Genomic DNA, 64,483 nt, shown 5'->3' with positions numbered 1-64,483 from the left:
TAAAAATAGAACATTGGGTAAAAAGCTGTTTTTGACTTATATCTCTGACCATTTATTTTCAGACATATCAGACAAACTGATGTTGGGTTGCTGCCTCTGAATTGGTAATTTTCAGGAAATTTTGCAGTTTTTATATGACCGCAAAAATTGATTTTTTTTTTTATACAAACGCAAATTGAAGTCGTATATTGGTATCATGTTGGCGTTGTCGTTGTTGGCGTCCGTCGTCAGCGTCCGAAGACTTTTGGTTTTCGCACTATAACTTTAGTATAAGTAAATAGAAATCTATGAAATTTAAACACATGGTTTATTACCATAAAAGGAAGGTTGGGATTGATTTTGGAAGTTTTTCTCCCAACAGTTTGGGAATAAGGGGCCAAAAAGGGCCCAAATAAGCATTTTCTTGGTTTTCGCACTATAACTTAAGTTTAAGTAAATAGAAATCTATGAAATTTAAACACATGGTTTATTACTATAAAAGGAAGGTGGGGATTGATTTTGGAAGTTTTTGTTCCAACAGTTTGGGAATTAGGGGCCAAAAAGGGCCCAAAAAAGCATTTTTCTTGGTTTTCGCACCATAACTTAAGCATAAGTAAATAGAAATCTATGAAATTTAAACACAAGGTTTATGACCTTAAAAGGAAGGTTGGGATTGATTTTTAGGAGTTTTGGTCCCAACAGTTTAGGAATAAGGGGCCCAAAGGGTCCAAAATTAAACTTTGTTTGAATACATTAAAAATTAAGTAATTGGGGTTCTTTGATATGCCAAATCTAACTCTTAATTTTTGGTCCCATTTTCAAATTGGTCTACGGGGTCCAAAATTAAACTAAGTTTGATTTTAACAAAAATTGAATTCTTGGGGTTCTTTGATATGCTGAATCTAAACATGTACTTAGATATTATTATTGGCCCAGTTTTCAAGTTGGTCCAAACATGCCAAATTGGGGTCCAAAATTAAACTTTGTTTGATTTCCTCAAAAATTGAATTCTTGTTTTTTTTTGATATGCTGAATCTAAACATGTACTTAGACTTTTTATTATGGGCCCAGTTTTCAAGTTGGTCCAAATTGTGGTCCAAAATTAAACTTTGTTCAACAAAAATTGAATCCTTGGGGTTCTTTGATATGCTGAATCTAAACATGTACTTATAATTTTTATTATTGGCCCAGTTTTCAAGTTTGTTCAAATCGTGGTCCAAAATTAAACTTTGTTTGATATCAACAAAAATTGAATCCTTGGGGTTCTTTGATATGCTGAATCTAAACCTGTATTTAGATTTTTGATTATAGGCCCAGTTTTCAAGTTGGTCCAAATTGCGGTCCAAAATTAAACTTAATTTGATTTCAACAAAAATTGTATATATGGGCCTTTATGGGGTTCTTTGATATATGCTTAATGTAACCATGTATTTAGATTTTTGATGTTTGGACCCGGTTATCAGATTGGTCCACATTGAGGTCTAAAGGGTTCAAAATTGAAATTTATTTGATTTCATCAAAAATTGAATTCTTGCGGTTCTTTGATATGCTGAATCTAACCATGAATTTAGATTTTGGATATTGGACCATAATAGGTAATTTCCAATTTAAAATTTAAAGTTTTTAAGTTTAAGTCCTTAGACCACGTTCATTATGTGTCAGAAACCTGTGTTGTGTCAACTATTTAATCTCTTGCACGTAAAAGACACCCTTGTAGATTTCAAAAAAGAGTAGGCTAATGCCGCTACAAGGGCAGCACTCGCACCCGCAAAGTGGAGAGGGATTTATATAAGTTGTAATAACTTTTTTCCCAATCCACAATAAATAAATATGTTTGAACTAACTATTTAATCACAATCCAAATTCAGAGCTGTATCAAGCTTGAATGTTGTGTCCATACTTGCCCCAATGTTCAGGGTTCGAAATCTGCAGTCGTATAAAACTCTGCCCTGCAGAGCATCTGGTTTGTTATTATCTTGAATATCATTAACGATAGAGATAACTGTAAATAGCAATATTGTTCAGCAAAGTAAGATCTACAAATAAGTCGACATGACCAAAATTGTCAGTTGACTCTTTTAGAAGTTATTGTCCTTTATAGTAAATTTTTATCAATTTTTGTAATCTTACAAAATCTTCTCCTTTGAAACTACTTATACAAAGTAAAAAATTTAACCAAACTAAGTCACAATCATTATAAGGGTATCTAGTTTAAAAAATGTGTCCAATGAACCCACTGGCCAACCAACATGGCCGACAGCTAAAATAGAACTTACAGGTAAAATGCAGTTTTTGGCTTATATCTCTGAAAATGAAGCATTTAGAGCAAAGGAGTAGGTCCGGTAAGGACCGATTTTGGCCTCAAATTTCAGGTTCATCTGACGAAAGATTTTGACCACTTTTTAAACACTTAAGTGTCTATTTTATTTGAATTAATCAGTTTATGTGAAGGATTTTAACAGATTTAGTCATTAAAAACGATCCGATTCAAGCTCAAATATGAAAAATCTACCTAATGTGCCGAAAAATGTCACTTTTTAGATGGTTTTTGGTAAAAATGAAAGTGGCCGCATCCGTGTTCATCCTCAACCTTTATATATGTTATGTATTATCATAAAATACAACTTACATTTCAATATTAAGGATGAACACGAATGCGGCCACTTTCGTTTTACACGAAAACCGTCTAAAATTTAACTAAAATGCTAGAATTATGAGGATTTCAGTAATTTAGCATGACTTAATGGTGCTAGTACGGGATATATGTGCATTGTATTGTCAAAAACAGCCCATATTTATGTAGCAGAAGCATTCTACTGTCCAATAAATAACTAAAGGTTTACATTTTAACAATTTTGTAAAATTGCTATATTTTGGGGCCAAAAAGGGGTCTTACTGAACCTACTCCTTTGACGAGATAAAAATGTTCATCAAGTAAAGATGTTTTCGTCCTGAAATTTTCAGACAAATTGTTTTTGGATTGCTGCCATTGAATTAGTAATTTTAAGGAAATTTTGTTGTTTTTGGTTATTATTATAAATACTAATATAGATAGAGATAATTTGTAAACAGCAATACTGTTTATGTAATAATAAGTTATTCTGTGTCAGAAACCTATTATGTGTCTAAAATTTAGTTACAATCTAAATTCAGACCTGTAGGTTGCATATCTGTAAATATTGACAATGCAATATTTACAATAGGAACAATAGGAACTCCTTTTTTACGGCTAAAACTGTACCACTTTTACTATGAAGTTTTGAAAAAAATCTTATCCTAGAATTGAATGTTCATATGCACTATAATTTTTTTCAAAGGTCAAAATATAGGGCTGTGTGGCATATTTTCAACGTTTATATGCCCTGAACTTGTCAGAGTTTAAACTAACACTAATTTTCTTAACTACCCCTACCTCGAATGAAAGGTTACCACAGATTTCAATGTGAACAATACGCACATGTTTATTTACTGGTATCATTGCCAAGTTATGTCTCTGTGAGATGGAACACAGAGAGCATTACTGGGAACCAGTTTGTAAACAAAATTAATTTTCTATGAATATTCAAGTTCTCCCCAAAAGAGGCGTGTTTTGAGAAACATCTGTATTTACAAAGTGCAACCTATACAAACATTTATTCAAATAGAAAACTCTCTAAAATCAGTTTTTCTCACATTAATACTCATTTATCAGAATTATAGCCTTAAAGAAATCACTGTGTATACTCTAAGTTTTTCTTTACTGTACATTTTATACCCCCTCCCCTGTTTCAATTTTTTAAAGAATTTGAAAACAAGATTTTAATTATTGCCAGCTTACCCTATTTGCATATTTTCTGATAAAAAAATGCCTAAAACCTGTTTAAAACTGTTTTGATAACATATTGAAAGCAAATCAGAATACTATCAATGTAATGTTTAGCAGTCAATCATTACAACATTCAAGATTATGTAAAGTATCCAATCCAGCCTCTGTCTCCAGTCCACGTCTTACTGTATGCCTATTTGTCAATTAAAGTACACATTTTCTGCCTCAAATGGTCAATTTAGAATTCTTATCACAACAGTATCATCTGTTACCATATATCTGACACAATTTAGCTAATATATATGTAACACTCAGAAACGTGTCCTTCCCCCCAAACGTGTCCGATACTCCCAAACGTGTCCACATCGACGTCACTGAACTGCAAAACACGTCTAGTTGTACAAAGGGCGTGAAACGCGGCGTGTCATTTGTATTGTTTAACGCCTAAACGTGTCCATTTTTTAATAAACACCCAAACGTGCCCACTCCCCCAAACTTGTCCTATAATATAAAGGGAACTAAAAGATAAAATACTGATATTCCGTAAAAATAAAACTGTCCTTTTCTGCTCCAAAAAAAATATAATTTAATTTCGAGTTACGATTAGTGTAGATTCCTATTAACCGTAAAGTGTAAATTTTTAATAACTGTACACAATTCATTTAGGCCTAATCCCAAATTCCCGGAATAATTAAGGTACAATTCAAGAGTTCCGGCAAATATTCTTCCGCATCTCATTATATAACTTATCCAAAGTATGTTGTCGTCCTGTCCATGCATGAAATATTTGCCACTGGACGTCGTTTCTCTTGTTTGCGTGTATTTAAGTGATGCTCGAAACTAAAAGTTCATAATATAAAACCTTACTAACAGTTTATAATTTTTAGAGCTTTTTTTTCCATTTTTTGAGAGAATCAAATGTTTCTTAGTGAAGTTATAAAAAAAAATCGGTCTTTATTTTTAAGTTTAACGAATGTTTATCACGAATAATTGTAAACAAATTTAGGCCCGTTCCTAAATCCCCGGTATGATAATAAAAGTTATGTAAAGTATTTATTGTTAATATGATATCGTTCAAATAATTCATGAAATATTTGTCACTGGACTTATGACTCTTGTTTGTATGTCTTCACTTTAGTAGTGATGCTGGAAATCTAAAATTTATTAAAATACCGGATAACCAGTTTATGATTTGAATATCTTTTAAAATATCAGAACTGTTGAAAAAAAAGGGAAGTCAATTCTCTTAAAATCCTACCGTGCAGTATTCGCGGATTACAGCTGATTTCCTAATGCTTGCAAAGTAAAACTTTGTTTGGCTTGCTTGCTTTGTTTGTGTAATTGTTAATACAAGCTTTGTAAATAAGATTTATATCTTTAAACAATATATATAGGCATAGTTTAACCTGAATATATTGTATTTGAATTTAATTGTGTGTTATTCTATGGTAAACGCTTAATTCAACTGAACTAGAATTGTTTGTACATGTTTGTGCGCTCTAAACGAGCATAATACTTGCAACTGGACTATAAGCAATTTCAGTCAAAAGTCGATTTATATGTTACAGATTAAATTTGCAATAACAACCGGCATTGAACCAACTAATACTAATAAATGACCACTTCATCAACTGTGTCCCCCATTATAGAATTGCCGTAATAGTTATTGATTTTATTCATGTATTAGCGCTAAAAGACTTGAGACGTTCTGACGTTAAGGGCATACGATACAGTTACAGGGAAGGTAATATTAGTTACACAGTGTTCAATTGTCCTAATACGAGAATTTATCGGGTCAATAAAATTCATATCGGGTGAGGCGAAGCCAAAACAAAACAAAAAAGTTATGTCTTTCTTTCGAAAAAGAAAATACGGACACAAATCTGAATTTTGAGCAAATATACAAAATTTCGACCTCATTTTACTCAAAAAGTAGCACATGAAGATATATTTTTTATTACATATTTGATTTAATCTGGTAAAAAGTAGCCTCAAGGAGGTTATATTAGACTATATAACCTCCTTGAGTAGCCTATATGCAAATTTTCATCAACTTGTAAATACAGGTTCAAAACTGTATCGTATGCCCTTAATAGTGGACACGTTTTGGCGAATAACAATTTTCGGACACGTTTGGGGGTTATAAAATCAGACACGTTTGGGGAATATTGGATATTACGGACACGTTTAGGGAGAATAGACACGTTTGGGGGAATCGGACACGTTTGAGGGACAGGACACGTTTGGGAGTGTTACATATATACTAGAAGTGTTCAAACAAAGCCATATTTGCAATAGTTGTATGTATGCAGAAACCAGTCTGAGATGTAAATTCACTTAAAATGTTATAGAGATGACTGTTAACATCTGATTTTTGCATTACTACCAAGCATAGTTATTGTTTTCTATATCAAGAACTTTAAAATCATAAAATCATAGCATTTACAAATTAAATTATTTGTTTTATGACCCAGAGGGTAGGCAATTTTCTATGTTTTTCGCCCCTGGGGCCTCAAATTTCCTAAATCATTCTGCTGTTTCTAGCAATTTGGAATATTTAATCAGGATAGAACACACTATTGTAGTTTTGTTAAAATATTTAGTTTTTATACGACGCAAAATTTGAAAAATTTTTCGTCGTATATTGCTATCACGTTGGCGTCGTCGTCTGCGTCGTCGTCGTCGTCCGAATACTTTTAGTTTTCACACTCTAACTTTAGTAAAAGTGAATGGAAATCTATGAAATTTTAACACAAGGTTTATGACCACAAAAGGAAGGTTGGTATTGATTTTGGGAGTTTTGGTCCCAACATTTTAGGAATTAGGGGCCAAAAAGGGCCCAAATAAGCATTTTCTTGGTTTTCGCACTATAACTTTAGTTTAAGTTAATAGAAATCTATGAAATTTTGACACAAGGTTTATGACCACAAAAGAACGGTTGGGATTGATTTTGGGAGTTTTGGTTTCAACAGTTTAGGCATAAGGGGCCAAAAAAGGGCCCAAATAAGCATTATTCTTGGTTTTCGCACAATAACTTTAGTTTAAGTAAATAGAAATCAATGAAATTTAAACACAATGTTAATGACTACAAAAGGAAGGTTGGTATTTATTTTGGGAGTTAAGGTCCCAACAGTTTAGGAATTAGGGGCCAAAAAGGGACCCAAATAAGCATTTTTCTTGGTTTTCGCACCATAACGTTAGTATAAGTAAATAGAAATCTATGAAATTTAAACACAAGGTTTATGACCATAAAAGGAAGGTTGGTATTGATTTTGGGAGTTTTGGTCCCAACAGAATAAGGGGCCCAAAGGGTCCAAAATTAAACTTTGTTTGATTTCATCAAAATTGAATAATTGGGGTTCTTTCATATGCCGAATCTAACTGTCATGACTGTGTATGTAGATTCTTAACTTTTGGTCCTGTTTTCAAAGGGTCCAAAATTAAACTTAGTTTGATTTTGACAAAAAATGAATCAGTTAGGTTCTTTGATATGCTGAATCTAAAAATGTACTTAGATTCTTGATTATTGGCCCAGTTTTCAAGTTGGTCCAAATCGGGGTCCAAAATTAAACTTTGTTTGATTTCATCAAAAATTGAATAAATGGGGTTCTTTGATATACCAAATCTAACTGTGTATGTAGATTCTTCATTTTTGGTCCTGTTTTCAAATTGGTCTACACTCAAGTCCAAAGGGTCCAAAATTAAACTTAGTCTGATTTTAACAAAAATTGAAATCTTGGGGTTCTTTGATATGCTGAATCCAAAAATGTACTTCGATTTTTTATTATGGGCCCAGTTTTCAAGTTGGTCCAAATCAGGATCTAAAATTATTATATTAAGTATTGTGCAATAGCAAGTCTTTTCAATTGCACAGTATTGCGCAATGGCAAGAAATATCTAATTGCACAATATTGTGAAATAGCAAATTTTTTTTTAATTAGAGTTATCTTTCTTTGTCCAGAATAGTAAGCAAGAAATATCTAATTGCAAAATATTGTGCAAAAGCAAGATTTTTTTTAATTGGAGTTATCTTTCTTTGTCCAGAATCAACTTAAATCTTTGTTATATACAATATACAATGTATATTCACTTTTTACTACCAACTGATAAATTAAAATAATCTTTACCATTCAGTGATTACAAGCAGTTTTTTTACATCTTAATATTTTATGATGTATTTAAATAAGTAGTTATTGTTGCAAACTCCATTAGAAATTTTAATTGAGATTAGTTTTGGAATAAGGGAAAGGGGGATGTGATTAAAAAAATTGGGTTCAATTTTTCTCATTTGAAATTTCATAAATAAAAAAGAAAATTTCTTCAAACATTTTTTTGAGAGGATTAATATTCAACAGCATAGTGAATTGCTCTAAGAGAAAACACAAATTTTAAGTTCATTAGAACACATTCATTCTGTGTCAGAAACCTATGCTGTGTCAACTATTTAATCACAATCCAAATTTAGAGCTGAATCCAGCTTGAATGTTGTGTCCATACTTGCCCCAACTGTTCAGTGTTCAACCTCTGCGGTCGTATAAAGCTACGCCCTGCGGAGCATCTGGTTCTAGCTTGTATTTATTATGCTGTGGTGACAAAAAACAGATTTAGGTGTTGAGGCTTACTTTATGGGTTATAGAAAGGGCACAAACACCCCATAAATAATATTCAGGAAGGATCTATGAGTTTCAATGACTGTGAAGAGTCAATATAAGCACTTCTTAACAATTTAACTTACAAATATGCAAACATTATGAATTAATTTTGTATCCAGGACTTTATGTAAACTATGCATACTGTAAACTGTGAATTTATGCTGAGTCATCATATTTAAGGCCCAGGATTCTATCAATCTTTATTAAATATTTATAAAACTTCATATTTGAATTAATTTCTTTAAAATCTGTGAAATAAAGCAAATTTGGTTAAATTCTGTATGTTCCCCTTTTTCACCCTATATAGGTTGTTGCATTTCTGTAAATATTGACAATGCAATATCCCATAGGAACTCATTTTACGGCTAAAACTGTACCACTTTTACTATGAAGTTTTGAAAAAATCTTATCCTAGAATTGAATGTTCATATGCACTACAATTATTTTCAAAGGTCAAAATATAGGGCTGTGCGGCATATTTTCAACGTTTATATGCCCTGAACTTGTCAGAGTTCAAACTAACACTAATTTTCTTAACTACCCCTACCTTGAATGAAAGGTTACCACAGATTTCAATGTAAACAATATGCACATGTTTATTTACTGGTAACATTGCCAAGTTATGTCTCTGTGAGATGGAACACAGAGAGCATTTCTGGGAACCACTATGTAAACAAAATTAATTTTCTATGAATATTAAAGTTCTCCCCAAAAGAGGCGTGTTTTGAGAAACAGCTGTATTTACAAAGTGCAACCTGTATCAAGCGTGAATATTGTGTCCATTTTGGCCCGAACTTTTCAGAGTTGGACATCTGCAGTCTTATCCAGCTGCACTCAGCGAAGCAATTTATTTAGAATGTACTCATTTGAATGTTAATAACATGTATCTATGATATGGGTCCATCTTTTGTCATCAACCCCTTCGATCAGCTTGTTTACTAACATAATTTACTTGAGTAAAGCCTCTCCTGAGACAGTAAACTTTACTGTTGTACTGCTTTAACAGTTGCCTGTTAGAAAGTTGGGTCAAAGGGTATGTAAGTAAGCTTACTATGGGTCTTTTATTTAAGTCCAGTTAAAATACTGCTTTGCTTAAATATATTAATGTTGAGAATGGAAATGGGGAATATTTCAAAGAGACAAAAGAGCAGAAAACAGATGAAGGCCACTATTGGGCCAGACAATATTTTTGACTTGCATTTGATAAAGATTGTAGGTAACTTTTTGTGTTATTTGTTAAAGGTTGAAATACAGACCCCAGGAAGGAGTGGTAAGCTGCCAATGGTACGATGCAGAAACCCTTGGGGTAATGAAAGTGAATGGAAAGGAGCCTTTAGTGATGAGTAAGCATTCTTAAAACTTTGTTCCATTTGTAAAAAGGAGTTAATTTGTTACTGAGGGAGTGACAAGAACTGGTATTGGTGGTTTAAACAAGTTGTTTAAATGTTTAAAATATATGTTTAAAGTGAACCTGATGCCTTTTCAACAAAAAAGTTTTTGTGTTAAGAATCAAGGTCAGCTGTAACTTTGCGATGTGAGACATAGACATTTCAGTGTGTGTACTCTTGTGACTTTTTTACTCAAAATCTATTTTAACCCTTTCCTATGTCCCACGATATTTCAACCAAACATGTTTTACTTGACCTTGACCATTTCACCTATCATTTCAGGTCAGAGAGATGGAAGTATATAACAGATTCTGATAAAGAAGAAATTGGATTAACTCAAGAGGATGATGGTGAATTCTGGTATGAACATGAGGGATGAATTTTCTAAAAACTCAGATCTAATGCTTAGTTTGGATCTGGATATGATTTCCTTTGCATTGCATTGAGGCAGTGCTAGTAGATTTTAAATTAAATAGAGTATAATTTCACATTAAGTATTTACTGAGGAATTATATACTCGTTGGTTTTATTGGGAGATATTTATAGGTATGTTCTCACTGGCAAAAGTATCTACAAAATGGAGACAGAAGTACATGTATGCACATCAAGAGCCAAAGCAGTTGAAAAGCTATCTATTAATATCAAAGAAAAACTAGCTTGTGTTTAAACATTGTTCAATTTCTCATTTATTAAGTCTCCCAAACAAAGTTTGGAGACTTATTGTTTTTGGTCAGTTCTTATTATTTTTATTATTCTTCCTCTTCCTCTTCCTCTTCCTCTTCTTCTTCTTCCGCCACTTTAAAAATGAACTTGTCCGCAGCGGTTCTCCTAAACGGCTTGTCAGATTTACTTAGGATTTTACAATATGTTAGACTAACATGTCTAGGTGAGCCATCAATCTTTCGTTTGTGCATTTGGGTCTGTTATGGGTTATTTTGGGGGTTAGAAAGGAGGGAGGGGTTTACTATAGAACCCTATGGGATTTTATTTTCAAAAATTTTCAAATGAATATAACTTGAAAACTGTAAGTGATAGATACATGCAGTCTTCAGAAATGATTATAGGACAATAAAACAAATCACATGAAATATAGGGGGAGTCCCTGGGGGGTCATCCACACCCCCTTCAATTTGAGAATGTGCTTTTATCTTGTAAACTGTCCAGATCCCCACCCCTAAACCATATATATACTTGAATGGGACGATAAAACAAATCAAATGAAATTAAAGGGAAGTCCCTTGGGGTCATCCCCACCCCGTTCAATTTGAGAATGTACTATTATCTTGTAAACGGTCCAGATCCCCACCCCTAAACCATATATATTCTTCAATCGGACAATTAAACAAATTAAAAGAAATTAAAGGGAAGTCCCCGGGGGGTCATCCCCACAACCTTCAATTTGAGAATGTGCTATTTTCTTGTAAACGGTCCAGATCCCCACCCCTAAACCATATATATTCTTGTAGGGGACAATAAAACAAATGAAATGAAATGAAAGTGATGTCCCTAGGGGCTCACCCCACGCCCTCTTGTTTGAAAACTTGTAAACGGTCAACATCCCCACCCCTAAACCATATCTATTCTTGCATTAGACAATAAAACTAATCAAATGAAATTAAATGGAAGTTCCTGGGGGTTGCCCCCCACCCCATTCAATTTGAGAATGTGCTATTATCTTGTAAATGGTCCAGATCCCCACCCCTAAACCATATATATTCTTCTAGAGGACAATAAAACAAATGAAATGAAATAAAAGGGAAGTCCCGAGGGAGTCACCCCACCCCCTGTTGTTTGAAAACTTGTAAACGGTCAACATCCCCACCCCTAAACCACATGTATTCTTGTATGGGACAATAAAACAAAACAAATGAAATGTAGGTAAAGTCCCTGGTAGTCACCACCACCCCCTCCTGTTTGAATACTTGTAAATGGTGGAGATCCCCACCCGTAAGCCATATATATTCTTGTATTGGACAAAAAATCAAATCAAATGAACATGGGACCATATAAATGGCAAGTTATGGGAGCTTTGTTTGGGAGACTTCGTAACAGCATCCTGTTACAATTACTTCTTGTTTGAAATTGTTTTTGTATCTATGCATTGGAGCACTGTTCTTTCGATATGTGCTTTTTATGCCCCAGCTGTAGGGGAGTTTTACTCTTGTCCATATGTCTAGTCGTACATCCCGAAATTGGTTTTCTTTCTCTAATTTTATTTTGCCTCAACCAAATTTAATGAAACTCATGCACAATGCTTATAACCACAAAACACAGATCAAGTTTGGTTTTTGGTTGTGACACTTTTACCATTAAAAGTTATGCCCCTTTACAAATGAAACAAATTGCTTTTTTTTGTTTCTATTCTCTGAATTAAGTTTGCATCAACCAAATATTATGAAACTTATACACAATGCTTATTACCACAAAACTCAGTATGAATTTGGTTAGCGTCACTTTTACTGTTCTTGAGTTATGTTTTTTAACCAGATTTTTGTGACAAAAATGTTGGTTATTGATTTGGGGATGTCTGGCGGTTGGGCGGGCGGCAACCAAATGTTGTCTGTGCATTTACTCATGAACCGTTCAACCAAAGCTTTTAAAATTTTAATATTATGTTACTGACAACAAAATGAAGGTCCAGTTCAATAATGACGGTTTTGACTTTTACCGTTCAGGAGTTATGGTTCTTGAAAGATTGAAAAATGGTGTTTCCAGTCGTGTCCGTGCATTTACTCATGAACTGTTCTACCAAAGCTTTTCAAATTTTAATATGTTGTTACTGATGACAAAATGGAGGTCAAGTTCAATAATGACAATTTTGACTTTTACCGTTCAGGAGTTATGGTTCTTGAAAGATTGAAAAATGGTGTTTCCAGTCGTGTCTGTGCATTTACTAGAACTGTTCCACCAAAGCTTTTCAAATTTTAATATGTTGTTACTGATGACAAAATGGAGGTCAAGTTCAATAATAGTGATTACGTCTTTTACTGTTCCGGAGTTATGGTTCTTGAAAGATTGAAAAATGGTGTTTCCAGTCATGTCTGTGCATTTACTTGTGAACTATTCAACCAAAGCTTTTAAAATTTTTATATGTTGTTACTGATGACAAAATGGAGGTCAAATTTAATAATGTTGATTACTACTTTTACCGTTCAGGAGTTATGGTTCTTGAAAGATCGAAAAATGGTGTTTCCATTCATGTTGTTGCATTTATTAATTTACCATTCAACCTAAGCTTTTCAAATTTTAATATGTTGGTACTGATGGCAAAATGAAGGTCAAATTTGATATTAACGATTTTCACTTTCACTGTTCATCAGTTATGGTTTTTGTGATATTGCCAAGACACAAATAAATGTTAATGAATCCGGTTTGCTGTCGTTGTGACAGCCTCTTGTTATTATGTTGTATGCAAGCAGGGGCATCATCTGTTTATTTTTTTCTGCAGGCTTATTCATATGGAACTTACAGATTTTCCAAAGCACTCTTATATTAAAATTCATGTGATATTAAGGTTATATATTTTATCATACATAGGATGACATTTGGTGACTGGCAGTCCAATTTCCAGAAGTTAGAAATTTGTAATCTTGGTCCAGACAGTTTAGATGATGATGAATTAGTGAAAATAGGAAAAAAAAGATGGGAAGCAACATCTGAAGTAGGAGAATGGATTCCCAATGTTAATGCTGGTGGATGTAGGAATTATCTCCGTAAGAAATTGTTGCTGTAGTATGTGCAGCATATTATTTATAGAAAAATTAATCGAAGTATTCAAATAGAGAAAAATATTCAACGAATGACTGAACAACACATTAATTCACGAATGCGCGTAGCGCATGAGTTAATTATCAGTGTTGTTTTGTCATGAGTTGAATATTTTTCGATATTTGAATTCTTTAATTAGTTATTCTTTTTATTACATTGGCAAATGACTTTTAAAGAAATTAATGTAAAACATGTAAGGAACTATATCTTTTTACTACGCATTCACAATTTGTTTTGATGCGCAGTTATCGACGTCTTGACAACGCCTATTGTTCTATGACGTCAAAGAGTGAAATTATTGGTTTTTATTTAACTGGGAAATCAATGTAATTCATTGCAACCAATGTAATAAAGAAAGATATGCAATGCTATAGTCACCTGGGGCAGGTCAACATTTACATAGTTTACTCATAGAAAGATCTTTTTTGTCTCATCTGTCACAGACCACTGCTAATTTGAATCCCTTTTTTAGCTCACCTGGCCTAAAAGGCCATGTGAGCTTTTCTCATCACTTGGCGTCCGTCGTCGTCGTCGTTAACAATTTTTCAAACATCTTCTCCTCTGAAACTACTGAATGGATTTGAATGAAACTTAACATGATTGTTCCTTAGTATATCCTGCACAAAATGTGCGCTTCGATTTTTGATCCGTCAAAAAACATGGCCGCCGTTACTTAAAATAGAACATAGGGGTCAAATGCAGTTTTTGGCTTATATCTCAAAAACTAAAGCATTTAGAGCAAATCTGACATGGGGTAAAAATGTTCATTAGGTCAAGATCTATCAGCCCTGAAATTTTCAGATGAATCAAACAAACCATTGTTGGGTTGCTGCCACTTAATTGGTAATTTTAAGGAAATTTTGCAGTTTTTGGTCATTATCTTGAATATTATTATAGATAAAGATAAACTGTAAACAGCAAAAAAGATCAGCAAAGTAAGATCTACAAATAAGTTAATATGACCAAAATTGTCAATTGACCCCTTAAGGGGTTATTGTCCTTTAATGACAATTTTTCACAATTTGTTCATCATCTTTGCTAACTTTAAAAAATCTTCTCCTCTGAAACTACTGAATGGATTTGGTTAAAACTTAGCATGGTTGTTTCTTAGATTATCCTGCACAAAGTGTGTGCTTTGATTTTTGATCCGTCAAAAAACATGGCCGCTGTTACTTAAAATAGAACATAGGGGTCAAATGCAGTTTTTGGCTTATATCTCAAAAACGAAAGCATTAAGAGCAAATCTGACATGGAGTAAAAATGTTCATTAGGTCAATATCTATCAGCCCTGAAAATTTCAGATGAATCAAACATCCAATTGTTGGGTTGCTGCCACTTAATTGGTTATTTTAAGGAAATTTTGCAGTTTTTGGTCATTATCTTGAATATTATTATAGATAAAGATAAACTGTAAACAGCAAAAAAGATCAGCAAAGTAAGATCTACAAATAAGTTAATATGACCAAAATTGTCAATTGACCCCTTAAGGGGTTATTGTCCTTTAATGACAATTTTTCACAATTTGTTCATCATATTTGCTAACTTTAAAAAATCTTCTCCTCTGAAACTACTGAATGGATTTGGTTAAAACTTAGCATGGTTGTTCCTTAGATTATCCTGCACAAAGTGTGTGCTTTGATTTTTGATCCGTCAAAAAACATGGCCGCCGTTACTTAAAATAGAACATAGGGGTCAAATGCAGTTTTTGGCTTATATCTCAAAAACGAAAGCATTAAGAGCAAATCTGACATGGAGTAAAAATGTTCATTAGGTCAATATCTATCAGCCCTGAAATTTTCAGATGAATCAAACATCCAATTGTTGGGTTGCTGCCACTTAATTGGTAATTTTAAGGAAATTTTGCAGTTTTTGGTCATTATCTTGAATATTATTATAGATAAAGATAAACTGTAAACAGCAAATATGATCAGCAAAGTAAGATCTACAAATAAGTCAATTTGACCAAAATTGTCAATTGACCTCTTTAGGAGTTATTGCCCTTTAAAGACTTTTTTCACAATTTGTTCATCATGTTGACTTACTTTAAAAAATCTTCTCTTATGAAACTGCTGTATCAATTTCAGCCAAACTTAGGCTAAATGAGTTTCAGAGTTTCAGAGTATCTAGAATAAATTTTATATTTCATTTCCTTGTATGTCAAGAAACATAGCTCCTATGGCTAAAATAGAACATAGGAGAAAATGATTTTTTTTTGCTTTTGAAGAAAATAGGACGATTCAAAGAACATTTAAATAAATTGAAAAGCTCAAATAATCATTGATGAGAGATTAAACCAAAAAAATTCAGGTGAGCGATTCAGGCTCTTGAGAGCCTCTTGTCATGTTGCCTTGTTGCTAATACATGGCATTAGATATCTATGATTGATTGGTTTTAATACTTCAGATCAAGTTTGAATTTTGTTGTTTCACTTTTACCGTTCAAGATTTATGCACCTTTACAAATGGAAAAATAGCTGAAATATTTGTTTCTGTTTTCTAACTTAAGTTTGCCTCAACAAAATGTTGTAAAACTGTCTTGTTGCACATAAAGTTGCCAGTTGCCACAAAGTATTAAGCCTAATGAAATCTAATTTGTTTACATTATGACAGCTGCAATTTAACTACTGTACATTATATAAGCTTTTAATAACCAAAAATTGTGGACTCTGACAATTCAAATTTGAACAACACAGTTTTTTATAACACAAAAATAAATAAATTTGTTTGAGAATTAATTCATGCCAATGGCACTTACTTCTGACAGTGAAAAAAATTGTAAATTCTGAAAGTATTTTTGAAGAATGGACAAAAAAAGCAAGATAAATATTTGCGATTTTAGGAAAAGCAGCATAAAGTTATATGCATTGGATTTTAGAAGGCAAGTTATCATTATCTGACCCGAAGACATTTTACATTTTTCTGAAAACCTCGCTATAATTTCTGAATTAACAGTATTTTACACAGTAAACAAACTATGATATTGTCATATGAATTTGTCAATCTTCATGGAGTTTTGAAAAGGTCAGGGTTGGAATTACCCTTATTGTTTCTAACGGTCAGAGGGTAGCATTGGGTTTTCCTTAAATACAACATTTTTATAGAAAAAATATTCTTTTCACAGAAACATTCTTCACAAATCCCCAATACAGGGTAACAGTTACTGACCCAGACGAGGATGAGGATGACCTTTGTACTATACTGGTTGGTGTATTACAGAAAGACCGAAGAAAGAAAAGAAAAGAGGGACTTGATATGTTGACCATTGGATATGTAATCTACAAGGTAGACAATAAAATATTTGTCATCTCTATAAGTCAACATACAAGGTTTTTTTTAAATCTTTCTCCTGACTAATTGATTTTTTCAATTTTTCACCTTTAGTCAAAAAGTATACAGGATAGATGGAAAAAAAGCAAAAATTATCAGCAAAATAAAATCTACATAAATTTATTTCCATAAATGTGAATTTTAGCTTACCTGGCCTAAAGCGCCAAGTGAGCTTTTCTCATCACTTTGTGTCCGTCATTGTTGTCGTCCGTTGTCATCCGTCATTGTTAACTTTTACAAAAATCTTCTCCTCTGAAACTACTGGGCCAAATTAAAAAAACTTGGCTAAATCATCATTGAGGTATCTAGTTTAAAAAATGTGTCCGGTGACCCAGCCAACCAACCAAGATGGCTGCCATGGCTAAAAATAGAACATAGTGGTAAAATGTAGATTTTGGCTTATATCTCTGAAACCAAAGCATTTAGAGCAAATCTTGCATTGGGTTAAATTATTCATCAGGTGAAGATCTATCTGCCCTGAAATTTTCAGACGAATCAGAGAATCTGTTGTTGGGTTGCTGCCCCTAAATTGGTAATTTTAAGGAAATTTTGCCATTTTTAGCTCATCTGGCCAAGTGAGGCCAAGTGAGCTTTTCCCATCACTTTGCGTCCGGCGTCGTCGTCGTCCGTCGTCGTTAACTTTTACAAAAATCTTCTTCTCTGAAACTGCTGGGCCAAATTAAACCAAACTTGGCCACAATCATCATTGGGGTATCTAGGTTAAAAAATGTATGGCGTGACCCCTACCAACCAAGATGGCCGCCATGGCTAAAAATAGAACATAGGGGTAAAATGCAGTTTTTGGCTTATATCTTTGAAACCAAAGCATTTTGAGCAAATCTGACATTGGGTTAAATTATTCATCAGGTGAAGATCTATCTGCCCTGAAATTTTCAGATGAATCAGAGAATCCAATGTTGGGTTGCTGCCCCTAAATTGGTAATTTTAAGGAAATTTTGCCATTTTTAGCTCATCTGGCCCGAAGGGCCAAGTGAGCTTTTCCCATCACTTTGCGTCCGGCGTCGTCGTCGTTGTCCGTCGTCGTTAACTTTTACAAAAATCTTCTCCTCTGAAACTTCTGGGCCAAATTAAACCAAACTTGGCCACAATCATCATTGGGGTATCTAGTTTAAAAATTGTGTGGCGTGCCCTGCCTACAAACCAAGATGGCCGCTATGGCTTAAAATAGAACATAGGGGTAAAATGCAGTTTTTGGCTTATAACTCAAAAACCAAAGCATTTTGAGCAAATCTGACATGGGGGTAAAATTGTTTATCAGGTCAAAATCTATCTGCCCTGAAATTTTCAGATGAATAAGACAATCCGTTGTTGGGTTGCTGTCCCTGAATATGTAATTTTAAAGAAATTTTGCTGTTTTTGGTTATTATCTTGAATATTATTATAGATAAAGATAAACTGTAAACAGCAATAATGTTCAGCAAAGTAAGATTTACAAATAAGTCAACATGACCCCTTTAGGAGTTATTGCCCTTTATAGTCAATTTTTAACCATTTTTCGTAAATCTTAGTCATCTTTTAGAAAAATCTTCTCCTCTGAAACTACTGGGCCAAATTAAACCAAACATGGCCACAATCATCATTGGGGTATCTAGTTTTAAAAATGTATCCAGTGACCCGGTCAACCAACCAAGATGGCCACCATGGCTAAAAATAGAACATGGGGGTAAAATGCAGTTTTTGGCTTATAACTCAAAAACCAAAGCATTTAGAGCAAATCTGACATGGGGAAAATTGTTCATCAGGTAAAAATTTATCTGCCCTGAAATTTTCAGATGAATCGGACAACCTGTTGTTGGGTTGCTGCCCCTGAATTGGTAATTTTAAGGAAATTTTGCTGTTTTTGGTAATTATCTTGAATATTATTATAGATAAAAAAAAATTTGCAGTCATATTTTGGTATCACATTGTCTTTTGAAGACATTTGGTTTCTGGACAATAAATTTAGTATAAGTGAACAGACAGCTATGAAAATTAAACACAAAGTTTTTGAACACAAAAGGAAGGTTTGGATTGATGTTGGGGGTTATGGTCCCAATAGTTTAGGAATTGTGGGCCAAAAAGGGGCTCAAATAAGCATTTTTCATGTTTCCAGACAATAACTTGTGGAATGGTATAAGGATCTCTCTGAAATTATACTACAAGTTTCCATATCACAAAAGGATGATAAGAATTGGCTTTGGGTGTTATGGATCAAACTGTTTAGGAATTAGGGGCAAAAAAGGGGAAAAAACAAGGGTTTCCTGGTTAATGGACATCTACTTAAGTACAAAACATAATTTGAAAGCAATGTTGTGTTTGAATTAACTCTTTTTTCACTGCTTTTAAATTATGTATAAAGAAATGTTGTATTGTCTTGAGGTGATTACTGTCAATTTATTTTTAGAAGTTACTATTTAAGTATTTTAAAAATGCTGATGAATGTAATTTAATTTTAGCCATGATTATGTATGTCATTTTCTATGATGTATTTAAATTGGTAATTATGGTTGCAAAGTCCATTGGAAATTTGAATTGATATTATGACCATACCTTAATGAAAAACAAAAATTTCAATAATTGTTGGTGCTGGGCCACTAGGCAATCTACCCACTTTCACAACCAGCTACATAATATAAGCGTAGGCAGGGAATTGAACCCTGGTACACCAACAATGACGTCAATTTATGTAAAATAGACTTCCTTAAAAGAAGACTTTGAGACAAGGACATTGATTTCAGAAAATTGGAGATAACTCATGAAAAATGGGAAGGAAAGATAACATGGTAAAAGGCAAGATAATGAAAAAATAGGGGGGATACAATTTTAAGTAAAGAAAAAAATTACAGACCACAATAGTTAGGCAAATTATGGAGAAATGGAAGATGACTTGGTAGAAGCAGATAACTCATGGCAAAATTGTGAGGCATTTCCCGGAATAAAGGGGATTTATTAAATGTGGCAACTCAAGACAATTGTAAAGATAACTGTAGAAAAACTGTTTATAAAAGGGAAGATTGCTCATCTCAAAAAAATTTACTCTTGGTAGAACGTGAGATGACTTGTAACAAAAGGGTAGAAGACTAAAAGAAAAAAAAGATAGGCAACTCTTGTTAAAAGGAAAAATATGGAAGTAGGTATTCCCTGATAGGAAATGGGAAATTTATTTTTACAAAAGGTGAAGCAACAACTTATAATAAAAGGAGATTACTTATGACAAAAACAGGATACACTCTGTTATGAGAAGGGATGACAAAAACAGGACTACTCTGTTATAAGAAGAAAAGGCAAAAACAGGGACTTCTCTGTTATTTGATATATGGCAAAAACAGGGACATCTCTGTTATGAGATGGGATGACAAAACAGGACTTCTCTGTTGTAAGAAGAAATTGCAAAAAAGGGAACTATTCTGTTATAAGATGTGGCAAAATTAGGGACTACTCTGTCATAAAAAAAAGATGGCAAAAACAGGGACTTCAATGTTATAAGAAGAGATGGCAAAAAAAGGATTACTCTTTTATAAGAAAAAGATGGCAAAAACAGGGACTTCTCTGTTATAATAAGAAATGGCAAAACAGGACTGGTGGTGGGGATATTGGAATACTTTGATGATTTTAAAAGCTAGCATTTTTTTTTGAAAAAAAAGTACTATATATGTAGGTGTATCATGAGCTCATGTTCATTTATTTTGTTATTTGTAGCTAAAAGATCCTGATTGTGGACCATTAGATGTAGACTTTTTCAAGTATAATGCTTCAGTGGCTAAATCTCCATCATTCATTAACCTAAGAGAAGTGTGTGGGCGTCACATGTTACAACCTGGAACTTACTGTATCATACCATCCACATTTGAACCTCATAACAAGGGAGAGTACTTGCTAAGAATATTCACTGAAAAGGCTAATGTCACACAGTAAGTACTAATAGAAAAGGCTAATGTCACACAGTAAGTACTAATAGAAAAGTGATAGTTAACAGCTTTTAACAGGTTAAATTCTAGATGAAATCTTTTGAATGCTCTATTTACCAAGTAGGAGGACATAAAAAATCACTGGATTTCCAAATCAGTTATTAATTTGGGGATGTTTTGCGGGCACATGGCTGGGCAGACAGCTGCCAAACAGTGCCTGTGCTTAAACTCATAAACTGTTCAACCAAAGCTTTTAAACTTTATTAAATTACGAAATTAATCATCATTTCACAAAAAAAAAAAAAAAACAGATCCGCGCAGCTCTTAATCAATTTCAGGAAACTTAGTGAATGATGATCTTCAAGTTCAAGCATGAAAACAGATAAAGAAAAAATTGCAAAAACGTCGTACGAAAATAAGTTTCAACACACTTGTCAACAACGTTAATAAAATCGTCCACTGGAAAAAAACGAGGATATCGGGTTCATCAGGCGAGACACTGGGTTCCGTGGAACCCTTACGAATGTTTAGATAAGTAAATTGGAAGTTTTATTTTTTCATAACAGAAAGTGTTATCAATTCTGTTAGTGTTTAATGCATTTCATTTCATAAAAAAAGAATATATATTTATTTTTGTGGGATAATGTATTGTTTAGGGTCGGCGGGAATAAAAAAGCATGAAAAGTCAATTTTATTTTTATTCCCGCCGACCCTTTATTTTTATTCTGCAAATCGGCAAAATAGGGTCAGCGGATCCGAAAACCAACAAATTAAAAAACCCTGGCCTAATGCCAAAGGACAAACTTCAATGCATCATACTTTTTACTACATTTGAAGGGTACTATAGATAAGGCCTTCAAACATCAACGCAAACTACTGGTTAACCGGTTATTCGGTCGAACGATAATTTGAGTAACAGGTTAGGCAACCTGTATGAATTGACAACACTATTTTTCATATAAAATTGAAGAGTGGATATGATTAAATGCCACCTAATTTTGAAGCTTTATAGTTTTAGAGTGATACATTGGACTTCTTCATGGTACATACTCACTAGTAGTAGACGTTACATAGAGTTGAATGATTCCTCTAATTTAATGAAATTTTTGATGGATTTCTTTTGAATTGATCCTTTATGAAACAGTTTTTTCGTGTATATTTAGAATAAGAAATAAACTGTTAAACTTAATGTAAAAACACAAGCCAAAACTTAAAGAATTCTAACTGAATTAGAAATGTCATTGATTGGTAGGTATAATAACACCTTAAACTTATATAGCTATCAGTATTGATAATTGAAAGACTACTAATTCTCAAGTTATACTTTTCAGTGAAATTGATGAAGAAACAGCAATACAAGAAGACCAGGTAAGAGAGATGAACATAAATATTGTAATTTATATAGACCTACTAATTTCTTTACATTCAGTAATAAGTGAAGATTTTATAAGTGTGACAGAGGAGGAATTGTGAAATAATTAATCCTATATTTTAAGTTTGCTAGCAATAGCCCACCATTACATGTACAGGGATTGCATTAAATAATAACATTGTTGTCAGGGCCGTATTTACATTGAGGCAAATGAGGCAAATGCCTCATGTAAAAAATTAAAAAAAACAAAACAAAATGAAACAAAAGGTTGTTTTTATATCAAATTATTTTCACGGAAAGTGTCTTGCAAGAAACAAGTTCTCTTCACTCTCTGGTGTATCCCCTGGATGTTTTTCATTATCCATGTTTTCATTTTCCTTTTAGTTTTCAGAGTTGATGGTCTATTGTTTGTACTTCTGTGTTCCGGGTTTGTCTTTTGTTCATTTATTGGACTACTTTATGACTATAGTCTGAGGGTTGATTTTCAATTGTAAACTTGGTTTTGCAATGTTGCATGTCCACTGATGTGCGGAATTGTGCGAGAAATATATTTTAAAAACATGCGATGCTACTCAGTGGACACAAAAAAAAATGTCCTTTCTGCATGGATAATTGAAATTGATATCGAAGAATACAAAACAGTTTGTTTTATTGTAAATAAAACTAGATAGCTGACATGGTTTGAATTAAAGTAAGGTCACATTTCCCGGTATCAAATAATTTGAAGAAAAAAAACATTCGGCCATGTATGACCTTTTACATTGAAAGGTTAAACTTCGTTAAGTAGTGTTGAGACCCTTTAACAGATAATAAAGGAGTATGGGAACATAATCACTCACAAAGTCAATGCGTAGAAAAAATACAAATGATCAATGGTCAAAGTTTGTGTTCCTGTTCTTCATCTTGATAGTTGCCGAATGGTCTTCAACAATACTTTTAAAGAATCATTAATACCGTAAAAGATGGTAAAACAAGGCGAAGATGTTCCCTAGTGTGGACTTAAGCAGTACTAGTACTTAAAGTGTAATACTGCAATGTCACTATATTTAAATCTAGTCATAAAAAATCACCAAAGTCTAATCACAATACAAGACAAGAACAGACAGACAGATACGGTATTAATAATTATGAGAATTACGATTTTTGCTTTATCCTACAAATCGGTCTTTTAATGTTGTCTTTAATACCTAAAAGTCTTAAATTACAATTAATCTTTGTTTTTGCTTTGAGACCTGATTGTCGAAAAAAATATCTAAAAATTAATTATGCCGTTTCAATGCAAGAAAGAGTCTGGGAAATGCTCAGAATGCACGATTTTGCGTTATTTTTCTCAGAGCTTCTGGGAGCCTTAAGCGGCCCCCAGACCCCTCGCCCAAAATTTTTCGCCTTGCTCCGCTCGGCGGATATATTTTGCCTCACTATTAAAAGAGGCTAGTTACGGCCCTGGTTGTTAAAGCTTCAGAGTAATAGATTCATAGATTTATTAAGTTTACAGGGTATATTATAGCGTGCCAATTTTCATAAGGGGTATTTCACAGTGCTTATCCTAGAGGATTGCTTGAATATTTTACCAGATTGCAGTTTGAATTTACCTACAAACTGATCAACTCACAACTGGTTTCTTTTTTGTACTATACATGTATTTATATGGCACTCACACCACATCTTCTTATATCTATGTAATTGAAAATGGAATAATATTGACTTATCATGTTAATAGGAAATTGACTTTTCTTTGTAACTCTTCTGTATACTATTTATTCCTAAAATTAGTCATTATTTGCTAACCTGAGTTTTAATTTTAAAATGAGAAATGGAAGTAACATCTGCATAAATAATTTGCATGGCCACTAGTAACACTGCTTTTCATCATAAAAGTGAATGTAGGGTTAGCAATGCATATAGCTGATCATTGATACTAGCTGGTTTTTTTTATAGGGTTATAGAAGAAAACACGTTAAATTACAAGGTCATCAATCAAAATTATTTTACAAATATAGATAACAGCCTGTTTTTTATATTAGTTAATTTGTTATTTTAGACTTGAGTGGGAATAAAAAGTGATATAAGGATGCCACAGCCTACATTATAGTAATGCTCCTCAATGTTTCAAAATATCATATCAATCCTGCTCTTATTTTTAGCTCACATGGCCCAAAGGGCCAAGTGAGCTTTTCCCATCACTTTGCGTCCGGCGTCCTGCGTCGTTAACTTTTACAAAAATCTTCTCCTCTGAAACTACTGGGCCAAATTAAACCAAACTTGGCCACAATCAACATTGGGGTATCTAGTTTAAAAATGTGTGGCGTGACCTGGCCAACCAACCAAGATGGCCGCCATGGCTAAAAATAGAACATAGGGGTAAAATGCAGTTTTTGGCTTTTACCTCAAAAACCAAAGCATTTAGAGCAAATCTGGCATGGGGGTAAAATTGTTTATCAGGTCAAGATCTATCTGCCCTGAAATTTTGGTTATTATCTTGAATATTATTATAGATAGAGATTAACTGTAAACAGAAATAATGTTCAGCAAAGTAAGATCTACAAATAAGTCAACAAGACCGAAATGGTCATACCCCTTTAGGAGTTATGGCCCTTTAAAGTCAATTTTTAACCATTTTTCGTAAATCTTAGTTATCTTTTACAAAAATCTTCTCCTCTGAAACTACTGGGCCAAATTATTCCAAACTTGGCCACAATCATCTTTGGGTTATCTAGTTTAAAAAATGTGTCCAGTGACCCGGCCAACCAATCAAGATGGCCGCCAAGGCTAAAATAGAACATAGGGGTAAAATGCAGTTTTTGGCTTATAACTCAAAAACCAAAGCATTTAGAGCAAATCTGACATGGGGTAAAATTGTTTATCAGGTCAAAATCTATCTGCTCTGAAATTTTCAGATGAATCGGACAACCCGTTGTTGGGTTGCAGCCCCTGAATCGGTAATTTTAAGGAAATTATGCTGTTTTTCGTTATCTTGAATATTATTATAGATAGAGATAAACTGTAAACAGCAATAATGTTCAGCAAAGTAAGATTTACAAATAATTCAACTTGACCGAAATGGTCAATTGACCCCCTAAGTAAATTTTTAACAATTTTCATAAAATTTGTAAATTTTTTTATTAACATTTTCCACTGAAACTACTGGGCCAAGTTCATTATAGATAGAGATAATTGTAAGAAGCAAGACTGTTTAGTAAATTAAGATGTACAAACACATCACTATCACCAAAACACAATTTTGTCATGAATCCATCTGCTTCCTTGTTTTTTTTCTAGTTGTTTGTTTCAAAAGGAGGATTTTATGATAAAACTCTTAATCAGGGCTGAAAGAAATTCTGGTAATAAAAATGTCAAATATTCACCATTGTTTTCTAGAATATTTAGTATGTCATATTATGTACAGGATTTAATTTCATTTTGTTGTTTCACAAATTTTGGGCTTTCTTATTGCTCTGTAATTAGAATTAATTATGTGCATATGGTTTATACCAATGTATTAAGTAAGCATGATATTACTAGAAATTATTGCCTTATTGAATACAAAGGTTTGAATATATTCCAATATAAAATTGAGAAAGGAAATGGGGAATGTGTCAAAGCGACAACAACCCGACCATAGAGCAGACAACAGACTTCTTTAGTGTCTTCAATATACATGTTACCTTAAATAATTGCATGCAGATTGGGAAGTCCAGACCTAACAGTGGTCATATTAAAACAATTAAAAGTTTTGATACTTTACAATTTATTCCCCTCTAAAATTCAAATTGACAGATGATCTTTTTTTATTTATCAATATGCAACTAAAGTTAAAATATCATACATGTAAATGTAAGACCATCCCTGAGAATATAGATTCTTGAATATTGTTGCTTTGGTTTTGATAGACAAACCAATATACATTGCATTGTCAATTTAGAAATTATTGTGATGTTTTTAATAATGGGGAAAATGCAACAGTATCAGGTTTGCAAAAAACTGGCATTCATAATTTTAGATTGTACTTTTCGCTCAAGAAATTTTTGCAATTACATTTAGTACATTTACATGGATCTATCATTTTAACCAGTTATCAGTGATTCACAATAATAAATGCACACATTAATTTCTGAATTCTCAGAAGTTGAAATATAGAAACTTTGTTTTCCATTGGGTCCAATAGAAAAATCTTCTTGTCAGCTCATACTGGGTGAATCCAAAGACTTGTGATCTCATGGAGCTTCAGACTTGAGATTTGTTATTTGGTTATTGTGAACCAGTATACCAACTCTAAGTACAAGAAGTTGTAGAAAACTTTATTGACAAATTGTGAATCAGCTTTATGCCAGTATTGTTTGAAAAGTGGATGATCCTAGTAGACACAAAGGACTTAAAAAAAGATAATGCAGGGTCATTTTGACCTAAATCACCAAATAATAATCTTTAACAAGAACTAACAGTAGAAATGAATGTTATAATTGTAGTAACTTAACATTATACTTGAATTGATTTGTCTGCAAAACAGGATGTTAAATGTTATAATGTGATATTACCTGGGACCAAACAAATGTTACCACAAGGAGCATTAAGTGTAAGTGCTGAGCTTTTTATCAAGATTCTGTTTCTAAGAGTGTTTTTGAGATCTGATGCAGTTGCCTTCACTTGGAATATTTTGAATGATATATATTGCAGATTTTGGCATGTATATATATACCAAATATTAATGCAGTAATATTTCTTCTAACTGATATCTATTGTTTACCTGCTAATAACTAATTTGCAATGTTGCACATTTGATGTAGATAATGTTGACACAAATTTATAAATTAGTTTTGCATTTAAGAGATTGATAAGCATTATATACTTTCATTACTGTAGAAACATTTAATTCTGTTGAGGTAAAATTAGTCCATTCACCCTACAGCATCTTCTTGTTTGCTGATAATTTAAAATTTTGTACTTGTTGTATAAGGAAAATATTTATGAAAGTTTTCTTGGCTTCAATGAAAGAAAATGATCAGTTATGCTCCAGTTTACATGTTACCTAAATCAATTACATTCACCTTCTTTGAATTAGGGGGATAGTTTTTTCATTGGCAATTAAATCAAATCTCCTTATTTTTATATTGTCAGTCTTGTCAAGTCCTACATGTTTCAACTTATTAAAACTGAACTTGCCGCATTTTTGCGCCTGTCCCAGGTCAGGAGCTTCTGGCCTTTGTTAGTCTTGTATATTTTTTTTTTTCAAACTGGTTCATATTTTTTACAGTTTATTGGGACGTCAATTTTCACTGAACTAATGCACATTTTTGTTTAGGGGCCAACTGAAGTTTGCCTCTGGTTAAGGGATTTTCTCATGTAGTGTTGAAGACCCATTGGTGGCCTTGTGCTGTTTTCTGCTCTTTGGTCAGGTTGTTGTCTCTTTGAAAGATTCCCTGTTTCCATTCTCAACTGTTCTCTGAAATGATACCTGTAGCCTTATTTAGTCTTTGATATGTATGTTGGTAGGATGCTCCATTCCATTAAGTTTTCCTAGAGGCCTGCATCTTTTGTTAACCCTGTCCAGCCCTACCCTGTCATCAACTCCTCAAACATGGTTCATTATAGCTATATGAAACTTAGTTTTTAGTGGAGTTTGTGTTGTTTCTTAATTATTATTTATAACTGTTGATGTAAATGTCCTTTGGTTTTGTGAGTCTTTGTTTACTCCTTGGTTTTGATTGTTATTGTCTTAGTATATATATTGTAAGATCAAGTTCTTTGATTCCCCATATTTCAGTCGTTAGCATACTCAATAAAACCATGATGTGGGGATATATTAGCTGGATCATGTTAGTAGACAGTTCTAGTTTCTCTTGAGGAATATGTGATTGTTTTCATTGATAATCATATATATATAATTACATTAGATGCATGTTTCATTATAATACTTTATTCTGATTGGCTAACTGCACATCATTTGTTATTCCTTAAGCAATTGCATTACTCAATAAAACTTATCATTCATGATAACATGTGGTCCAACAATAAAGTGCACAGGTGAATTAAATAAAACAATTATAAAATTCGTGTTTTCATGATCATTGTTAAAAAAATGTAATTATAAGTATTGAATGCTTCTTTTTGTAACTTCATAGGGTTGTAAAAGCGTTAACCGTGCGCACATTTTTTAGAATGAAGCTCTTCCGCACTTCATACAAAATGTGCTTCGGTCAACGCTTTTACACCCCAATGAAGTTACAAAAAGAAGCATTCAGTTTTTAAGTATAACATAAAATTCATGGAAGATAAATCCTCAACAAAATTATATGTTTTACAGTTAGTTGATGAATGATCATGACAGTGATTTTATATTTTAAAAGATTTTTATTATTTTTATTATATATATACAAATTATTAAAACAAGCATTTAGTTAAGTTTTCATTTGTTGAACAAATAATTACAACAGTGCTTTTAGATTTTGTTTTCATTAATTTTAATAGCACTATAGTTTGATTAATACCAGTAATAATTACAACAGTGCTTTTAGATTTTGTTTTCATTAATTTTAATAGCAATATAGTTTGATTAATACCAGTAATAATTACAACAGTGTTTTTAGATTTTGTTTTCATTAATTTTAATAGCAATATAGTTTGATTAATACCAGTAATAATTACAACAGTGCTTTTAGATTTTGTTTTCATTATCTTTAGTAGCAATATAGTTTGATTAATATCAGTACTTATTCAACAGTGCTTTTAGATTTTGCCTTTTATGTTGTAGAATGCAAGACATAGGTTGCTAATCCTGTGGTGGTGGCAGAGTAAACTATTTGTATAAGACATCTGAAGGCACAGGACATTGATATGTAATATCTTGCATATGTTCTGCTTTAGTACTTGAAGCAAGGAAAGACTACTTTCAGCCCATCAGAATTTTAATTTTTCTGTCTGTTGTTGTTCTTGGCCTCATTTTCATGGTTCAGCATCTTTCTCAATTTCAGTTATAGGATATAGCTGTATTTGGTATATGGACTTCTTGCAGGTCTGCATGTTCATAAGTCTAGAGTTCTCTTGACCTTGGCCTCATTTGATTGATATGGAATCAAGGTTAAGTTTTCATGAAATTCTTTCACTGATGCATTTAGTTGACTATTTTTATGCCCCACCTATGATAGTAGAGGGGCATTATGTTTTCTGGTCTGTGCTTCCGTTCGTCCGTCCGTCTGTCTGTCCCTCTTCAGGTTAAAGTTTTTGGTCAAGGTAGTTTTTGATGAAGTTGAAGTCCAATCAACTTCAAACTTTGTACACATGTTCCCTATGATATGATCTTTCTAATCTTAATGCCAAATTAGAGTTTTTATCCCAATGTCGCGGTCCACTGAACATAGAAAATGAAAGTGCGAGTGGGGCATTCGTGTACTGAGGACACATTCTTGTTGTGGTATGAAATGATTATATGATGAGAATTTCTGTCTTGCAAAGTTCATCTGACCATGACCAATTGATGGTTCATTGGTGCTTTTAGATTTTGTATAAGACATCTGAATATATTTTTCTTCTTATATTTTTTTTTATTTTTCAGACAAATTAAGCAATTATAATGTACATTTGATGAATGAAATGATGTATTGTACATGTCCATCTGGCAGGTTTCATCTGAATGTACCTTGAATTGTATGGTTTATTGGGCAATGTTAAATGTTAGTGGTTTTGTTTGTTATGCCCCACCTACGATAGTAGAGGGGCATTATGTTTTCTTGTCTGTGCCTCCGTTCGTCCGTTCGTTCGTTCGTCCCGCTTCAGGTTCAAGTTTTTGGTCGAGGTAGTTTTTGATGAAGTTGAAGTCCAATCAATTTGAAACTTAGTACACATGTTCCCTATAATATGATCTTTCTAATTTTAATGTCAAATTAAAGTATTGACCCCAATTTCATGGTCCACTGAACAAAGAAGAAGATAGTGTGAAGCTCAGGTTAAAGTTTTTGGTCAAGGTAGTTTTTGATGAAGTTGAAGTCCAATCAACTTGAAACTTAGTACACATGTTAACTATGATATGATCTTTCTAATTTTAATGCCAAATTAAAGTATTGACCCCAATTTCACGGTCCAGTAAACATGTAAAATGATAGTGCGAGTGGGGCATCCGTGTACTATGGACACATTCTTGTTTTTAGTATATTTTAAGTACATGTTTACTATATTTTGTGTATGGAATGAATGTAAGTTGAACCATATGTCCATTTTGGAGGATTTATTTGACCTTGACATAATTTTTGTTTTCATTGGTTCTCATTGTTAGGTCCTTTTCTGTGATACTATATGCAATAGTTCAACTGTGTTTGGTGTTTAGAATGATGTATGTAATAGCGTGCTGCATTTTCTTACTTTTACAATTTATAAAACCCTTATTTTACTGATTCTGCACATATAATGTAAACAATAGGATACTGCATTAGAAAAAAAATATTTCATTGATTTTGGAGCTTTCGTATTGTTTCCATGTTTTAAACTTGGTGATTTAGTCAGTTTAAGGGGAATCACTATTGGTAAGTAAATGATAATTGGTATGCAGTTGTATAATTAGCATGGTACCTCTCATTTCCATGGAGATTATTATAATTCATTGACTTTTGTTAAGTATATATGTTAAAGTGTTACCATTTAAATTTCAGTAATTGCAATATACTGTCAACATATCTTTGTTTTTCCTGTTCCAAATTAGTGGTTATCCTGTTGGTAGCTGCACTCTCCAACTTTTTCATTATGTGTTATAGTTTGGAGGGATATGGTCTAGGTAGGCAAAAAGAAAGGTTTGTGCACACTTAGAACTGTTTAACCCCACAACATTGTGTGTCTTTACCTAGATTGGCTATTTTGACTTTTTGCATTGTTATTAGTTTTTGTTTGAAACTCTGTTTCTTATGAGTTTGTGGTTGATGTGTTCTATTTTATTGTCCAGTATATGGACAATTTTATTTTATTGTCCAGTATATGTACTGATATGATTGGAGGTTCCTGTTATCTTTGTTATGTTTCATTGATATTTGGAAAGTAATATAAAATATTAAAACTGAGACGTAAATATTTATCCTACAATAGGCCATTGAAAAAAAAATATTATAGTATCCATCAGAGCTTTTCATGCATTTTGAAAAATTGTTCATATTATCTACACCTATTACTACTTGGAGAACAAATTCAATTTCTCTTTCCAATACAAACACAGATGTTTTACAAAGTAAAATAAACCACTATTACCAACAAGTAGGAAACTTTCCATTTAAATGGAATACTAAGAAGGACAATAATGTATTTTTGCCCCCCCCCCCTTTTGAGAAAAAAATTTGGTTGCTTATATAGGGATTCACTGAAGCGTGAAGCGATCGGGCTCCCTCTAAGGCAGCCAGTGGGCCCCCACTTATTAAAATTTCTGGATCCGCCACTGGAAGGTGATGTGTAAGCACTTTTCAGATCAGTCAGACACCTACTTCCAGTTTGTAGATACTTTTTAGTTTTCAATATGTTGAATTTAGTTGAATGAGCATCAAAACATTTCTTGAGTACTTAGAACAAAATGACTTCATAGTATGTCAGCAGCTTGACAGAGTTTTAAGTTTGAATTACCAACTTGGTATAAACTTTAAGTAGCACAATAACTTGTGCATTCTTGTTGTGCTTGATGTTGATTGTTGAGTATTGTATTTAAGGTAAGAAGATCATACTGTTTGTTTATATATATCTCTGTTGTATTATCATTGCCTAGTAAGAACAGGTAGAAGGTAACATGGAGTAACTTCAGTAAGACATTATTCATTTGCACATAACAATATCAATATCTAGAGGTCACATGGTCTTCTCTCCCGGACAAGTGCTCTTACGCAATAGAAAGTTTTGATTATCCCATACTTTAAACACATATACATATATTTTTTTTGTAGTATATACCTTAAACTTTAAACATGAAATCTGCAGAAATACATCTAGAGCCAACAACAAAGTCTCAATTGACAAAACATGCATAAACAGCAATTTATTTGTCTTTTGTGTGGCATAAAGATTTCTGTAGGTATTGTACATTTGACCATTTTACAGAAAGTTTGACTTCCCTTAGAATTTTTACTTCGAAAGCTTACTGAAAAAGATTTAACCTCAAGTGATTAAAATTTTTATTTTGTATGATCATCAGTCTCATCCTCATGGAGGCATAGGTGGAGGAATGCAACGCACTCACATGCCAAGTGCAGCAAGTGCACCTCCTCCTCAGGTATTATGTGTGATCCCGAATAATCCATTAAACATTGGTATTTTTAATTAAATGTATTCCAAATTTTTGTAAGAGAAACAGGATTATATGCAATATTTTTCATTTGTTTTCTGTTGTGGGTTAAAAGTTATGTATTATTTTTTACTCAGCTGGCTCTAATCACTTTGACCATTTGGTTCTGTAAAATTATTAAATTGACAGCCTGTATAGGAGGAGTGAAAGAGCAAATAATCTAATAGCATATACATCTTGTTCAAAGTCTCATTTCTCTATCAGAAAAATAATTAGGAATATATAATTTAAATATTGCATATGATATCTGGAAGTTAGATTTTCACTTGTCTATTTTTTCTTTTCTGTGATTTCTTTTCTGTTTTTAGTTCATTGTATAATTATCAAATTATTTTAAATAAACATGTGTGGTAATAAGATTAATGACAGCATGTAGTTTATTGATTTGAGTTTGTTCCATTATTTTACTCCCATCAGTGATCTTATGTGTTTCTATGTTCCACAGGAACACTGAAGAATTGGTCACAATTTTGAAGAAATACTATTGAAAATTATTTTATTGTCAATCTATGATTTCAGTATGACTACTTGAGACTGAATTATAAGCTACTTTTACCTTATTACGTCTGTTTTGTTCACGCATCTTTGTAAATATAATGAAATTTGATGTGGCTGTCATACAAGTGAGAGGTTTGGCCCTATAATACTTGGTTCAATGCACCATTTTCTACATTTGAAAATGCCTGTACCAAGTCAGGAATATAACAGTCGATGTCCATTTGTTTGATGTGTTTTATCATTTGATTGTGCCATTTGATTGGGACTTTCCATTTTGAATTTTCTTCGGAGTTCAGTATTTTTGTGATTTTACATTTTTTTTTAAGGGATTTTGACTTTAAAGCCATTTGAAATTTTAGATTTTCTTATGCGGTGATCACAAATCATTTTATCAAATGTATATTTATACATGTTAAGTTTTTCAAATTTATAAGTTTTGCTGCAACATAAATTTTGAAAGAAACTTTTACATTCAATTCTCTTTTCTATTTATACAGTAGTTTTGAGATTGAAATTGTAAAAATATTACCCATGGATATGATTAGTTTTGTTTCAAATGCCATATTTAAACAATAATTAAAAGGAGTTAAGGAGTAAATGTATCTTGCATGAGCATGATCTATGACATGATGCTGGTTAGCAATAGCTGAAGTGCAAAATGTCTTAAATTTAGTTGTTTGTATTACTTCCATCCACTCCATTATGTGTTTACATTGGTTTTTGAATTCATTCATACTTGATGTGTTTTCTAGATATTAGTAAGTGCTGATAACTTCCCTCTTGTCATTTAATATTCTAAGATGTTTTATATGACCTTTGTTTGAGTAAATTTATAAAAGAAAACAAAGTTTGTCAAATTATTCTGCAAAGTAAGCAGAAGTTATATGATTAATGAGTTCACAGTCTATTTTTGGAATGGCAAAGAATGCAATCCAAGATGTCAGTTCATAATAAATAAACGGAGAAAATATTTTGAGTATACAGCTTTGTCCCTATCTAGATAATGTTTATACTGGTATATTGGAATACAGTACTTAATTAAGTAGTTACTAATGTTATTAATAGTTTATTTTTTTGCATCGATATAGGAGCAATATAGACCTAGTCAGAGGAGGACAGTAAGTGAATTAATTGAGTGTTGCAGTGACTTGCATGTCCTTTGACTGTGTGTTTATCGCAGAAAGTAAAACTATTGTGAACATTATAGTTTCATAATCTCTGCTATCAGATAACAAATAAGGATTATACACTTTCACTGGAATATGTTATGTTTGTCATTACGAATTTATTATTATATGGAATACTACAAACAAAACATAATAATGGTTCAGTAATACTACTGGTAGATATATTAAGAAAACAAAACTATCAGTAGTATCACTTAACCATTATTTTAAAAGTGAAAAACAAACCCAAATTAAATGTTTGAAAAAAAACCCAAAAAAAACACCACCAAAGTGATTTTTTTTATTCCTGTAGAACAAAGCAACAGTATGTTTTCCTTAATATGATTGGGTTTTAAACTTGTGTTTAAATGAAGTGAAATATAAAGTCTTCATGTCTGTCAGACAGAGTGCACCTGACCTTCACCTAATTTCATGGATCAGTGATCAAGGTTAAGTTTATGTGGTCAAGGCTGTATCTTAAATGCTATATATGTCATATGTATGGAATGTTTGTAACATGAACATGTCTGACTGGTAGTTTTCATCTGACCTCATTTTTATGGTGCATTGGTCAATGTTATCATTTTCTAATTTGGTCTGATTGTCAGATACTCTAAGCAATATGTCAACTATATTTGGTGTTTAAAATGATTTTACAGGTATATGTTCGTCTGGCAGACTTCATCTGACCATGACTTAGTTTTCATGATTGGTCGATGTTTATTTTTTTTAATTAGTTCTGTATCTCTGATATATAAGCTATAGATTAACTTAATTTGGTGTATTGTAAGGTTTACATGTTTTTATGGCAAGGTTCATCTTACTTGATTTACCTTGATCATTTATATTTTTTTAATTTGAAACTAGTAAATTCTTTATATTACTCACTATCAAGTTATCAACATAAATTCAATCATGATGAGCAAAGCAGGCAAGACATTCAGTGTGTTCACTCATGCTTATAGAATTTGAGATTACATATATAACATAGTCCAGACTTATAAGTGTTTAATCCTTAATTAATTATTTTGTAGCAGAGTGTTCATAGGTATTTCAAGAAGTCTTTTTTTCTTATAACTACAGTTAAATTAGCATGCGTGATATAACATGTCTCTTGCATTTACAACTTAGTCCCTAATCTGTGTACTAAAAGTCTAAAATATGTTTCTATTCCTCTGTTTCAATCTATAGAAGAAGAAATCGTATATCGTGAGAGCTAGAATGAAATATTCAAACAGTAATTTCTGCTACAATGTATTAGAATTCTTGTGTATTGTATTTGTATTTGTGTATTCAGTAATAATGAACAGTATGTATTATAGTATTTGTTGATCAACACATATCAGACATGTCAGAGACAGTTCATTTTCGACTTATGAATATCACTTTGGCTATCTTCCACCTTCTTGTTTTATGTTGTTGAGTTCCTTAATTGGATTTCAGCAAATGCTGCATACAAACAGACTGATCAGGATTTAAACTTGGAGTTCAAATTAATACACTATACATGCAATTGCATATTTTGCTAGAAAAAAAGAAAAGTCAATTTTTAAGTAAAAAAGTTCTGTAATTAAATTTTAAATATGCCTACTTGGGATTGCTGGTTCCTTATGTAAATAACACTAAATGGACTCTTTGGCCTATCTTTCATTGAAAAGAAATATGAAGGAAGATTTAATTTGTTTAAGTTTGGTCTGGAAAATAGATAAAACAAAATTACTTAGTTGTGTTAATTTATTTGTTTCCAACTTCTATGGCTCAAAGGGTCATCATTTGTGAGCTTTTGTCATCACTATTAGTTATCAGCAATTTTTTAAAGTTTATTGCCCTTAAATGACAATTTTTATTCACATTTTGGCATTTTGTCTTGGAAACTGTAGTTAGTAGACAGAAACTTTAAACAACAGCATGCAAGATCTTCAAAGATACCAGGATGCTAAAACTTTCAATCAACACCTTATTGAAACAGTCCTGATTTTTTTTTTAACCAATATATGGTTTATATTATAAGTTATATGGTTCGCTACTGACCCCATACAGATTCATAGAGGGTTAGTAAAATCCATAGCGGGTGAGGCCGGAGGCCGAATCCCCTATGAATTTTATTCACCCTCTATGGATCCGTAGGGGGTCAGTAGTTAACCGTATAACGAATTTATCGGACGCTGGACTTTTTCTGCTGCGTTTTATTGAAAAAAATACAATGAAACACAACAACAGCAATAGATGACGTCACCATTAACGCGTCATGGACCCCCTATGAAACTTACTAACCCCCTACAGTCTCATTGTGGGGTCACCATGTGACGGCGTTTGACCAATCACAACGTGATAATTTATCTGTGGTCCGATAAAAGATTTTGTATGATTGCTTATGAGACAACTATCCACTAAAGACCAAATAAAAAAGATGTAAGCAATTATAGGTCAACAATGAGAAGAAAAACATCCCTTATACTAAAGGAGTAGGTCCGGTAAGGGCCGATTTTGGCCCCAAATTTCAGTTTCATCTAACGAGATATTTAGGACACTTTTTAAACACTTAAGTGTCTATTTTAATTGATTCGATTATGTTAAAGATTTTAACTGATTCAGTCATTAAAAACGCTCCAATTGAAGCTTAAATATGAAAAATCTATCAAATATGCCAAAAAACGTCACTTTTCAAATGGTTTTCGTCAAAAATGAAAGTGGCCGCATCCGTGTTCATTCTCAACCTTTATATATGTTATGTATTATCACGAAATACAACTTCCATTTCAATATTATGAATGAACACGAATGCGGCCACTTTCATATTAAATAACTGATAACTTTAGTCATTTTTATTTTCACCTGTTACTTTTAGTACAGTATGAACTTATAGTCTCTTGTAATCAAAAGTGATTCAAATTGCATGAATTTAGAAAAAAGCTAAATCTCAACTTGTAGTTGAATGAAACATTAAATTTCTATAGCATACTTCATCAGAGTGGTAATTTCTGAACTGAGTTTATTAATATCTCAGTTAGATTTTATTTTCAGCATTTTGTTATAAATTGCCCCGAGTCCAGTTTGAATGAAGATTTCATTTATTTTTTGTAACAGGAGGAAAAGCCTCCAACAGAAGAAGAAGTAGAACAAGAGGATGCTTTAAAGAGAAGTTTCAAAAGAGTTTCAGGAGATGATATGGAAATTGATGCATTTGAGCTAAGGGACATTCTAAATGCAGTGTTTAAAAAAGGTGGGTACATTAATGATTAAGATGCTATTTGACAGGGACATGATTATAAAGTCAAAGGAAGGAAAATGTCTCTGTGGTTGATTTTGATATTAAATGCTGAATATCTTATTTAAAGGGATTCATAAAATGATAGCTTATTGTACACTAATTTCTAAATAAGGGAGATACATTGTTACTTGCAGTTTAATATATGACACTTCCGGTTTTTATTTGATAGTTTACTTGATGCTGATTCCAAAAATATATTGTTCAATATACTTTTACATAAAATAAGTACAAAAAAAAGCTACTTCCGGTTTAAACCAGGTCACTTCCGGTTAGCTTTTCCATGGTCTAGTGGCTTACAATGTATTGCAAAAAGTCCCATGGCTTTATCATGTATACATATGAGGTAAAAGTAGAAGTTAAAATCTTGAACACCAAATTTACCTATGACCTTGAATTCAATTTCAAGGTCATAAACTAAGGGCTTCAAATCAAAAGACCTTAGGTCGAAATTATATAAAAGTTAATGAGTTATATCTCCATATGCCTAATTTTTGATAAAGGAAGGGAGAAAACTCCAATTTAATGTTAGTGTACCCTATAAACCAAAACTTATGTGTTATGACATGTCGCAACTTACATTTCTGAAAAATATGTTGTCGATATCTTACACGGTTTTTGAAAATAAGCCAAAATCAAAATTTGAAATATGAGCATGACCTCTAACCTTGACATAATTTTCTTTTTTTTAATCAAGGACCTCAAATCTAAAAATGTTAGGTCTCTATCACTTATGGTTTACAAGATAGAAATGCATATCACTTATATAAAATGCATAAGGGGAAATAACTCTCATATGGAGTTTTCATATTGCTTCGGTCAAATTAGAACAAATCATGAGAAGGATATAACGAGCAATTTTTATACGACTATATATTGGTTTCACGTCGTTGTCGTCAGCGTCGTCCAAAGACAGATGGTTTCCGGATAATAACTTTAGTATAAATAAAACAGAAATCAATAAAATTTTTACACAATGTTTATAACCACAAAAGGAAGCTTGGGATTGATTATGGGGGTTATGGTTCCTAAGGTTTAGGAATTAGGGGCCCAAAACAAGCATTTATCTAGTGTCAGGACAACTTTAGTATAAGTAAATAGAAATCAATAAAATTTTAACATGTTTATAACCACAAAAGGAAGCTTTGCATTGATTTTGGGGGTTATGGTCCCTAAGGTTTAGGAATTAGGGGCCCAAAACAAGCATTTATCTAGTGTCAGGACAACTTTAGTATAAGTAAATAGAAATCTATAAAATTTTAACACAATGTTTATAACCACAAAAGGAAGCTTGTGATTGATTTTGGGGGTTATGGTCCCTAAGGTTTAGGAATTAAGGGGCCAAAGGGGCCCTAAACAATCATTTGTCTAGTGTCAGGACAACAAGTTGTGTATAAGTATTTCAATTGTTCTGAAATTGTACCACAATGTTTAATACCATAAGTAGAAGGTTGGGATATATTTCAAGGGTTAAAGGGCCAAAAAGGGGCCAAAATTAAGCATTTTTATAGTTTCAAGCCAATAAATTGGAGTTATCTTTCTATGTCCAAAATGGTTGTTGAATCACACCTTAAACCAATACTTTATGAAATCTTCTTTGAAAATTGGAGTTATCTTTCTTTGTCCAGAATAGTAGTTAAATCAACTTAAGTCAATGCTATATATACAATATACAATGCAATATTCACTTCACTACCAACTGATGAATTAAAGCAATCTTTACCATTCAGTGATTAAAAGCACTTTGATTACCATTCTCGAGTTATGCCCCTTTACAAGTGGAAAAATTGAAGATTTTTTTAGTTTTTGTTCTCTTAACTTAAGTTTGTCTTAACTAAATTTAATGAAAAGTGTATATAATGTGTACAAGTTATCATTTTGGACAAATTATAATTTGCACAAAAAAATTGTACAAATTATAATTTGTATTTTGACTTTGTACAAATTGTAATTTGTTCAAAAAGTGCCTGTACAAATTACAATTTGTACAAAATTTGATGAAAATTCACTTATAACTTGTACAATATTTTATAATATATATTTTGATGAAAAAGGCATTGATATACACAACAGAATTGCTAATTAATGACCACACAATTCACCATATTTATCAAATACTAAATTAATTCTGTATCTTTCGTTTGAGATGGCATCGGGAATGCAGCACAATATCTTTTGACTTTCACATTTTTACAATTAAAAGTACCCGCCTATGCATTTACATGAAAGAAACCCCTGTCAACCTAATCTTTAAAGGCTGGTTAACGGCGATACATAGCGAAAGTTGAAGCCCGAGAACAGTTACTGTGAATAAAACGTGTCTTTCATAGCTTGAATTTAACTATGAGACATAAATATTTGTACAGGCACTTTTTGTACAAATTACAATTTGTACAAATTCAAAATACAAATTATAATTTGTACAATTTTTTTTGTACAGATTATAATTTGTACAAAATGATAACTTGTACACAACATATATCATGCTTATTACCTCTAAACTCACTCTAAACTCAGTTTAAGTTCAATTTTTGGCAGCTTCGCTTTTACAGTTCTAAAGTTATGTCCCTTTATAACGTTATATGCTAGAGGGGGCATCGTGTGTGTCCCTTTGGACACATTCCCCATTTATTTTTTCAGAAGTTATTATTTATTAATATTAATTTTAACCATGACTGTGTGACATTTTATATTTTAATATTTTATGATGTATTTAAATGAGTAGTTATTGTTGCAAACTCCATTAGTATTTGAATTGAGATCATTTTTGAAGTAAAGGAAAGTTCAATTTTTCTCATTTTAGATTTCAGAAATTAAAAAGAGAATTTCTTCAAATACAAATACATTAGGTCTTTCCACAGAAAAGTGGTAAGACCTAATAAAAAGAAACCTAGAATTATAATTGTTCACATTGACGTAGCCATAAGTACTCAGCTCTTTTAAAGCCTCTAGTTTCTGTATTCTCACTCATAAAAATATTCAATGGGTATTTTTTCATCTCATTATGACCATTTCTTTTTATGTGGTTCCGATGGAAGGTTCTATAAAATTTGGTAAAGCAGAATAGAGAGGTGAACAAACAGCTTTCAGGATGTCTGGATTTGGTCTTGATTTACACTTATCTGGACCCAATATCCAAGAAAAAATTATTCAGAGTTTATTTTTCCAGGAATTCATGATGACACACCCTTCATACCAATCAGGCAATCACACCTAACGCACATACACATTTCAATCACTGATATTGACATTTATAGTTCCATTGAATGTAGGCTAATACTTTACATCTACAAGATCTTATTAATTGACACTGTTTCAATTAAGACTTTCTACATTACTTTTTCTTTGTCACCAGAGGGCTACATGGGTAAGAAATATCACAGCACAAATGTATTTAATTATTATATATTTTCAAATTTGATTTCATTATATTCAATATTATTGGGTGTAGACCATTTCTGTTTATGACATCATGTGAATTTTACCTGTTGTATGATTTGCAGCTGACAGAATAGCTAAGCAACCAAATAAAAATTATATTTTAATTTTATGAACAATGACAGTTTTAAACTTAGATTTAGGACGAGAAACACAGGTAAGTCTAATGTTAAGTATGCTATATCACCTGAGCCACATACACTTGAGGACTTTAATATATTGAAATTAGAATCAAATTGATCTGACAAGTTATGTGACAATTTTAGGTGTAATACCACTAAATCATGGTAGGTCAAATCCGGTTGTATACAAAAATTGGTAAAAAAAAATATTCCCTTGAATTGGACAATTTTATTGCAGTAAAACATTTCTGTGTCATAAACATATGTCTTGGGTATTTCAAAGCTTTTATTTGGGGTTTCTATAATTTTGTAAACTTGAGGAGACATTGTTACTAAATCTTGTATTCATGTTAAGTAAGGGGGAAAGTTTGATTGGTGGTATTACACCTTTAATATACATTGTATCGCAAGTGGACAAGGAAATTATCAGAAATGAAATTTTGTGGTTGTTGTGCAGAATATGTAAATGCATATATTATTTCACAAAAGGCTCATTTATTTTGGAAGTTTTGAAAAATAGATTTTGTAAATGCAAAAACTCCAAAAGTATGGTTAGGTGGCCATTAAAAATTTGCACAGTATTGTGCCCAAAATGTATATGTGTGTATGGAGACACCTTATGTTACAAAGTTACCGTCCGTCACATATCCGTATAGTATATTTGTAATGTGAAATACTTACCTATTCTAATTAAAGGTAAACTATATTTGGTATAGGAGTTCTTTGCTAGGTCTACTTGTCTGTCAGACAGTGTTCCCCTGATTTTCACCTTATTTCATGGATTAAGAGATCAAGGTTTAGTTTATGTGGTCAACTCTGTAACACAGAAAGTAGAAGTAGTAGGTCAACTATAGTTGATGTATGGAATGTTTGTAAGGTGTGCATGTCAGACTTGCTGGTTTCATCTGACCTGTTCCTCAGTTTTATATTAATTTTTGTGGTTTGATCTATATCTCAGTGGCCTTTATATTTGGTGTATAAAATGATTGTAAGGTGTGCCCATGACATCATTTTCAAGGTTTATTGGAAATTGCCTATTTATTATGGTTTATCTATATCTCAGATACTATAACATGAATAAGGAGCATTTCAACTATATTTATTTATTGAATGACCCTCAGGTGAATGTTTATTCTGGCAGGTTTCATAAAACCTTAACCTCATTTTCATGGTTCATTGGTCAGTTTTAATTTTTTGCGGTTTGATCTGTTTTACAGGTACTTTAAGTATAAGGACCACTATATAAGGTGTTTGAATGTTTGAAAGTTGTCTGGCATGGTTAATTTGACCTTGACCTCATTTTCATGGCTCACTGAAAATGTTTAGTGTATGTGATATTTGTAGTAAACCCTTATTAAAGACTTTTGATTATTAGTACAGCAGGCCAGACAATTTAGCATTGTTTTACTGATTAGTGGACTCACTTTTTGCAGTCAACATTTTTACACTGGTAGTATCAAAAACACTTAGTGTTTTTGCAGACATTCTGGGAATACATTTTTTTAAATGATAAATTAGTAAACCTTCATGGATTATAATGAAACTTGGACATAAGCTAATCTCCTAGAATAAGAAATAGTATGAAGATTGAGTTTTTTTTCTTTCTGATTCTGTTTTATACTGATATATGGACTCACTTTTTACAGTCAAAATTACACTTTTACAATCACAACCATTCTCACAGGCAAGGCACAAGGTTTTGTAGAACCTATAGTAATCATAAAAGAATTTTTTGAAATGCATTAGAAACATTCTTATCAGCAAGATTTCTTTTCCCATACTGATTCTCTATATGAATCGTGCATCATTAAAAACAAATATGAATTTATTCCTTAAATCTTACACCTTTAGCCAAGCAGCTTTCAAAAAATTACTTTCCATTCATTATTTACATGATGTGAAATATTAGATATGGTCTAAACTCAGATTTTAATTATTTTTTTATTCATTTTATATAATTTAGTGGCTTTTGCACATATTAATCACATATGTTTGCTGTATGTATGCAAACATAAAAACATATTTTGATGTTTAAAATCTTTCAACACAAGTTTGTTTCCATTTATACAGCCATCTTCAAATCAGTGATGCTGCAAAAAGCTATCACGAATCAATCAATCAAATCAGTGCTTTCAATATGACAGTTCTTGTCCATTCGTTTTTTATGCGTTTTGTTATTTGATTTTGCCATGTGATTATAGACTTTCCAAATTGATTTTCCTCTAAGTTCAGTATTTTTGTGATTTTACTTTTTTTTCAAAGAAATAAATGTAGACATAATTAATTCAGATTTCTAAAGATGACAATATTTGAATGCTTTTGTTTTAACCATATTTAACAGTAGATAGGAGTAATACAAATAATTTTGATCAAGCATCATTACTCTTGAACAATTGTTTAGAAGACAGCTCATACCAATGACACTTTTCCAAGACTTTGCATATTTTATCTAATTTTAAATTTTAAATTATTTCATACTTTTCTGTATTTTAGCAGTTATTTCTTCAATAATAAATTGCCACTAGACACTAACCTTGCAACAATCAATCAATCAATCAATTACATATTTCTGATGATGGAAATACATTAATTTTAAACAGGGTATACCAATAGTGTTCTCATGATTTTGAAAGTTTACTTGCTGATTGATATTCCAGCAACTTGTGTCATGTTCACCAGGTTTAGTAACACATTTTAATATCATACTTACTAATATGGGTTATTGTCAATGAATTGGCTTATTTGCATTATCATACTAGTTAGTCCGTTACTGTATAATCAACTTCCTACTTAACCATATATATATATCATTCAAACAAAATTTATATTTCATATGTTGCTATAATTCAATATTTCTTAATACGCCATTTGAAAGTATTCCTAGTGTTGTATAAATGAAGATTAAAGCAGGATCTTGAGTCATAGTTTTCACTGCCAATTGTTTTAGCTTTTGATTCACACTTTTTCAGAATTTGACTTTGATGGATTTGGTGTTGATGCTTGCCGCAGTATGGTAGCCATGCACGATGTATCCTTTCCTAAGACACCAAAATGAATATCATATAATATTATACTTACTTTTAAGTGAATGTCGAACCAGGTAGATTTTTATACGAGCAAGTATAATCCATTGATGTCATCATAGTCCAGACTCGTCTGAAGACACAGTTGGTTTCCAGACAATAACTTTAGTTGAAGTGTATTGATCTCTAAGAAATTTTACCAAAGGGTTCAATACCACAAAAGGAAGGTTGGGATTGATTTTGGGGGTTATGGTCCCAATAATTTAGGAATAAGCTTAAAACACATGTACAAGTAAACATTACTAAAGAATATCATATCAAATAATTTTAATTCTAAATAGATGATACTTACTAGATGCTTAGGGAATAAAGGAGGGTCAGTCTTTCTATTTTTCCTTGACAAACTGAAGGGTGATTTATCTGGAAAACTAGGATTTGATGAATTCAAGACACTTTGGACAGATCTCAGAAAATGGAAGGTATGTTTGTAATTATTTTTTAGACATCAATAAATTTTTGTCCTGCAACACTTTCCAGAGAAACATAGAAATTTATACCAAGCATCTGTTTAGTATGGTAAGTGCTTTCACATGTAGAATTCTTGCCAGATTTTTGTCGCAGTAAGCTCAACTATATTTGGTGTTTGCAAATATTTTATGATGTACATGTCAGTTTTGAAGGTTTTATTTGACCGTGACCTCATTTTTATGGTTAATTGCTCAGTGTTAAGTTTTTGTGTTTTGGTCTGTTATTCTTAAACTATAAGCAATAGGTCATATTAATATAAAAGGTTTGTGTTAGCAATTTCCTGGAGAAGTTTGAAGTTAGTGGCAATCTACTTTTTTTTTTTTTAAAGAGTTCTGAAAATATTGATTAGGCCAAATAAAAAAGTATGTGTGGTTCCAGTTACATCTGAAAAAAAGTTAGGGTAGGTAGGTAGGGATTTTTTTTATTTTATGTGGTTTTTTTACATTGAATCTATGGGAGCAACATTCTGACTTTAACAGTGCTTAATGAGAAATGACAATAAAATCTTTAGGGTAGGCTATTTTAAAGCCAAAAAAGTAGGAACGGTAGGGTTACTGGAACCACACATATTTTTATTTGGCCTTATGTTAAAAATTGCATTGAAAGTGTCTCACATACAATATTTTTTCTAAATTTTAATCTAATGATGAAGTTAAAAATCAGTGCTGATCAACTATTGACGCCCCTACCGTAGGAAACAGAGGCATTATGTAAAATTGAGAATGGAAATGGGGAATGTGTCAAAGAGACAACAACCCGACCAAATAAAAAACAACAGCAGAGGGTCACCAACAGGTCTTCAATGTAGCGAGAAATTCCCGCACCCGGAGGCGTCCTTCAGCTGGCCCCTAAACAAATATATACTAGTCCAGTGATAATGAACGCCATACTAATTTCCAAATAGTACACAAGAAACTAAAATTAAAATAATACAAGACTAACAAAGGCCAGAGGCTCCTGACTTGGGACAGGCGCAAAAATGCGGCGGGGTTAAACATTATATGTGTACATATCTTTTAGATTTTTTTTTTTACTGACCCACACCTGTCTATTTGTATACTTTCGTAATAATCTGCATTCAGCTGTATTATCAATATCAGTCATGAGAGTTAGGCATGTTCTCACTAGAAATTAAAGAGTTGTCATATCACTGATCTCCTAATAATAACCTTGCGTTTAATTTTAAAGACAACAGAGCTGTTATTAAAGTACTGGTTATTTTTGTTGCTTTTGCCTTCATGATATATTTTGTTAAAGCATTTTATTCATCTTTTCAGGGTGTATTTAAAGAGTTCGACAAAGACAGCAGTGGAAGACTCAGCTCCTATGAATTAAGATCTGCCTTACATGCTAGTGGTAAATTAATTAAAAGGGATTTTAAAATTACAAAATTTTATAATGCATCTGATCAAAAAGATCCAGTAAGCTTTAATTGTCAATCCTTCATCAGTTGATGTTATACAAAGATCTTTTTCAAGGAATCAATTGTGGCTGTTGTTGAAAAAAACCTTGTTGGATTGAAAAAAAAAAAGCATGGTACTCTCAGATCTGTACCTAGTGTCTTTTTTGTTGTTGGGATGTACAAGTACCTGGCCAAGTCCACTTGAATTTTTGACCATCTGATGAGTTGAGCCTTTTTGAACTGATTTTTATGTCCCATTTATGGGCATTATGTTTTCTGGTTTGTGCGTTCGTTTGTTCATCTGTTCGTTTCGTTCGTCCGTCCCGCTTCAGGTTAAAGTTTTTGGTCCAGGTAGTTTTTGTTGAAGTTGAAGTCCAATCAACTTGAAACTTAGTACACATGTTCCCTATGATATGATCTTTCTTATTTTAATGCCAAATTAGAGATTTTTCCCCATTTTCACGGTCCATTGAACATAGAAAATGAGGATGGGGCATCCATGTTCTATGGGCACGTTCTTGTTTTATATATATCCAAGAAGACATTTGATTTCAGCATGAATGGCAATAATAAAGGACATGAGTCAATATTGGCTAAATTTGACCTTGAATTTCAACTTAATCATAAAACATCAAAAAGACCACAACATGTTTCTAAAGGAATTACTTAAGCAAAATTTTTAAAATTGATAGTCTATAGAGAATTAGTTAAGAAATAAAATAAGCTAAAAAATTTGATAGATTGTGGTGCTACTTTCTGAGATATTTAATTTTTTTTTAATGGAGGAGAAAAGGCTGACTCAGACTTTTACCTTTTATTTCTTTGGTATTATTTGGGCCTCAAAATGTAGAATGCGGTTAAATTTTAGTAAATGACCTTTTTTAACCTATTGTAGTCTTATAATTCCAGGACACAAATAAATGTTAAAAAATCCGGTTTACTGTCATTCTGACAGGCCTTGTTAAACATTTTTTTATACGACCGCAAACATTTTAATTTTTTGGTCGTATATTGGTATCACGGTGGCGTCTTCGTCTGCGTCGTCGTCCGGATACTTTTAGTTTTCGCACTCTAACTTTAGTAAAAGTGAATAGAAATCTATGAAATTTTAACACAAGTTTTATGACCACAAAAGAAAGGTTGGGATTGATTTTGGCAGTTTTGGTCCCTACATTTTAGGAATTGGGGGCAAAAAAGGGCCCAAATAAGCATTTTCTTGGTTTTCGCACTATAACTTTAGTTTAAGTAAATAGAAATCTATGAAATTTTGACACAAGGTTTATTACTACAAAAGGAAGGTTGGGATTGATTTTTGGAGTTTTGGTTCCAACAGTTTAGGAATTAGGGGCCAAAAAAGTGCCCAAATAAGCTTTATTCTTGGTTTTCGCACAATAACTTTAGTATAAGTAAATAGAAATCAATGAAATTTAAACACAAGGTTTATGACCACAAAAGGAAGGTTGGGATTGATTTTGGGAGTTGAGGTCCCAACAGTTTAGGAATTAGGGGCAAAAAAGGGCCCAAATAAGCATTTTCTTGGTTTTCGCACTATAACTTTAGTTTAAGTAAATAGAAATCTATGAAATTTTGACACAAGGTTTATTACCACAAAAGGAAGGTTGGGATTGATTTTGGGAGTTTTGGTTCCAACAGTTTAGGAATTAGGGGCCAAAAAAGTGCCCAAATAAGCTTTATTCTTGGTTTTCGCACAATAACTTTAGTATAAGTAAATAGAAATCAATGAAATTTAAACACAAGGTTTATGACCACAAAAGGAAGGTTGGGATTGATTTTGGGAGTTGAGGTCCCAACAGTTTAGGAATTAGGGGCCAAAAAGGGGCCAAAATAAGCATTATTCTTGGTTTTCGCACCATAACTTTAGTATAAGTAAATAGAAATCAATGAAATTAAAACACAAGGTTGATGACCATAAAAGGAAGATTGGGTTTGATTTTGGGAGTTTTGGTCCCAACAGTTTAGGAATCAGGGGCCCAAAGGGTCCAAAATTGAACTTTGTTTGATTTCATCAAAAATTGAATAATTGGGGTTCTTTGATTTGCCGAATCTAACTGTGTATGTAGATTCTTAATTTTTGGTCCCGTTTTCAAATTCGTCTACATTAAGGTCCAAAGGGTCCAAAATTAAACTTAGTTTGATTTTAACAAAAATTGAATCCTTGGGTTTTTTTGATATGCTGAATCTAAATATGTACTTATCATTGTTTTATACAATATACTATATTCACTTTTACTACCAACTGATAAATTAAAACAATCTTTACCATTCAGGGATAACAAGCACCTTATTTAACATTTTTCTCATTTCAGATTTCATAAATAAAAAGAAAATTTCTTCAAACATTTTTTTGAGAGGATTAATATTCAACAGCATAGTGAATTGCTGAAAGGCAAAAAAATATTTTAAGTTCATTAGACCACATTCATTCTGTGTCCGAAACCTATGCTGTGTCAACTATTTAATCACAATCCAAATTTAGAGCTGAATCCAGCTTGAATGTTGTGTCCATACTTGCCCCAACCGTTCAGGGTTCAACCTCTGCGGTCGTATAAAACTGCGCCCTGTGGAGCATCTGGTTACGTTTTGCCTTACAAAAAGAAAGCTTAAATTATACCCCATGCAAAAAAGATTTGTAGGATTAAATGTTTTTGACCTGTGGCTCCATAAGTCAATTAGTCTTGATCTTGTCGTTACAACTCCTCTTAAACTCAACAGATTTCAATACTTTTAATAAATAAGGGTGCAGCTGGGGTTCTGTAACCCCACCCTTTTCACACACTTAAGATTTTAAAATGTATATATATTGAATAGGTAAAAATTTAACCTTTTCCCCATATTGATTAGGTTTCATGTGCGTGTTGGAAAAGTGGAATACCAAAATGTCAAAAGAGGAAAAGTTGTGGATAACAGATCAACCAAGAACAAATAGAAAGATGACAGACAAACTTTATTAACCTTATTATTTATTTCTGATATATTTCCCCACCTTTTTACATATTTTCAAACTAGAAGATGTGCTTTATTCTAGCAGCATGTCCTATCACCTAATATGTAGGAAGGGCCCCTCCCCCTAAGATATACACAAGATATTTTGATCAGTTGACTTTCTTTCAAAGTTATTTGAAGTCAGGAATTTGATAAGATTTTGTTTGCCCAATTAAAATGTCTACAAAAGACTCATCAGTGACGCTCGACTCAAAAAATGTAAAAAATGCCAAATAAAGTACGAAGTTGAAGAGCATTGAGGACCAAAAGTTCAAAAGAATCATTAGTGTTGTATTACTAAAGAAGTTAAATTGGCCAAAGTAATAATATATGGAAGATACTTTGTAACAAAGTCTTCATTTCCTACCAGTCTGATAAAAATATGACCACCCAAATTAAATCTTAACTCTGATCTAACAGTTTTTGTGTTGTATATAATAGATAAAATAAAGCAGTAAAGGCTTTCCATTGAGGGTTATTTTTACAACCTTCTCTCTGTCCATAGTTTTATTATTTAGTGTATTTTTGATTTTTCTTGCAGGATTCAAACTGAGTAACCGTACATTCAGCACTCTAGTTATGAGGTTCAGTAATAAAGCAGGAGAGATAGAATTCAGTGATTTTATGCTCTGTGCTATCAAGCTTAAAACAATGTTAGGTAAGATTTCTGGCTAGTGAAAAGGTGCATTATTTGATTTAACACCTCCAAGTGTCATAGAATTATATGCTGTCTGTTTGACAGTCTCTTGAAATAACATATGCAAAAAACATAAATACAAATCATAAAACCAATTCTAAGTTCTTTGACTACAGTTATTCTGTATCAGAAACCTATAATGTGTCTAATATTTAATTACAATCAAAATTCAGACCTGTATCAAGCGCGAATATTATGTCTGTTTTTGTCCCAACTGTTTAGGGTTTGACCTCTGCTGTCGTATCCAGCTGCGCTCAGCAAAGCAATTTCTTGCCTTTTATCATGAAAACTGATATTTAGAGAGATTCATTATTTTTCTGTTATGCCTCATATGATATAAATTGTAATAGGTAAACGCCTTTAAATCACAAAAATTATCAGCAATGCACGATCTATTAATAAGTCAAATAAACTAAACAGACTTAAAGATCAGTAATACAAGATCAACAAAATAGAGATTATTTTCATGAAGTCTGTTCTTGTCTACAATGTTGGAAAGTGGGCTTATTGTTAGTTTAAACAATATTTTATTTTTCAAAAGTGCACAAATTACAATTTTACAATAGAAATATTGGGGAGTTGGAAACAAGAAGAACTTGTACAAATCCGTCCCAAAGTCAGGAGCCTGTCATTCAGTGGTTGTTTGCTGCTCTATATCAGATTTCATTTGGTTTTTTTTGTTTATTGTTTTGTACATAAATCAGGCTGTAAGTTTTTATTCCATACAATAATGCAAGCGGCATTAAGTTTTACCCTTGTCCATCTGTAAGTCCCAAAGTTGGTTTCTCTTCTCTATCTTCAGTTTGCTTCAACCATTTGGTAAGAGAACTATAAAGAGTTATAGATAAAGTTTACGTTTGGTTTTGTCAAAATTACTGGGTTAATACTATGATAACTTTTCATTATCAAATTTTAAATAAAAAAAGCTTTACAGGGCCATAAGTACGCTCCAACATTTTGTTTCATTTCTTTTGATAAATTATTTGACAATTTACCATCAGTCATGGTTCATTGAATTTGAATGTTTTGCATAGCTTACATGTCAAAGTATTGCCATTTTAATTTTATCATTTGCATTAAAATATCACAATAACATAATTCTGTTTCAAAAGTTCTTCATTGCATCTTACAAACATATTAATGTATTCTTAAAGGTTTTTAAGTAGACTTGCTTTTTTTCAGCATCTTTTAAGAGCTATGATGCACAGAGACAAGGAATTGCTGCTTTTGATGTTGACAGTGTAAGTTTAACTCATTATTCATAGATTTCATTTATGTCACTTAATTTATTATAAACTTGAGAAATATTTCGGAGTCCATTATCTAATATTATAACAGGTGCTACAAATGTAGCAGTTACTGCTGACCCTTCCAGACCATGAAATTCATCCATAGTTTTTTGTAGTGATCATTTTCTTATTTTAGTAATGTATTGCTGACTGATGTATGTCTTTTTAACTTACCAAGCTCAAATTTTCATTCAGAGTTAATGCCATCACTTGGTGTTTTCCATCAACATGACTTTTGGGCCACACCAATTTCATAAATAGTTCTTCGGACATTTGCTCTAAAAAAAAAATGGGGCGAGTGAGCGAAATTTTTTTGTTTTAAAAAATTTCTTGAAAATGAGTTTTTGACAGGCGAGTGGTCTGCAAGAGGAGCGAGCGATATCTTTTTTTTTTAAAGTGATACATGCTAGGTTTATCAAACAGAAAAAGAAGAAAAATCACTGATGTTTTGAGGCATAAGGCCGGTTATCCCATTTGAATACATTATTCTGACTCTAAGCAAACAACTGTAGTCTCTTTCACCTTGCAGCAGCAAATATTTGAAAAAAAAACCTCTTAAATGTGACTTAGAAATGGCAATACCAATGACCTTCACAAATGTAAAGAGCATGCAAAACACATGACAGTTATTAAATTGATACGTTCAGTTTGTAAATTTATGGTGAACAGCCTTTTTTGACAATGTTTGAGGTTGAATTAAATTCCACCAAGGGCTGTTCCAAAAATAAATGTATGGGGAGGGAAGGAAGGCACTTTTTATCTGACCCCACCATGCATACATTTTAAATTGGATACTTCATTTAAATGTTCAAGCAATCTTTCTTAAATAACCACCACATATCAAATTTTAATACAGGTGCCTTCCTCCCCCATACAAATAATTCTGGAAAGGCCCCAACAAAACATGGGATTTTCTCACGGTTTAAAAATGTTTGTTTGCATATTATTGCTTACATCTATACTTCTTTTGAATTTGGGTGGATATTTGTATCATTGGCAATTAACCACATCTCAATAATATTGTTATATTAAGAGCTGTGCTTGGAAACTAAAAGACGAACAGAAGGATATGTGTTCTCATCAAAACTAACTACTACTGTGAATTGTAAGATGCACTCTGGGAATGAATAAATTTTTATATGGAATAGATTTTATTTTGATACATGTATTAGGATTTTGACATATTTCACAGTAAATTGCAGTCTTTGATGGATGGGTTCTTTATACCACAAAGCATTTTTAAGTTTATTCTGCACAATTGTCCCTTATTCTAAAGTGTCTGAAGACCACCCACACTCTATATAGTACTAGCCAGGTCAATAAGGTCACACAACAGTTTCTATCAATATCTCCTTGCCCTGTTCACACGATTTTGGTTTAGGTTTATGAGGAAGCTCTATTGTTTTTTTCATTAACAGTGCAAACGAATTTTCTTTAGGGGGACCTGTTGGTAATTCAATTAAATTATTGTTTGGATCGGAGGGTGTTCTATCTATTTCGAAATTCACAAATTTACAGTTTAACTCTCCAACGCAGAAATATCCATGTCAGTGCCAATATTGATAGGTGTAGTCCAAAATTACTCTGATGTCCTACGGCTGTTTTGCCAGACAAGCCCCAGCCCCAGCTTGTCTGGCAAAACAGCCGTTGGACGTCAGAGTAATCACGAACTATGATAGGTGATACCGACGGCTGTTGTCGAAATCGTAATCAAACGAAATATTGACAGACTTTATTTACCCTTTTAGCTTCATAAAAGATATCTTCGAATGAAAATGATGACGAACAACGGGTAGTCGTTTGATCAATGATCGCCTGTCCTCGGCATAGAGCCGAAACAACAACAACTGATAGCTGGACATTTTGATTTTCATATTTCCTTTCACTTTTTATTGATTAATCACACGTGCGTTTGAACCCAGATTTGATTATATGCAAAAACAAAGCGTCAGTGAGAAAAAAAAATTCAAGGTAAGATTAATTTCGGAGCGGCATGCGGACCAAAAAAATACGGAAGCGGTAGTTTTTTTGTCAAGCCTGCAACTTTTGTTGCAGAAAGCTCGACATAGGGATAGTGATCCGGCGGCGGCGGCGTTACCTAACTTCTTAAAAGGTTTATATTTTAGAAGGTGAAAGACCTGGATGCTTCATACTTTGTATATAGATGCCTCATGTTATGAAGTTTCTGTCAGTCACATGTCCAATGTCCTTGACCTCATTTTCATGGTTCAGTGACCACTTGAAAAAAAAGTTCAGAATTTTTGTAATGTTGAATTCTCTCTTATTACGGTATAAGTAATAGGATAACTATATTTGGTATGTGCGTACCTTGCAAGGTCCTCATGCCCCTCAGACAGTTTTCACTTGACCTCGACCTCATTTCATGGATCAGTGAACAAGGTTAAGTTTTGGTGGTCCATATCTCAGATACTATAAGCAATAGGGCTAGTATATTTGGTGTATGGAAGGACTGGAAGGTGTACATGTCCAACTGGCAGGTGTCATCTGACCTTGACCTCATTTTCATGGTTCAGTGGTTATAGTTAAGTTTTTGTGTTTTGGTCTGTTTTTCTCATACTTTATGCAATAGGTCTACTATATTTGTTGTATGGAATGATTGTAAGGTGTGCATGTCTAGCGGGCAGATGTCATCTGACCTTGACCTCATTTTCATGGTTCAATAGTCAAAGTTAAGTTTTTAAGTTTTTGTCTTTTTATCTAATATTATATGTCAAAGGTCAGCTATATTTGGTGTATGGAAATATATTATGATCTATATGTCAGTCCCGCAGGTTTATTTGACCATGACCTCAATTGCAAAGTTCATTGCACAGTGTTAAGTTTTTGTGTTTTGGTCTATTTTTCTTAAACTATAAGTAATAGGTCAACTATATTTGTTGTATGGAAGCTTTGTTAGCTGTACATGTCTGCCTGGCATGGTTCATCTGACCTTGACCTCATTTTCATGGTTCATTGGTCTTTGTTTAGCTGTCTTGGTTAATGTTAAGTTTATGTGACAGTTGTAATAAAGCTTTATACTTAGGACTTTCAACATAATATCAATGATTAGTAAAGAAGGCAAGACATTTCAGTGTGTGCACTCTTGTTTGTTGTTAAAAACTTGATTTCTCAAAAGCAGGAGCAGGAAAATCCAAAGAACTATTTATCAAATTGGTGTGGCCTTATGATGAATCTTCTCTTTAAACCACAACAGATTTATAATTAGGTTATTATTCCCTACCAGCAAAACTGAAGGTGACATTAGTTTGCGCTCCATCCCTCTGTCTGTCCATCAGACCTTCAAATCAGTTTTCACATTTGTTGCTTCATGCTTGAAAATTGATTTGATATTTCGTATACAGTTTTATCATGACCATTGAATTTTGTTCTGGTGTGATGATTTTGTGCAGAGTTATGGTTCTTGGACTTGCAAGTTGTCAGTTTTCTCCATTTTTTTAGTCATGCTTGAAGATAATCATTTGATATTTGGTATGTAGTTTCACCATGACCAGTTACAGATCAGTTTGAATTTTGTTCAGGTCTGATGATTTTGTTCAGAGTTATGGTTACTGTTCTTGGATTTGCACACTTTTTTATGTCCCATCTAGGGGCACAGGTTTTTTTCGGTTTGTGTGTCCCTTCTTTCGTTCGTCCATTCCTCTGTCTGTCCTGCTTCAGCTTAAAGTTTTTTCTCAAGGTAGTTTTTGATGAAGTCGAAGTCCAATCAAATTGAAACTTGCTCTCTTGTTTTTATGCCCCACCTACGATAGTTGAGGGGCATTATGTTTTCTGGTCTGTGGCTCCGTTCGTCCGTCCGTCTGTCTGGGCTTCCGTTCGTCCGTCCATTCAGGTTAAAGTTTTTGGTCAAGGTAGTTTTCGATGAAGCTGAAGTCCAATCAACTTGAAACTTAGTACACTTGTTGCTTATGATATGATCTTTTTGATTTTAAAGCCAAATTAGACTTTTGACCCCAATTTCACGGTCCACTGAACATAGAAAATGAAAGTGGGAGTTTCAGGTTAAAGTTTTTGATGAAGCTGAAGTCCAATCAACTTGAAACTTAGTACACTTGTTGCTTATGATATGATCTTTCTAATTTTAAGCCAAATTAGACTTTTGACCCCAATTTCACCGTCCACTGAACATAGAAAATGAAAGTGGGAGTTTCAGGTTAAAGTTTTTGGTCAAGGTAGTTTTTGATGAAGCTGATCTTACCAATCAACTTGAAACTTAGTAAACTTGTTGCTTATGATATGATCTTTTTAATTTTAAAGCCAAATTAGACTTTTGACCCCAATTTGACGGTCCACTAAACATAGAAAATGAAAGTGGGAGTTTCCGGTTAAAGTTTTTGGTCAAGGTAGTTTTTGATAAAATTGAAGTCCAATCAACTTGAAACTTTGTACATATGTTCCCTATAGTATAATCTTTCTAATTTTAATGCCAAATTAGATTATTACCCAATTTCACGGTCCATGGAACATGGTAAAGGATAATGTGAGTGGGGCATCCGTGTACTTTGGACACATTCTTGTTTTGAATGTTTCATAATATAAAACATTAAAATGCAGTTCTATTTTTTTCTTTCAGTTTGTTGCAACAACTATGTACTCATAAAATGTAACAAAGGACCTTCAGATGTGTTTGTTCCTGTGATGTAACTGTTTTCTGTCTGTCTCCATCATTAGCAATACTTTTCAAAGAAGTGATTAAAGATTATGTACTATATCTACCAAAACTTTGCATTTAGTATTGTGTTTACTTTTACATTTTTTAATTTCAAGACTAACCTGTTGAGCATTTTGCATCCTTTGTCACCAGTCATTTATATAATTATTATTCTTAAAAAACACAGAGGCAATTTAAACCAGTTGGAGAAACAGAAAAACATCAAATAATGAGCTCTTGTAATTATCTGAAATTTTAGTAATTTTTATTTGAAACCAATGGATAAAGATAGGATATTAGGTTCTGTCTAAGTACCTGGTATATAACTAAGATTGAAATCAGACGAGCAAAGATTTTATTGAATTATTCCATATGGGAAATTATTATGATTATGTTTGAAAGTCATTTAGAAGTTTGATTAATATAAAAACAAAAATGTGTTATTATACAGCAATTTTACATTAAGACTCCTAATGTTTTAAACAAGATTAATCCAAAACTTGAAAATATAGGAGCCAATTAAAAGCAAGTTTAGCATTTCAGTCTTAATGCATTTGGTGTCAGATAATTTTATTTCAGACTTAATCTCCAATTAGTTATACAAAAATGAACCTCTGATTGCATGTGGCATACACAATGTTAAGACCAATATCTATGAGGAATTATTTATAGTTTCTTATATTTATTCTATATCAGTTATTATGCATTTAGAAGTATCTTGCCTGTAATTTCAGGGTTGTGGAATGATATTATATGTTTTGAATATTGATTCACCATTTGTATGGCTGACTTTAGAATTTGAAGTTGTTTCAAAAGAGTTAATCAGAATAAATTTAAAATAAACTTCCATTCAAAAATGTTAGAAGCAAGTTGTCTGAAATATTGTCTCTTGTCAAGGCTGAACAAAAGTTGACTGACCACTGCTAACTTTGATGATTAGTATTGTGTTGTTTAGAGACTAAAGAATGTTTGAAATAAACAGAGGAATAAAAAACAAGATATAGAAGTACAAAACAATAAAAGACTTAAAACAATCAAGAACAAAATAATTATAATATTTTTATGAACAAATCTTGTAAATCATAGTTGATAAAAGCAGTGTTTTTCCTTAAAAACCGGCAATTGTTGTTATTTAAATGTCCAGCATTAATTGCCTATGTCATCCATGTATAAGGTATGCTGAAGGAGATTAACTATTTCCACAACCCTACACTGGAATATTACCTCAATTATTTTTATCTGTTTGTTGTCATCTTGAAAACCCTTTTGGGTTGTTTATTCTTATGTATATTTTTACATGTTTACAAATAGCTTTTGTAGTGTTTTGTGTAGTCTTAATCATATACAATATACTGAGTCTGATAATAGTTATTAGAATTTTATAATTAATAGATGTTATTATATTCATTATTATTTTGAAATATTTATATAGTCTGTGGGATTGTTACTATGTATTATGCAGTGGCATCTTGTTATATTATCTGTACTTGTTATTAAAAATGATTACTTGTAAGATTGATGTAACATTCAGATTTAACTTATGCAATATAACCTGCTAACTTTTGTAATTATTTATTTTCACAATATTTTTGGCCAATTATGTACATTTAAAGATCTGCATTTACATAGTTTTTTTTTATAACATAGTGATACATTATTTATTCTTTTTGGTTTTTTTCAAGTTACTGTTTTAACTTGAAGGTTTTGATATGAATGACAAACACATGGAAATTATTACACCACAAAATTTACTACTATTGGTGTTCACAAAATACACTAGATACCTATATTTATCCACATTTCCATATTTCAACATTTTTATTAGGATCAAGATGTCAGATGGTAATTTATTTTTTTAAAAAGTAAATATCAGATCTGTTCCAGTGAAAGCCCATAACTGACAATTAATTGTTATTTACTGGAAAATCAAAATGTTTCAAAGACTTGTGGAACCAGTCTATCTTGCCTGAACAATGTAGATTATGAAACCAGTTTATAATGCAGACTTTTCTACTCGCAGAGCGTGTTAAAATTTAAGAAAACGCTACATTTTTTATATTAAAAAAAAATTGTGTGTTAAATTTAGCATTATGATTTTGTTTTTTCTTAACTTTATGGTACTGTTCATTTAATTGAATATATATATATCAATGGTTTATTTGGTAAGTGCAATACATGCTTTTGTTAAATCTGTTTACACTTGTAACTTGATCACTTTTCTATGTTTAGCATTTTTATGGTGCTTCTTTTATCTATTTTTTCTTGTTGGCCAGGTATATGTTAACAAATTATAGATACGGTATTATAGTTTTTCAAGGCACTCACTTATATGTTATTAACATTTTTAACCAATAAAACAATGTGCTCTTGATTCATAGTTATTGTTCTTTCAAAGATAACACCAGGGCAAATGAAATGGAAATTTCCCAGTTGTTTTTGTTCATTAACTAAGGCAGCAACCATTTGATTTTCTGGGGGGGGGGCTATGGTTTTTTTTTCTGTGCAAACTTTTTTGTTCGCCTTCGGCGAAGAACAATCTTTTTTTTTAGCGACAAACCGAAGACAATTTTTTTCTTTCAATTTTACCATTACATATAGTGGCAGCTGAGGGTGAAACAAACAATTTTTTTTACTCCGGGTCCAAAACAAATTATTTTTTTCACCAAAACCTGGAAACAAACTTTTTTTTCCAAAAAAAAACATAGCCCCCCACCCCCAGAAAATCAAATGGTTGCTGCTTAATACAATTTTCACCACTTGCCATGGAAGCTCATTAGTTTTTTTTTCAAAATTGAATATAGTTAATCATAATGACATGTTTTTAACATTCAAATAACTATATTGCAGGCAAGAATATGAATGATTTTGATATAAATAATGTTGACTTGTGGTGGTGAATACAGTGTCAAAAGAATTCATATTCTGGAACTGAATACAGTATAAATAGCATTAATATTCTGGTAGTGATTATAGTGTAATAAGAATTCATTTTCTGAAAGATAAAAAGGGCCCAAAAAATAACTAGTGTTAAACCATTCATACGGAAAAACGAAAGGTCTAATCAATATATATAAAAAATAAGAACAAAAAATATTTATGAACCACATCAACAAATGACAACCACTGAACATCATGTTCCTCGCGCAGGTGCAAACAAATGCAGCGGGTTTAAACATTTTAATAGGTATCAACCTTTACCCTTACTTGAAACAATAGTGTAACATCACAACATAGAAAGACACACCATAAAATATCAATTGAAATGGCTCAACTCAATCTAAAGACATATTAACACAAACGTGAATACACACCATTTTCTGTTATATTAATGTTCAAGATTTTTTCGAAGTTATGGACATGTTTCACTGTTCTTGAAGTTTCTTGTTTGTTTTGATGGTTTTGTCTGAAATTGACCATTGATTATCTCTGCTTTATCTGTTGGCTCTGAATGTTAAATTCCATTTGATTTTAGAGTTGTTTTTTACTCCCATCTGAACTTTTGTGCTTTTTAAAGATTCAGAATCTTTTCAAACAGTTAGTTATTTCTTGGTGTTTATTCAGGTTTAATGGTGAAGCTATACTGTCGATGTAATTCTATTTAGCTTTCCTTATTCATCTCTTCGCATGACGCTAAAAATCTTTAAATTTGTCTTTGTTTCCTCCCTTTCCAGATTTTTTCATTCTTTTAAAGTTTAAACCCTCTGTCCCTTTTTCATATGGGAGGTGTGCAATCAGTTGTGATCTAGGGACTATTATCCTAGTTTGGTTTGGAAGTGTTACCACAGTGTGTTTACTCGGATACAAGTCAAATCGACACCAATGGAAAAATTCAAATCGGCACCTGGTTAAATCGGCATCTAGTCAAATCGGCACCCATTCAAAGTCAATTCGGCATCCAATAATGTTTTATATACTTTACATATAGAAATAATTCTAAAAATGTATAAGACGCAACGTTAGATATTGCTTCTACCATGAAAAATACCTCTAAGTAGTTATTTGACGGGCAAATTTTCTTAGATATGCTGAAATAAATATGTCAAATAATACATGAAAATAAAGATTTCTTCTTGAATATTCACATTATGATAGAGAAAGAATAAAAAAATAATATTCATAGGCATCGGAAGACACAGATTATCAGAAAAAAAACGTTTACTTACCGTTGTCCAATGTAACAAACTCAAAACATAAAACTCGAACAATTCGCTAAATGTTCACACAACTCTTCGAAATTTTGCATGAACGTTCTACGACGTGATATATTTCACTACTAGTTTACATGGCTGTCTCCATTTAAAATTTGCATAGATATTTTGAAAAGAAAATGATAAAATGAAATGTCCCAGGGTTAATTTAGTCTGGAAACTGGAAATATTTCAGTTGAAAAAATAAAATTTTGACATAAAATTTAGTAAATTTTTGCACAATCGTTTTGTACTAAGTGTAAGCTTCAAAAACACAAATTATCAAACAAATTTAACTACATATTCAATTCAAAACAATAGGTTTGCAATGTCTTGCGGAAATGTCCGAGTTAAACTTTCATGCCTTCACAAAACTTTAGTGAATAAATTGATTAAAACTACTCAGAATTTTCATAAATATACACATATATATTTCATACAATTGTATATAAGAATTTATAGAAGCCGCAGAGAAAAGAAAGAAGAACCGGGAGCACAAAAATTAAAGAAGATTTAAAGTACAACAGAATAAATTTTTCCTGCATTCATGGTGGGAAGCAATTCCAAACAAATTCGACAAGAAAAAGGCCTTATACAAGGTATTTGTTTTAAATTGTAGTTTTTAATCGAATTTGCCACGCGTTTCATTTAAGTTTCTTTATAATGTCGATTACTTATAGTTTTTGTATTGTAAATCGTTCGTTATATTAAGAATATGTCTAATTTCAGTACTTTCCAAATGGAATGTCCTTTCCACATTAAACTTGGCGTAACTAAAGATGGACAAAACCTTAATTAGTTACATGAATCTTTTATAATTGGTTTAAATCATACATGTCAAGTGACATGATATTCGCGTGTAATACACGCTTTTTCAACGGTTTACACGCGAGGATTTTGTCACATGGCGTGTACACGCTTTTCACCACTTTACACGCAATTACACGCTTTTTCGTTTTTTTTGATTTTTTGGTCGTTAGTGATATCGCTATTCTCGGGTTTTTACCTTATTCGCCGATAAATACCGAAAAATTTGAAGTAATTGTTTGGCTGCCGTATAGGGGTTTATTTTTCTATATGGACAAACTGTAAAAGGTAAGTAGTTTGTGATTAGTTTTAACGATTTTGTGACTTTCTTTCAAATTCACTTTATAGGGGAAATGTGCACAGAAAGAGGTCACTTGCAGGGCCTGTACCGTCGTCTAAAGTGCCGATTGTTAATAAGCCAAAACGACGGTACGGCAAGATTCAAGATTTATAAATTATATTTTGGAGTTCGAGTTTAAATGATCGAGTGACAAGTAACGCATAATTTGTGAATTCTATTTTGCAATGATAAAAAACAATACATGTGAGAGGAGAAGTACAATGTAGCTATTTGAATAAGCATTTTAACATGTTTATCTATAAATGGAAATCAAATTTATAAAACATTTTTCTTTTTCAATTTCAGTTTCAAATCTAGCCAACATGGCAACAGATTTCTACAGGCCATGGGGATAAAAATATCACAGAACTGGTGGATCAGCTCTCATAGTACCAGTTTTCTTCTGGTGAACTACCAAGTTTTAACCAGGCAATAGCAATGGAGCAATGGCAGAGATAATTATAGATGACATTTAACATTGCCAAAAAAAATAATCATTCTGACATTCTTTCAAATCTTGATGAAGCTAATTCAGTCAAATATCAATTCCTACTGTGGGAGAGCCTTTTCAATTATAAAGATATTGACACTGAATTCTGATCAGAACTTGACTATGTCAAGGCCGTAACTAGGCATCTTATTTTAGTGAGGCAAAATAATTGAGCCGAGCGAAGCGAGGCGAATTTTTTTTTTGGAGGGTATGAAATGAATGGTGCAAAATCCTGCATTCTAGGCATTTTTAGAGAGTTTGATAATGTTTTGAATTTGGACACTTTTTATATAAATTTTTCATATTTTATAACACCAAATTTTTAACAACTTTATTTAAAATTATATGTAAGACAATCATTCAAATATCACTGATTTGAGTCTGTTGCCAGAACATAGAAGTTAGAACAAACATCGATTCAGAAGAGTTTGCCAAATTTTTCTATGGCCGGTTCAGTCAAATCGTTTCAGAATCATAATTTGGTCTGCTGATATCCTTATCGCGATGCACATGGAGCATGGCAAGACCGCACAATCTCTCGCCACTCATGCATGCTCTTTTCGAAGTTTTCAGTCGTTTCAGGGCAGTCTGTGTTTCTAAAGATAGCACATTATCATCAACACAATGATCGATGTCTTCTTCCATTCCTTCTCCATCAGCAATTCGGTAGCAGCTTTTGTTTGCAAAAGGGAATTAAGCTTTCCTGTAAGCACCATCATACAGTCGCAGTTACAAAATATTAAACTCGCTTTTATGCTGACAAAGAGTAGACAAGCTAGGGATAGAATGAGATAACATACATGTGATATGATTTTATCTATAGAGTAAGTATATATGATATGGGTACAGGAAAATTGGAATGGAGTTTTGGACGTTTACATGTAGTACCGTAATTTCAAATTATTTCTGGAAATAGTTGGTGGTATTTTAGTTTCAGAATCTATAAATTTAGGGGTTAGGGGTTTGGGGTGTCCGATTCCGAAACCCCGAATATAAAGAAACGAAATTCAGTAGTCCCGAATAAGTAAAGACAAAATACTGTGTTAAAGGTTTTACCATTTCGCAATAATATCAAATTGGAACCTGGGATATTTTTTCAACTTTTAAGGTTAAAGAAACATGGATAAAAACTAATCCATGCATTCATGTTTCATATTATTTATATTTTATTTATCTGTAAAGAGAAAGATTAAAGTTCGTGAAATGAATAAGCAGATAGGACTGCCCCTTGTGATGCCCAGTACTTGATTTGTCAAAAGTTGGTGAAACGGAGAAATGAATACGCAGACAGGACTGTCCCTTCCGAAGACCAGTACTTGATTTGTCAGTCTACTTATCGTTTTTGGATTGTTCTAATGAAGTTATATGCAATACTCAGACTCTGTTTAAAAAAAACTAGTTTACTAGAATTATTCCTTCTTTACCTTCAGTGTCGCTTTTCCTTTTTCTGCAAGAGCCTTTTATATAAAGATCCATGATGATTATCGTTACTAGGTTAATGTAATCGAGAAACATCACCCGCTGAGATGCTGAGTTATATCCAGGAAGAATAGTTTAAAAAGAATGATGACAAGTTATAGCAATCAAGGTTGAGACAGAACAACAAATGACTATTAAATTTATATATATGTATAAAAAAAAAATAATCAGTGTCGAAATGTTAGTGAGGCAATTGCCTCACTTGCCTCAAGGGTAGTTACGGCCTTGTATGTTACACTTGTATTGTGTGCTGTTATCAAATAAATGTAACTAAACTTGAAACTGGCAGTTGTTTTGAATATGTGCCTAGTGGTGGTGCTTTAAAAGCAACATACATGTAACAGACCGCTGTTTAATACAATAAAAGTTCACAGTAGAATATATATTGTTTTTTTATATTCACAAATTTGTATGAAATAATGAACATTACCACATTCATATTAACAAGTCCGCATCTACGTCACGTGTTTTTCACACGCTTTTTGACATGTCATGTCATGTCATGACATGATTTCCCATTGTCAGAGGTTGACATGTATGGTTTAAATTGATATCATTACTTGCTTCTTTAATTTTTATAAACTCAAGCTTAAATTTTAGAATTTTTATATATTTTAAAATTTCAGTTTCTGTTTTACATTTTACTAAAAGATTATTTTAAAATATCATATGGGTATTTTTTTAAATTATTAAAATTTTATTCTTAAAATTTTCATTTAAATTTTATAATAGTATTAATTTCTATCATGTTTTCTTTTACAGGGAATGTACAGGTTTCATTTTCCATCATTGTGCATTTAATTTTTGCAATGTTTATTATGTATCATTATTTAATAAATACAATTTGAAAATATTATTTTTCATACTCTTCACTCGTTCTACACGAAATCCCTATATTATCGATAATTTCCGTATATATTTCACGTTTCATTCCCGATCCGATGGCATTTTAATAGAAAATCGGATGTGGGTACGCGCAGCCAAGACTGGCAATATGACTATTCGTACCCGCATGCGGGTACGCGCAGACACTGCCAATCTTTTACGGCCAAAAAAACATAGAGTGGATTTCGTGAAGACTAGTTTTCGTCTTTGAAAACTATACCAATAAAAAGTACTTTAAAAGCTGTAATTGGTACACCAAATTGTATTAAGATTACAGGTTATCTATAAAAAATACGAATTAATGAAAATGTCTGGCAAGTTTGTCCGTTTACATTATTTGACGTCTCATCCATATGCTAGGGATTGCATGAACTGCATTCGCAGGTTCCTTCCTCCGCTTACTGTAAATATCCTGCTTTCAACAAAACGAAATGATGCACAAATATTACAAAGAATGCACATCTATAAGACCATCAAAAAGAAAGAAAAACTTCAGTATCATAATTATATGCCATTGTATTGTCTCTTGTACCACATTAACATTAGCATGTTAATTCAGATAATAGTTTATTTTTTAAAGGACATCCATGCGTATTGCGATCACCGGATTTTTACGAGATTGGTCACACTGAGGTCACGTTGCATACGGAAAATATATTGAGGGAATTGCTTCCTGAAAGCATTGAGGACC

General features: G+C 32.3%; 1 protein-coding gene across 1 annotated transcript; it reads left to right on the top strand.

The window, feature by feature from the left end:
- Positions 1-9,678: 9,678 nt before the first annotated feature.
- Positions 9,679-57,975, top strand: LOC139506165 (calpain-9-like; the record flags this gene model as incomplete). Its single annotated transcript, XM_071295390.1, is given in 17 exon segments — positions 9,679-9,779; positions 10,107-10,184; positions 13,362-13,537; positions 16,713-16,873; positions 20,618-20,829; positions 22,158-22,194; positions 26,706-26,771; positions 32,352-32,429; positions 34,088-34,117; positions 37,253-37,388; positions 40,789-40,800; positions 43,963-44,021; positions 44,427-44,495; positions 45,822-45,900; positions 49,491-49,607; positions 50,829-50,887; positions 55,527-57,975. Coding segments are annotated over 17 exon segments (1,497 nt in total), but the record flags the coding sequence as incomplete, so codon positions are not given.
- Between the last annotated feature and the right edge of the window lie 6,508 nt (positions 57,976-64,483).

This window comes from Mytilus edulis, unplaced genomic scaffold, assembly GCF_963676685.1.
Source record: "Mytilus edulis unplaced genomic scaffold, xbMytEdul2.2 SCAFFOLD_101, whole genome shotgun sequence".
Taxonomy (NCBI): Eukaryota; Metazoa; Mollusca; class Bivalvia; order Mytilida; family Mytilidae; genus Mytilus; species Mytilus edulis.
The sequence above is the reverse complement of the archived record's forward strand: the minus strand, read 5'-3'. Positions and strand labels throughout refer to the sequence as shown.